We start from the raw sequence: 72,089 nt of genomic DNA, 5'->3' as shown, positions 1-72,089 counted from the left end.
AGATCTTGTGTGATTAACATGTTTCAAAATGAGGATAACTTGGTGGGAGAAAGGAATGCTTTGAAACAACTGATGAGAAGCAAAAACATTAGGATAATGAAACCTGAAAAGGGGGGTGGGGTGGTACTTATGGACTTCCTGAACTATTCTGGTAAGACGTTTGCTACTTTATATGATGGTCATACATATAATTGTGTATCAAAGAATGAAGTTCATGCAACTTGTGCTAGGATTGACAAAAGTCTTCATGATATGGTTGTCAGGGCGATATTTCAAGGAAATTATTTTGAGCTTGTGAACGCAGCCAGTATAGTTATTCCTTCTATTTTTTGCATTATGAAAATTCATATGCATGCTGATAATCCTCCTTTGAGGCCCATAGAAGTGTCAAGCAGATCTAAGACTGAATCCTTGGCAGCGTTCATTGATTTTTACTGTAAGCATCTGATTGAAAGAGAAAGGCACATTGTATGTGACTCCTGGCATTTGTTACAAATGCTCGATGGCACTCCATTCAAAAGTGAGATCTTATTTGTGACAATTGATATCATGCATTTATTTGTTGTTATACCTTATGTTGAGGGTTTAGAACATTTTTCTAACATTTTGATGGGGGATAGGACATTGGAACAAGTTGATTATTTCATTATTCTGCAATCTTTAGACATTGTGTTACATAACAATTTTATTTACTTTGAGGGTGAGTTTTTTCATCAAATAGGAGTTGCTATGGGGGCTAAATATGCCCCTATTTATGGCAATTTTGTTTTGGATGATTGGGAGCACCAGATTGTTTTCATTTCCACGTTTTCTAATGTTTTGATATTTTAGATTTTTATATGATATTCTTATGTTATGGGATGGTGATTTTGCATCCTTTTTAGATTTTCTTAATTACTTGGAACTTATTTTTAAGATTTACATACTCTTTTGATAAGGAGATTATTAATTATTTGGATATTACCATTATCAAAGATGCACAGCATGAGAAATATTTGTTCGTCTTACTGTAAAAAATATATATTCTAATTCCTTCTTACACTATAATAGTTGTCACCCCCTTTTCAAAAGAAAAACATAGTTAAGGGGCACATGGTCCATCTGTTGAAGCTTGTGTCTGATGATGTGACATTTTTCAGTGAGTTAGACATGCTAATGAATATGACTATAGAGAGATAGGTTCATAGGTTCATAGGTAGGTACTAGGCTATCAGCCCGAAGGCATTTATAAGCCGAGCTGGAATGTGTTGGCTTTCGCTGCCCCCTTAGATTAGTTCCCTGTGCCTCTGTTTAGCAGAGCCATTGAAGTGATCCCAGGGGCAAACATTCTGTTTCCCATCCAGTCATCAAGGTTTCTCTTGAAGAGTGTTAGCGAGGAGCTCTGCCTAATGTAGATTGGAATCTTGTTCCAGAGCATGGGAAGTCTCTGGGACAAGAATCTATCCCTCCTGCATGTCCTATTTATTGTTGTGGTGAGGTTTAGATCCCTGGAGCATGTGGCTTGAGGGGATATAGCTTTCTTTAGGTGGAGCATGTCCATCAATTTTGTGTTGGACATGGCCTTGTATGTCAGGCAGAGATCACCTCTGAGTAGGTGGTATGCAACTGAGTACAGCTGGAGTTTCTTCAGTCGAGCTGCATAGGGCATCTGCTTGAGGCCAGTGATCCTCTTGGTGAGGAACTTCTGTGGTCTTTCCAGTTGTTGCAGGTGTCTTGTAAGGTATATCCCAAATGCGGCATTGTACTCTATGATGGGTCTGATGAGTGATGCGTAGAGGGGTCCAAGACCTCTTTCGATCTGGATACAAACCCTTTTGTGATTAGGTGGGCCATATAGAAGGACTTTCTAACCACTTTGGCAATGTGATTATCAAAGGAGAGGTTACTATCTACTTGGGTCTGCAGATCCCTTATTACGTCTTCCGTATTTAGGGGGCTACCACCTATGTGGTAGTTTGTGGGTACTTTGTTTTTACCAAAGGGGATGACTATGCACTTTTTGGCATTTAGCTTGAGGCCATGATTTTGACACCAGGTATCTGTCTCAGTGAGACCCTTTTGGAGGATGTCTGTGTCAGCCGGAAAGTCAATTATAGCCCCAAGTTTGCAGTCGTCTGTGAACTTGGTCAGCCATAGTCCTTCTGTGCTTGCTTGTACCTCTGAGAAGTATATGCCAAACAGGAAGGGTCCTAGGACTGCGCCCTGGGGAACGCCACTTGTAACTGGTTTAGAGTCAGACCTAGCTCCTGCAACTCTTACCATGTGGGTTCTGTCTGAGAGCCAGTTGGCAACCCATCTTGTGATGTAGGGGTTTATGTTCAGGCTGGTGAGCTTGTCTATAATACCTGAATGGGGAACGGTGTCAAAGGCCTTTGCGAGGTCTAGGTAGGCTGTGTGGACCTCCTTTCCCTCGTCTATAGCCTTGGTAACTGTCTCAAAGAAGTCCACCAGGTTTAGGAGGCATGATTTGCCCTTAACAAAGCCAAACTGGGTAGGGTTCAGTGTTTGGAGGTTTCCAATGTCTCTGTTAATGAGATCCATGATGATGCGCTCCATAGCTTTGCAGATCAAGCTAGTCAGACTTATATTACCTTGACTTCCCTTTAATGGTGATCAAGGAGGAAATTATTAGAAGGAGAAATTATAGATTTGCCCCATTCTTGGGGGGGGGGGTTGTGCTGGGTTGAGTGGTTCAAACATACAGATTAGAGACAGAATTGATAATGTTGAGTATGAATGGTAACTCTCTATAATTGGGATGACCGCATAATAGTAAATATATTTTAAAAATGTGGAATGTTATATTTCCGGTTGATCTTAGAACTATCCTAAGGGAGGTCCTTATGATTGTGTTTGGTAGAGTGAGAAACAAAAAATTATTTGAAAAGTTCCTCTGTGGATGTAGACTGTACCAGTCTCCAAAATGAGCAGCCGTGGGTGTTACAAATTTTGTAACTTTATCAGTGATGGGCAATAGGTTGCTGTTGATGGTTGTAACAGGATGCTCAGGTGCCCTGGTAGATGTAACTGTAACTCTACCAGGGTGGTATAAATAGCTCCATGTATTTCATGCATAGTGTTTTACATGGGTAAGACCACAAGAAAACTTAAGGAAAGAATATATGAGCACCCTTATGATATTTAAAAGGTAAACAGAGTAATGTCCTGTTTAGGCATTCAAATGTCCCTTGTTAAGAAAGTTTTTTTTTTTTTTGTACTCGACAGGATCTCCACTAATGAGAAGGGTGGCGACTTTGACAATCTGCTTGAACAAAAACAATTTATGTGGCAAATATGTTTCAATGCATGTACTGAACCAGGAATTAATGATTGTTTGTCCATATTAAGTAATCTTAAGGACAGGGCAAGTATGATTTACCTTTGAATTTTTTAATTTTTAATTTTTAAGATCTTGTGATGTGTTTTTATGAATGTAATTTTTTTTTGTGGACAAGGAATTACATTTTAAATTGTATTAACAAGTTTGATTTTTTAGTGCTGTAAGCATTTGATTGGATGAATTATGCTTGATTTACACTTTTAAAAACAGGAAAAGGATGGTATTTTTAACACTGATGAAGGTCCTTGTTTTTTTGGTGTGGGTTGAAAGTGCTTAGTTTACATTAAACAAGTTAATACTTTACTGCAAGATTTGGTGTGTTTTCTTGTTTTATCTACAAGAGTGCAGTGCTCTCCCATGTCCGTGAAATACACTGGACCAACATACCTTTTTCTCCACTGTAGTGTGATCCCGGAGCTGGTATAAATAGTTAGGGGTGGGGGTGCAGCCCCCCACATTGGGGTGTTGTGGGCATAGCCTCCCCATATAGGTGGGCTTTACTTACCTCAGTGTGTGTTCGTTTATGTTTGGGCAAGTGTTTACTTACCCTGGGAAAATTTCACAATTTGGGTATTTCATCTTTCGCTATTTTCATCTCGCATAAATGAACGTCAGTTACATGGGTGTCGGGATTTTGAAGTAGATCCCTGTGACACATATTCAGAGATACTTGTTATGTCTTTTTAAATATAGACCTGTGAGGTATGTCTCAGGTTATTTACACCCACATGTACTATAACATAATCATATTGTTACCTGGGATGCAGTAATCTGAGTGCATTCAGGATATTGTGGATCCTGGCTACAGATAGGCAACTAGCCATTATCTTCACCTTGTCTAACCTGATGAGTGGGGCATCTGTGTATCACTCAATGGATTCCCCATGTATTGTCTATTTTGCTAAACGTTTACTGCTTGTTCTGTGGGGAAAGTTATGTAAAAAAAGTTTTCTCCCACTTTTTAATTAACAGTCTTTCCTTTGTCCCAGTTTTTCTAGAAACAATTTGTAGTACTTATCTCCAGGTAGGACCTCCCAAAGACACTTTGAACAAAAAAGAAATTCTTTATATTTTTGTTTAAACTGCGCACCCTGCCATGAATTTCTCATTATTTTGGATTATTGATGTCTTCTACCTACAGTTTTCCTCAGACCATGTAGGACTGTTTGGAGAAAACTACAGCAGTATGATCGCTCATATCTTAAATATTGTCTTGACTTGCAGCTTGAGAGCTCAGAGTTTGTTCACACACCAGGTAGTTGGATTAATACTCATACTGCAATTCAGTGTAAGGGGTGCTGTAGTACTGAGTTCATAGGTTAGGCTAACTGCATTTATGGATCATTTCAAGCCTAGCCAATTACCCCACATGAGAATCAAACCCAGCCCCTTGTGTTGGTAAGGTAACACCTTAACCATTATACCATGCTTCCATCCTTTGGATAAGATGGTAAATGGAGGTCTGATATGGTGGTCGCTCAGTTGGATGTAAAAGATTTTGTGCTACTTATTGAAAAGAATAAGGTAAGCTCCCTGGTGCTAAAACCGAATTTCCCATAGGATCATAGGAGGTTACTAGGCTAATGGCCGTAGGGCCTTAACAAGCCTAGCCATGTTTCCTAGTTGACCATGGTTAGATGGTTGTTTTTAGCAGAGGGAATCAGTGATTAGCATCGACTGCCCCTGTCCATGAGGGACATAGGTGCCACCACCAGGATGAATTTACGGTCTCCCATCCAAATATCAAGGTTGCTCTTAAATAGGGCCATTGAGGAGCTTTGCTTCACATGAAGTGGGAGTTTATTCCAGAGGAGTGGTAATCTCTGGGAGATATATCTGTCTGTCCAACATGTTCTGTTTATGTCACAGGCTAGGTAGAAAGTTAGCATGAATACCACTTTGGGTCACCTCAGAAAAGAGGCTATTGGTTTAGTGGGACTAACCCAGTCAACAAGGTGTAAATAAATAAAATAAATAAACATATCATTGTTTCTCTCTGCATGCTGTAGTTTCTTTTCAGCTTCCAAAGATATGCCGGTAAAGTGAATGTTCAGATTTACCCTTGCCATTGTCGAATATCTGGCAAATGTACAGAATTTTGCCAGAAAGTCCAGATTTTTGCTTACATAAAATCTCTGCTTTTTCTGATAAGTCATTGAGGACCGAGGTCACAAAATAATGGCATACATTTAAGTTTCAGAATTTATAGCCTTTGGAAAATGCATACAAATGCAAAATCTGTTATACTGGCAATATCTAAGTTGATAAGACCAATGGCTAAAATTTGTCCCTGACTTTGGGCCTTTAGCCCACTATTATTCTTGTCTTTGTTCAGAATTATTGTGTTAAGAGGTTGAGAGGTATGTGTTTTGGCTTGAATTGTGGCAGAAGAAGTATCTGGAACAGATGATGTCACCTACCCAGTCAGTAAATAATATAAATTTACAGGTACCTTAAAACTGAAAGAGAATATATTTCTCTTTGCACTAATTCATTTGTTGATGTCAGATATCTGAAAGCTTGCTTTCATTCTCCTATCACAGAAGTATGTTTCATTTACCTTACTTCCCTCCTCCCAAAGCAGATATGTAATGTTTTATATAGTCTACATGAGTTTGTTCATTTGAGCTTTGTAACTTTTTAATTGGCTTGTATTAAATGTCTCTAACTGATTGATCCCTGTTTTTATTTAGGAGGCAAGTCTGGCAGTGAGCAAAATATTCCACATGTGGCCTTACCATAACCCCCAGAATCAGTCATGCTTTCTGTAACCTGCTGTGTGTACCTCTTTCAAACAGTAAGTTAGTAAATACATACAAAATATTATCCTGGATCATGGAAGTGCAGAACCATTGATTTTAGCACAAATAAGGAGTCCTTAGATCTCCTGATTAGACTGTTTGTATTCCTAGAGCTTCTTCACAACCCTTTCTTGACTTACTGCCTACACATTCATTTTTTTTCTCAGCTTCAACAAAAACTTGTGTTTTCAATAAAAAAAGAAAAGAAAAAAAAACAGTGTTGCTTGACAACTTGAAATGTATTATAAGAGAAATGAATATAAATAATTACCAAACACAGGATAAAAAAGAAGCTTACTGATTCACTAACTCTTATTGTTATTTATTTTATTATTTGACAATGCTACATTAAATTCAAATGCTCACAGCACTTGCATTCATTCATTGGTACACGATGTTAAAGGTGTCCTAGTGTACTTGTGATATCATAACTATTGTCCATGTGAGATTGTGTTACACTGTCCAATATGCATTACTCTTTTTATCTGAACATAATGATAAACTTGTAGTGAGGGATTATATATACTCACATATTTCCATAGTATAGATGGCATTTTTCAATCTGTATATTATACTTTTAGAACCATTTGAAAAAATGAACAATGTAGTCCAGGAAAACAATGTTTACAAAAAACTATATAGATTCATAGATTCATAGATTCATAGGCTGTTGACCTGGGGACCTTTCTATGTCTAGCCAATTTTTCCCAAAAGACATTCTGTATCCAAATAGGATAATGAGGGCCAGGAATTTATAAGCTATCTTGGAAATAAGGGACATGTGTGCAAGGCCAGGTGTAAATCACCTATTTCCCATCCATTGGTCTAGGTTGCTCTTAAATTGGGTAAGAGACGAACTCAGCTTCACATGGATGAGAAGCCTGTTCCATAGGAAGGCAGTCTTTGGGACACATATTTGTCTCTCCAGAATGTTATGTTTAAGTCATAGACAAAATTCAGGTCCCTAGACCTTGTATTTCTGGTATTGTTTAACTTACAAATATGCAGGAGATTCATAAGTTTGGAGTTTATGGATGCTTTATAAGCCAGGCATAGATCACTCCTCAGCAATCTATAGGAGATTGAGTAGAGGAAAAGGGCTTTAAGGCACTCTGTGCAAGGCAGGCTTGTTACGTCTTGTATTCTTTTTGCAAGGAATCTTTGCAGTCACTGTAGTTGTTGCATATGCCTGGTCAGATACATTCCAAAGAAAGTATTGTACTCTATGACTGGTCTGATAAGGGCTGAGTACAGTTGGATAATAACCTTTTTGGATCTAAATGCTATGCCTTTACTTATAAGTCACACAACATAAAAGAATGTAGACACATGATGGTCGAAGGTAAGGCTACTGCCTGTGTGCATACCCAGATCCCTGACCACTGGGTAGTCTTAGGGGCATATAATCAACATGGAAATTAGTGAAGATGGTTGACTCTCCAAAGTGTACAGTTATGCATTCCTTAGCACTGAGTTTAAGACCATGGCTTTGTCACCATTTGTTAGTCAGAGATAGGCCTTCTTGAAGAATGTTAATTGCTGCAGTGGAGCCAATGATATCCCACAGCTTGCAATCATCTGCAAACTTAGTCAGCCATAAACCTTCAACATTTGCTTCCTTTTCAAAGAAATAGATGCCAAAGAGGAGCAGGCCCAGTACTGAGCTCGGAGGGGTACTCCACTACTGACTGGCCTCTTGGTGGAGGTGGTCTGACCTATTTTGACCTCCTGCATCCTATCAGTGATCTTGTTGGCTATCCGGTGTGTGATAAAAGGGTTTTTACGTAAATTAGTGTGCTTGCATATAATACCTGAGTGGGGTATTGTACCAAAAGCCCTGGCCAGGTTGAGGTAAGCTGTGTGCACAGTCTTGCTTTCATCCATTGCTTTGGTGAGCCTATCAAAGAAGTCCAGTAGATTTAATAGGCATGATCTTCTTTTAACAAAGCCAAACTGCAATAGGTCCAGCTTTTGCAGGTTACCTATGTCTTCATTTATCATGTCCATGATGATTCTTTGGCCTTACATATGAGGCTGGTCAGACTTATGAGCTTATCTGCTAGGAATAGAATATGCCTGCTGGGAAATGAACCCTGGTCTGCAGGGTACGCTGCTTTCGTTAAAAAAGAAAAAAAAAAAAAAAATGAGCAATTCATTTTTAAAATCTGCATCTTGAGAATTTTGCAGATATGTATTTTTTCTTTCGGTGCTTTTTGCCCTGGCATCAGTTGACCATCATACCACTTTGTTCCTGAGTGGTGGGGTCCACCCAAATCTACTAGTGAAAGCCATTAAGAGACACCATTCATGCACTGTGTGTGCTGCTTGTGTCCACAACTGCATCCTGGGTATGAGGGCATTTTTGTTCTATTAGCCATAACCACAGTTAACTTACCTAGTGCCCCACGCAGACCCCCAAACTGGTTTTCCACCCAATATAAATTTGATGAGCAGAAATGAAAAAAATAAGTATTTTTCAAGTTAAAAGGCTGACTCCTGCTGTAACTATAACAATACAAGCTGCTTGCTATTGCTCACACACTAAGCACTTCAGGGTTTCAGCCATGACCACAAGCATAGTACTGGCATTCACTTATGAAGCTATACTATTTTTGCTGCTTCATAAATCAGTGTTGGTATTGCACTCCTAGATCATCATCACTTTCTGATCCTGCCCCCACTGACAGCTTGCGCCCAAAGCCTTTTGTGCATTTCCTCAATGAAAGTTACCACCCATCAGTGGCTTGGTGCACAAACAAGCCTGGCCCCAGTGTGCCTGCCTTCTTCCTCCGAAGGACTACTACAATCCGCAAGCAGCTCTGTACCTCCTCCTCTAAGAGTAGTCATGTCTATCTTGATCCCTGCCAACTCCATCAAGCATCTGCGCTGTTATCTAAACTTGGGCTGCCAGGACTATTGTCAGGGGTTTATTCCTTATGCCACCAGAGCTGGCTTTGCAGACACATCCCTCTTTCTTAGCTATGCATACCTTACCATGGGGGGGGTTGCACAAGCTAAGATTAACTTGAAGACAAAGCACAACTGGGTTTCTTAATTAGATATCATTAAATTTACATACAGGCATACCCTGTTGTACATTGTTCAATACTACTGCATTTTTACCTTAACCTACCACACTTTATACCAATGCATGCTTATTCTGCACAATGGAAGGCAACAACTTTATGAAAAAGTATTTTGACGTCCCAGTCAGTGTATTCAGTTTCATCTGACTGAGGGTGACGTGGATCAGTCCTGTATCTTTAACTAAGCACCCACCTCTGAAAACCATTTTAGTTATTTCTTTTCATATGTACTACTTATAATACTGGCAGGTCATGTTACTGAGTATTCTGTACATAGAATCTGCTTTACAATTGCACACAAATAGACACACACACACACACACATATATAATATAATATATATATATGTATATATTATATATATATATATATATATATATGTATATATTATATATATATATATATATATATATATATATATGTATACACACACACACACACACACACACACACACACACACACACACACACACACACACACACACACACTCACACACACATATGGATCTACTTCACAAGCTTGAAGTTTCAATACTTTGAACTGCAAATGGTTGAGGCCATAAGATAATAAAAAAGTAAAAACAAACACATTTTTATTTACATTTTTACGGGGGGGGGGGGCTGCAATTCCCATAACCCTCTTCTAAATAAATATACCTACTCTGAGATCGCACTACAGTGAAGAAAACAGTAAATTTCCTGTTCCGAGCTGTACGGCAATCTCCATTCAAAATGTATGAATTTTCAAAACTTCGATCTTATGGTCTCGGCCATTTGCAGTTTGAAGTTTTGAAACTTCGAGCTTGTGAAGGGACTCCATATATATATATATATATATATATATATATATATATATATATATATATATATATATATATATATATATATATGGATTCACTTCAGAAGCTCGAAATACTGAAATCTCAAATTTCAGTATCTCGAGCCCAAGAAGCCGAATCCACATAACAACGAGAACTAAAAACCACGACATTCAATACCTCGAATACCAGAGGTTTTGAATTTTGTGGTTTTACTACACACACACACACACACACACACACACACACACACACACACACACATACACACACGCATACACACACACACACACACACACACACACACACACACACACACACACACACACACACACACACACACACACGATCCTCCACATAAACACATACAATCACTCTTGCTCTCTTTCTTGAAAGCTAGACCAGTGAAAACAAATGAAAGTTTAAGGTAACAGGCATTTAGTTATATGTAAATGATCACCTTTGTGTAGGTCTGAACTTTTGATGTCCACATTCTCAAATCTGTTTTTGTATTGTCATTTATAATATGAACTTTTGACACAGAACTGGATCATAAAGACAGTTAAGCACAATGCAGACCAACAACGTTCTTCCTATATTTATCTGTCTGTCTGTAAAAGTCAAACTATAAATGTGCTAAAATGTAACTGTAACACAGTTCTCTAGAATTGTTAAAGCAGTGCTTTGTTGTAAGTGATGTATTCATTGTTAAATTATGGAGTGAATACAGAAATGTGTCATGTATTTGAACCAGCATAAAGACTAATCATGTTTGCAGGTTGGTGGGAGATTGGGTAGAGGGATACAGTGGTTTAAACAAATTAAGGATCCCTTTTACTGTATGCATTATCTAAAGAATAGCATTGTAAAGCTGACACCCACATTTTCTGCATTTGTGTGTCAATAAAACTGGATATGAATTGTGCTGTACTGCCTTGCATAAAGTATGCACCATTTTGGTAAAGTTTATTTAAACTAAAGCGACAAGAAGCTGGCTTCATATTTGTGTCTTTATTGGGTGAATAACATGCTTCAATTTCTTAAATTATAGGTGAAATAATTAAAAAAAATGAGAAAATGGGAAACACTTTCTCCTGGTCAGCATTTGTGTAAAAACAACATTTTGGCAAAACAAAAGCATGATGACACTTGGAAAAGCAAACAGAAGTTACAACAAAACAGCCTACAAGTAAGCAAGCAGACCTATGTATGTCTTCTTGCCTTTTATTTCTGCTGTAGGGTTACTAGAAATAAATAACTTTGTATAGTTTACCATCTAGTGGTGAAATGTAATAATGCTTCCTACAGTGCCATTCTGTAGGTGCAGAATGTAACCAAGGCATTGGTGGATAAAAACAATTTGTAGGTTAATAGGTTCATAGGTTGTTATTAAGCTAATGACCACTAGGGCCCTTACAAGCCAAGCTGTGCACCCCAACTCATTTAGGTCCCAAGTATCACATTGGGAAGGGGGCATGTTAGTCGGTAGGTGACTAAGGATTGGTGAGGTGAAGTGTTATTTAGGATAATACTTTTCGTATTGACAGCCTCTGTACATAAGGGACATGGAGTCCAGACTGTGGGTAAATTTATGATTTCCCATCCAGTTGTCAAGCTTTTGTTTCATTGGGGTGAAAGATGAAGTCAGTTTTACATGGGTGGGGAATCTATTCCATTGCGCAGGGATCTTTTGGGATAAATATCTGTCTCTCCAGCATGCCCTGTTTATGTCACAAGCGAAGTTCATAACTCTGGATCTAGTGTTTCTGGTGCTGTTTGTTTTGTGCACTTGCAACAGGTCAGTCAAGGCTGGGTCTGAGGAAGCCCTGTAAGCCAGGCAAAGATCCCCTGTCTTCAGCCTGTAGGAGAATGAATAAAGAGAGAGAGCCATTAAGCTATCACTGTAGGATTGGGTATTCATGCCCTAAGTTCTCCCGGTAAGAAACCTTTGTGGACATTCCAACTGTTGCAAGTGGCTGGTTAGATAACATGCCAAGGGGGCATTGTATGCAATGATAGGTCTGATAAGGGCCAGGAAGAGTGGTACTATAGCTTCCTTAGACCTGGATGCATAAAATCTGGGCAGCATAAAATGATTTTCTTATTATGTTAACTAAGTGCTGATCAATGGCCAGATTGCTGTCTGCATATATTCCCAGATGTGTTACTACAGTGTTAACTCAGGGACATTTTATTGATGGAGTAATTAACTTGGGTTGACAACTCTCAAAGGTATTATAATGCATTTTTGTCACTGAACTTTAGGTCATAGCTTTGGCACCAGTCATTTGTCTGTATTAAAGCCACTTGCAAGATGTTGTTGCCTTGGGGGAATTTATACAGTCATCCCTGAATTTGGTGAGCCAGAGGCCTTGAACATTAGTTCTAACTTCTAGGAAGTTGGTGCCAAACAGGAGTGGGCCCAGCAAAGAGCCCTGGGGAACTCCAGTGATGACCAGTCTCTTGCTGGAGTTGGTCTCACCAATTCTGACTTCTTGGATCCTGTCTGTGAGCCAGCTGGAAATCCAGTGAGCTAGGCAAGGATTTACACCTAGCTGAGAGAGCTTGTCTGAGTAGGGTGTTGTACTGAATGTTTTAGCCAGGGCAAGATATGCAGTACGCACTGTTTTACCCTCATCCATTGCCTTGGTGACCCTCTCAAAGAAGTCTACCAGGCGAAATAGGCATGACCTTCCCTTAACAAAGCCTAATTGGGATGTGTCCAGTGTCTATAGATCGCCAATATCATTGATTATCATTTCTATGATAACTGGTTCCATGGCTTTGCATATTAGTCTTGATGGACTGATGGGTTTGTAGTTTCTTGGGTTGGTTGATGGTCTGCTTTTGTGGAGGGACATGACTGTTGTGGTCCTCCAGTTCAGTTGGAATGCAGCCTGTTTCAAGGCTGTAGTTAAAGAGTGCCTGAACTGGTCCTGATAGGTCATGTTTTATACTGTTCAGGAGACAACTGGGGATGTTGTTGGGACCCATGGAAGATGTGTTCTTGGCTTTAGTGAGTGTTACCAGCATCTGGTTCATGCTGAAATTTGGAGAAGTATGTTGGAGGAGATTTCAACTGGTGGAGCAGGGGGGCAGTGGTGGTGAAGTTAGAGCTGAATTTATCAGCCAGTAGATTTGCTGTGTCACCCTGATCAGTGAAGGTGGTACCATTCACCAGTTCAGCATACTGTTGTGTGTTGCCTTTAAGGTTCCAGAAATAGCTGAAGAAGTCCTTCCTATTGTCCTTAGATTGCGAGGCTATCCAAAAACTAATAGTTGGCTTTGTTGGACTTAATTAGACCTCTTAGGTTCTTGACTAGTTGAACAACAGAGCATTTATCTTTAAATGAATTGCTCTACCTGATTTTGTCCATGGGTCTTCTTTTATTACATACCACGTTTAGGAGAAGATTCTACCAGTGGAGTTTGTTTTTAGTGTTCGTATTGGCTTTATTTCTGGTAGGTACAGAAGCCGCTATGTAACCATTCACATGTTTGTATAGTGACTCTTTGAATAATTCTGCATAGGTAGCTGTAGTCTCGGGATTGGGTGAAGCCTTGAATTTTGGCAAACTGTCCCTTAATAGTATGTAGTTTGCATTTGAATAGCTGCTAACTGTTACTAGTGTAGATGGATTTTCTGGATTAATTTTTACTTCAAATGAGAAAGCTTTGTCATCTGACCTCATGTGGCATGGTTGGGGGGGGTGTTTGCAACGGTGGACCTGTGCAATGGACCTTGATTTTAATTTAAGTTAGATTTCAATTGCTAATGACTGTTATTCTTTGTTTAAAAAAAAGTATTTTCTTTCATTACTATTTCAAGATTAATTTGGCAAAATTATTAATTCATTTGAAACTATACACCAGACAATTATGTTTAAAGATTTTTTTAGGGATAGTCAGGCAAAGATTTTGAATTTTGATGTAAAAAGAAAAAAAATATTTTTGTACCATCCATAATCCCACTGTTTCTGTATAGCGTATTTGTGAACCTATAGTGGATGGGAAATAGAAAATTCACCCCGGGGATCATCCCAGTGGCTCTACTCGACAGAGGCACTGGGAATTAAGGTCGGGTGGCACGATGCCAGGGTAATCCTATGGTCTAGGCTTGTAAAGTCTTCAGGGCCATTAGCCTAGTACACACCTATGAACCTATGAATAACAAATTAGATCTTGTGTGATTAACATGTTTCAAAATGAGGATAACTTGGTGGGAGAAAGGAATGCTTTGAAACAACTGATGAGAAGCAAATACATTAGGATAATGAAACCTGAAAAGGGGGGTGGGGTGGTACTTATGGACTTCCTGAACTATTCTGGTAAGACGTTTGCTACTTTATATGATGGTCATACATATAATTGTGTATCAAAGAATGAAGTTCATGCAACTTGTACTAGGATTGACAAAAGTCTTCATGATATGATTGTCAGGGCGATATTTCAAGGAAATTATTTTGAACTTGTGAACGCAGCCAGTATAGTTATTCCTTCTATTTTTTGCATTATGAAAATTCATATGCATGCTGATAATCCTCCTTTGAGGCCCATAGAAGTGTCAAGCAGATCTAAGACTGAATCCTTGGCAGCGTTCATTGATTTTTACTGTAAGCATCTGATTGAAAGAGAAAGGCACATTGTATGTGACTCCTGGCATTTGTTACAAATGCTCGATGGCACTCCATTCAAAAGTGAGATCTTATTTGTGACAATTGATATCATGCATTTATTTGTTGTTATACCTTATGTTGAGGGTTTAGAACATTTTTCTAACATTTTGATGGGGGATAGGACATTGGAACAAGTTGATTATTTCATTATTCTGCAATCTTTAGACATTGTGTTACATAACAATTTTATTTACTTTGAGGGTGAGTTTTTCATCAAATAGGAGTTGCTATGGGGCTAAATATGCCCCTATTTATGGCAATTTTGTTTTGGATGATTGGGAGCACCAGATTGTTTTCATTTCCACGTTTTCTAATGTTTTGATATTTTAGATTTTTATATGATATTCTTATGTTATGGGATGGTGATTTTGCATCCTTTTTAGATTTTCTTAATTACTTGGAACTTATTTTTAAGATTTACATACTCTTTTGATAAGGAGATTATTAATTATTTGGATATTACCATTATCAAAGATGCACAGCATGAGAAATATTTGTTCGTCTTACTGTAAAAAATATATATTCCAATTCCTTCTTACACTATAATAGTTGTCACCCCCTTTTCAAAAGAAAAACATAGTTAAGGGGCACATGGTCCATCTGTTGAAGCTTGTGTCTGATGATGTGACATTTTTCAGTGAGTTAGACATGCTAATGAATATGACTATAGAGAGATAGGTTCATAGGTTCATAGGTAGGTACTAGGCTATCAGCCCGAAGGCATTTATAAGCCGAGCTGGAATGTGTTGGCTTTCGCTGCCCCCTTAGATTAGTTCCCTGTGCCTCTGTTTAGCAGAGCCATTGAAGTGATCCCAGGGGCAAACATTCTGTTTCCCATCCACTCATCAAGGTTTCTCTTAAAGAGGGTTAGCGAGGAGCTCTGCCTAATGTAGATTGGAATTTTGTTCCAGAGCATGGGAAGTCTCTGGGACAGGAATCTATCCCTCCTGCATGTCCTATTTATTGTTGTGGTGAGGTTTAGATCCCTGGAGCATGTGGCTTGAGGGGATATAGCTTTCTTTAGGTGGAGCATGTCCATCAATTTTGTGTTGGACATGGCCTTGTATGTCAGGCAGAGATCACCTCTGAGTAGGTGGTATGCAACTGAGTACAGCTGGAGTTTCTTCAGTCGAGCTGCATAGGGCATCTGCTTGAGGCCAGTGATCCTCTTGGTGAGGAACTTCTGTGGTCTTTCCAGTTGTTGCAGGTGTCTTGTAAGGTATATCCAAAATGCGGCATTGTACTCTATGATGGGTCTGATGAGTGATGCGTAGAGGGGTCCAAGACCTCTTTCGATCTGGATACAAACCCTTTTGTGATTAGGTGGGCCATATAGAAGGACTTTCTAACCACTTTGGCAATGTGATTATCAAAGGAGAGGTTACTATCTACTTGGGTCCGCAGATCCCTTATTACGTCTTCCGTATTTAGGGGGCTACCACCTATGTGGTAGTTTGTGGGTACTTTGTTTTTACCAAAGGGGATGACTATGCACTTTTTGGCATTTAGCTTGAGGTCATGATTTTGACACCAGGTATCTGTCTCAGTGAGACCCTTTTGGAGGATGTCTGTGTCAGCTGGAGAGTCAGTTATAGCCCCTAGTTTGCAGACGTCTGCGAACTTGGTCAGCCATAGTCCTTCTGTGCTTGCCTGTACCTCTGAGAAGTATATGGTGAACAGGAGGGGTCGTAGGACTGAGCCCTGGAGAACGCCACTTGTAACTGGTTTAGAGTCAGACCTGGCTCCCGCAACTCTTACCATGTGGGTTCTGTCTGTGAGCCAGTTGGCAACCCATCTCGTGACGTAGGGGTTTATGTTCAGGCTGGTGAGCTTGTCTATAATACCTGAGTGGGGAATGATGTCGAAGGCCTTTGTGAGGTCTAGGTAGGCTGTGTGGACCACCTTTCCCTCGTCTATAGCCTTGGTAACTGTCTCAAAGAAGTCCACCAGGTTTAGGAGGCATGATCTGCCCTTAATAAAGCTGAACTGGGTAGGGTCCAGTGTTTGGACGTTTCCAATGTCTCTGTTAATGAGATCCACGATGATGCGCTCCATAGCTTTGCAGACCAAGCTAGTCAGACTTATATTACCTTGACTTCCATTCTTGTAAGGTGGCTATCCCAAATGCGGCATTGTACTCTATGATGGGTCTGATGAGTGATGCGTGGGGGTCCAAGACCTCTTTAGAGTCTGGATACAAACCCTTTTGTGATTAGGTGGGCCATATAGCCGCCGCGGCAGGACTTTCTAACCACTTTGGCAATGTGATTATCAAAGGAAGGTTACTATCTACTTGGGTCCATAGATCCCTTATTCGTCTTCGTATTTAGGGGGCTACCACCTATGTGGTAGTTTGTGGGTACTGTTTTACCAAAGGGGATGACTATGCACTTTTGCCGTTTAGCTTGACGCCATGATTTTGACACCGGGTATCTGTCTCAGTGAGACCCTTTTGGAGCATGTCTGTCTCAGCTGGAGAGTCAGTTATAGCCCCTAGTTTGCAGGCGTATGCGAACTTGGTCCGCCATAGTAGTCCTGTGCTTGCCTGTACCTCTGAGAAGTATATGGTGAACAGGAGGGGTCGTAGGACTGAGCCCTGGAGAACGCCACTTGTAACTGGTTTAGAGTCCGACCTAGCTACCTGAACTCTTACCATGTGGGTTTTGTTTGTGAGCCAGTTGGCAACCCATCTCGTGACTTAGGGGTTTATGTTCAGGCTAGTGAGCTTGTCTATAATACCTGAGTGGGGAATGATGTCAAAGGCCTTTGTGAGGTCTAGGTAGGCTGTGTGGACCACCTTTCCCTCGTCTATAGCCTTGGTAACTGTCTCAAAGAAGTCCACCAGGTTTAGGAGGCATGATCTGCCCTTAATAAAGCTGAACTGGGTAGGGTCCAGTGTTTGGACATTTCCAATATCTCTGTTAATGAGCTCCATGATGATGTGCTCCATAGCTTTGCAGACCAAGCTAATCAGGCTTATATTGCCTTGACTTCCCTTTAATGGAGATCAAGGATGAAATTATTAGAAGGAGAAATTATAGATTTGCCCCATTCTTGGGGGGGGGGGGTGTTGTGCTGGGTTGAGTGGTTCAAACATACAGATTAGAGACAGAATTGATAATGTTGAGTATGAATGGTAACTCCCTATAACTGGGATGACCGCATGATAGTAAATATATTTTACAAATGTGGAATATTATATTTCCGGTTGATCTTAGAACTATCCTAAGGGAGGCCCTTACAATTGTGTTTGGTAGAGTGAGAAACAAAAAATTATTTATAAAGTTCCTCTGTGGATATAGACTGTACCACAGTCTACAAAATGAGCAGCCGTGGGTGTTACAAATTTTGTAAATTTATCAGTGATGGGCAATAGGTTGCTGTTGATGGTTGTAACAGGATGCTCAGGTGCCCTGGTAGATGTAACTGTAACTCTACCAGGGTGGTATAAATACCTCCATGTATTTCATGCCTAGTGTTTTACCTGGGTAAGACCACAAGAAAACTTAAGGAAAGAATATATGAGCACCCTTATGATATTTAAAAGGTAAACAGAGTAATGTCCTGTTTAGGCATTCAAATGTCTCTTGTTAAGAAAGTTTATTTTTTTTTTTTTGTACTCGACAGGATCTCCACTAATGAGAAGGGTGGCGACTTTGACAATCTGCTTGAACAAAAACAATTAATGTGGCAAATATGTTTCAATGCATGTACTGAACCAGAAATTAATGATTGTTTGTCCATATTAAGTAATCTTAAGGACAGGGCAAGTATAATTTACCTTTGAATTTTTTAATTTTTAATTTTTCAGATCTTGTGATGTGTTTTTATGAATGTAATTTTTTTTTGTGGACAAGGAATTACATTTTAAATTGTATTAACAAGTTTGATTTTTTTAGTGCTGTAAGCATTTGATTGGATGAATTATGCTTGATTTACACATTTAAAAACAGGAAAAGGATGGTGTTTTTAACTCTGATGAAGGTACTTGTTTTTTGGTGTGGGTTGAAAGTGCTTAGTTTACATTAAACAAGTCAATACTTTGCTGCTAGATTTGGTGTGGTTTCTTGTTTTATCTACAAGAGTGCAATGCTCTCCCATGTTCGTGAAATACACTGGACCAACATACCTTTTTCTCCACTGTAGTGTGATCCCGGAGCTGGTATAAATAGTTAGTGGTGGGGTTGCAGCCCCCCACATTGGAGTGTGGTGGGCATAGCCCCCCCATATAGGTGGGTTTTACTTACCTCAGTGTGTGTTCATTTATGTTTGAGCAAGTGTTTACTTACCCTGGGAAAAATTCACCGTTTGGGTATTTCATCTTTCGCTATTTTCATCTCGCATAAATGAACGTCAGTTACATGGGTGTCGGGATTTTGAAGTAGATCCCTGTGACACACATATTCAGAGATACTTGTTATGTCTTTTTTCATATAGACCTGTGAGGTATGTCTCAGGTTATTTACACCCACATGTACTATGACAGAATCATATTGGTACCTGGGATGCAGTAATCTGAGTGTATTCAGGATATTGTGGATCCTGGCTACAGATAGGCAACTAGCCGTTATCTTCACCTTGTCTAACCTGATGAGTGGGGCATCTGTGTATCACTCAATGGATTCCCCATGTATTGTCTATTTTGCTAAACGTTTACTGCTTGTTCTGTGGGGAAGGTTAGGTAAAAAAAGTTTTCTTCCACTTTTTAATTAACAGTCTTTCCTTTGTCCCAGTTTTGCTAGAAACAATTTGTAGTACTTATCTCCAGGTAGGACCTCCCAAAGACACATTGAACAAAACAGAAATTCTTTATATTTTTGTTTAAACTGCGCACTCTGCCATGAATTTCTCATTGTTTTGGATTATTGATGTCTTCTACCTACAGTTTTCCTCAGACCATGTAGGACTGTTTGGAGAAAACTACAGCAGTATGATCGCTCATATCTTAAATATTGTCTTGACTTGCAGCTTGAGAGCTCAGAGTTTGTTCACACACCAGGTAGTTGGATTAATACTCACACTGCAATTCAGTGTAAGGGGTGCTGTAGTACTGAGTTCATAGGTTAGGCTAACTGCATTTATGGATCATTTCAAGCCTAGTCAATTACCCCACATGAGAATCAAACCCAGCCCCTTGTGTTGGTAAGGTAACACTTTAACCATTATACCATGCTTCCATCCTTTGGATAAGATGTTAAATGGAGGTCTGACATGGTGGTCGCTCAGTTGGATGTAAAAGATTTCGTGCTACTTATTGAAAAGAATAAGGTAAGCTCCCTGGTGCTAAAACCGAATTTCCCATAGGTTCATAGGAGGTTACTAGGCTAATGGCCGTAGGGCCTTAACAGACCTAGCCATGTAGTACCCTTGTTTTCTAGTTGACCATGGTTAGATGGTTGTTTTTAGCAGAGGGAATCAGTGATTAGCACCGATTGCCCCTGTCCATGAGGGACATAGGTGCCACCACCAGGATGAATTTACAGTCTCCCATCCAAATGACAAGGTTGCTCTTAAATAGGGCCATTGAGGAGCTTTGCTTCACATGAAGTGGGAGTTTATTCCAGAGGAGTGGTAATCTCTGGGAGATATATCTGTCTGTCCAACATGTTCTGTTTATGTCACAGGCTATGTAGAAAGTTAGCATGAATACCACTTTGGGTCACCTCAGAAAAGAGGCTATTGGTTTAGTGGGACTAACCCAGTCAACAAGGTATAAATAAATAAAATAAATAAACATATTGTTTCTCTTTGAATGCTGTAGTTTCTTTTCAGCTTCCAAAGATATGCCGGTAAAGTGAATGTTCAGATTTACCCTTGCCATTGTCGAATATCTGGCAAATGTACAGAATTTTGCCAGAAAGTCCAGATTTTTGCTTTCATAAAATCTCTGCTTTTTCTGATAAGTCATTGAGGACCGAGGTCACAAAATAATGGCATACATTTAAGTTTCAGAATTTATAGCCTTTGGAAAATGCATACAAATGCAAAATCTGTTATACTGGCAATATCTAAGTTGATAAGACCAATGGCTAAAATTTGTCCCTGACTTTGGGCCTTTAGCCCACTATTATTCTTGTCTTTGTTCAGAATTATTGTGTTAAGAGGTTGAGAGGTATGTGTTTTGGCTTGAATTGTGGCAGAATAAGTATCTGGAACAGATGATTTCACCTACCCAGTCAGTAAATAATCTAAATTTACAGGTACCTTAAAACTGAACGAGAATATATTTCTCTTTGCACTAATTCATTTGTTGATGTCAGATATCTGAAAGCTTGCTTTCATTCTCCTATCACAGAAGTATGTTTCATTTACCCTTACTTACCTCCTCCCATAGCAGATATGTAATGTTTTATATAGTCTACATGAGTTTGTTCATTTGAGCTTTGTAACTTTTTATTTGGTTTGTATTAAATGTCTCTAACTGATTGATCCCTGTTCTTATTTAGGAGGCAAGTCTGGCAGTGAGCAAAATATTCCACATGTGGCCTTACCATAACCCCCAGAATCAGTCATGCTTTCTGTAACCTGCTGTGTGTACCTCTTTCAAACAGTAAGTTAGTAAATACATACAAAATATTATCCTGGATCATGGAAGTGCAGAACCATTGATTTTAGCACAAATAAGGAGTCCTTAGATCTCCTGATTAGACTGTTTCTATTCCTAGCGCTTCTTCACAACCCTTTCTTGACTTACTGCCTACACATTCATTTTTTTTCTCAGCTTCAACAAAAGCTTCTGTTTTCAATAAAAAAAGAAAAGAAAAAAAAACAGTGTTGCTTGACAACTTGAAATGTATTATAAGAGAAATGACTATAAATAATTACCAAACACAGGATAAAAAAGAAGCTTACTGATTCACTAACTCTTATTGTTATTTATTTTATTATTTGACAATGCTACATTAAATTCAAATGCTCACAGCACTTGCATTCATTCATTGGTACACAGATGTTAAAGGTGTCCTAGTGTACTTGTGATATCATAACTATTGTCCATGTGAGATTGTGTTACACTGTCCAATATGCATTACTCTTTTTATCTGAACATAATGATAAACTTGTAGTGAGGGATTATATATACTCATATATTTCCATAGTATAGGTGGCATTTTTCAATCTGTATATTATACTTTTAGAACCATTTGAAAAAATTAACAATGTAGTCCAGGAAAACAATGTTTACAAAAAATTATATAGATTCATAGATTCATTGGTTGTTAATAGGTTGTTGACCTGGGGGCCTTTATATGTCTAGCCAAGTTTCCAAAAAGACATTCTGTATCCAAATAGGATAACGAGGGCCAGGAATTTATAAGCTATCTCGGTCATAAGGGATATGTGTGCAAGGCCTGGTGTAACTCACCTATTTCCCATCCACTGGTCTAGGTTATTCTTAAATTGGGTAAGAGACAAACTCAGCTTCACATGGATGAGAAGCCTGTTCCATAGGAAGGAAGTTTTTGAGACACATATCTGTCTCTCCAACATGTTCTGTTTAAGTCATATACAAAATTCAGGTCCCTACACCTTATATTTCTGGTATTGTTTGACTTACGAATATGCAGGAGATTCATAAGTTTGGAGTTTATGGATGCTTTATAAGCCAGGCATAGATCACTCCTCAACAGTCTACAGGAGACTGAGTAGAGGAAGAAGGCTTTAAGGCACTCTGTGCAATGCAGGCGTGTTACGCCTTGTATTCTTTTTGCAAGGAACCTTTGCGGTCACTGTAGTTGTTGCATATGCCTGGTCAGATACATGGCAAAGGAAGTATTGTACTCTATGAATGGTCTGATAAGGGCTGAGTACAGTTGGATAATAACCTTTTTGGACCTAAATGCCATGCCTTTACTTATAAGTCACACAACATAAAAGAATGTAGACACATGATGGTTGAAGGTAAGGCTACTGCCTATGTGCATACCCAAGATCCCTGACCACTGGGTAGTCTTAGGGGCATATAATCAACATGGAAATTAATGAAGAAATTTTACTCTCCAAAGGGTACAATTATGCATTCCTTAGCACTGAGTTTAAGACCATGGCTTTATCACCATTTGTTATTCAGAGATAGGCCTTCTTGAAGAATATTAGTTGCTGCAGTGGAGTCAATGATTGCCCCCAGCTTGCAATCATCTGCATACTTAGTCAGCCATAAACCTTCAACGTTTGCTTACATTTCAGAGAAATAGATGCCAAAGAGGAGCAGGCCCAGTACTGAGCTCCATTATTGACTGGCCTCTTGGTGGAGGTGGCCTGACCTATTTTGACCTCCTGCAGCCTATCAGTGATCCAGTTGGCTATCTGGTGTGTGATAAAAGGGTTTTTATGTAAATTAGTGTGCTTGTATATAATACCTGAGTGGGGTATTGTACCAAAAGCCCTGGCCAGGTTGAGGTAAGCTGTGTGCACAGTCTTGCTTTCATCCATTGCTTTGGTGAGCCTATCAAAGAAGTCCAGTAGATTTAATAGGCATGATCTTCTTTTAACAAAGCCAAACTGCAATAGGTCCTGCTGTTGCAGGTTACCTATGTCTTCATTTATCATGTCCATGATGATTCTTTGGCCTTACATATGAGGCTGGTCAGACTTATGAGCTTATCTGCTGGGAATAGAATATGCCTGCTGGGAAATTAACCTTGGTCTGCAGGGTGCACTGCTTTTGTTAAAAAGAAAAAAAAAACATGAGCAAGTCATTTTCAAAATCTGCATCTTGAGTTTTTTGCAGATATATATTTTTTCTCTGGGTGCTTTCTGCCTGGCATCAGTTGACGATCATACCATTTGTTCCTTAGTGATGGGGACCACCCAACTCTACTAGTGAAAGTCATTAAGAGACACCATTCATGCACTGTATGTGCTGCTTGTGTCCTCAACTGCATCCTGGGTATAATGGCATTTGTGTTCTATTAGCCATAACCACAGTTAACTCACCTAGTGCCCCATGTAGACCCCCAAACTGGTTTTCCACCCAATATAAATTTGATGAGCAGAAATGAAAAAAATAAGTATTTTTCAAGTTAAAAGGCTGACTCCTGCTGTAACTATAACAATACAAGCTGCTTGCTATTGCCTCACACACTAAGTACTTCAGGGTTTCAGCCATGACTACAAGCATAGTACTGGCATTCACTTATGAAGCTATACTATTTTTGCTGCTTCATAAATCAGTGTTGGTATTGCACTCCTAGATCATCATCACTTTCTGATCCTGCCCCCACTGACAGCTTGCGCCCAGAGCCTTTTGTGCATTTACTCAATGAAAGTTACCACCCATCAGTGGCTTGGTGCATAAACAAGCCTGGCCCCAGTGTGCCTGCCTTCTTCCTCTGAAGGACTACTACAATCCGCAAGCAGCTCTGTACCTCCTCCTCTAAGTTTAGCCATGTCTATCTTGATCCCTGCCAACTCCATCAAGCATCTGCGCTGTCATCTAAACTTGGGCTGCCAGGACTATTGTCAGGGGTTTATTCCTTATGTCACCAAAGCTGGCTTTGCAGACACAACCTTCTTTCTTAGCTATGCATACCTTACCATGGGGGGGGAGGGTTGCACAAGCTAAGATTAACTTGAAGACAAAGCACAAATGGGTTTCTTAATTAGATATCATTAAATTTACATACAGGCTTACCCTGTTGTACATTGTTGAGTACTACTGCATTTTTGCCTTAACCTACAACACTTTATACCACTGCATGCTTATTCTTCACAATGGAAGGCAACAATTTTATGAAAAAGTACTTTGACGTCCCAGTCAGTCTATTCACTTTCATCTGACTGTGGGTGACATGGATCAGTCCTGTATCTTTAAGTAAGCACTCACCTATGAAAACCATTTTTAGTTATTTCTTTTCATATTTACTACTTATAATACTGACAGCTTATGTTAGTGAGCATTCTGTACATAGAATTAAAATTGCACACAAACACACACACACATATATAATATGTATATGTATATGTATATATATATATATATATATATATATATATATATATATATATATATATATATATATATATATATATATATATATATATATATATATATATATATATATATATATATACACACACAAACAAACACACACACACACACACACACACACATGTATGGATCTACTTCACAAGCTTGAAGTTTCAAAACTTTGAACTGCAAATGGTTGAGACTATAAGATAACATTTTTTTAACGTTTTTACAGGGGGGGCTGCAACTCCCATAACCCTCTTCTAAATAAATGTACCTACTCTGAGATCGCACTACAGTGAGCAAAACAGTAAATTTCCTGTTCCGAGCTGTATGGCGATCTCCATTCAAAACGTTCGAAGTTTCAAAACTTCGATCTTATGGTCTCGACCATTTGCGGTTTGAAGTTTTGAAACTTCGAGCTTGTGAAGGGACTCCATATATGTGTATATATATATATATATATATATATATATATATATATATATATATATATATATGGATTCACTTCAGAAGCTCGAAATACTGAAATTTCAGTATCTCGAGCCCAAGAAGCCGAATCCACATAACAATGAAAACTAAAAACCACGACATTCAAAACCGTGAATACCAGAGGTTTTGAATTTCATGGTTTTACTACACACACACACACACACACACACACACACACACACACACACACACACACACACACACCATCCTCCACACAAACACACACAATCACTCTACTACATGAAAGCAGGGGGGCAAGCTCCCCTGCAACCCCCATACCTGCCTACTTAAATATTCTCAGTCCGAGGTCGCACTACATACAAACACACACAAAACACCACCACACAAGCTACATTCTCCTTGCACACACACATCACAGCAACAAAACACACTGACACACACCACAGCCCCTACCCAAACCCCTTAACATGCGCACACACACACACACACACACACACACACACACACACATACACACACACACACACACACACACACACACACACACACAATAGAAAATTATGAAAAGGAATTATACTTAAAAATCATATGTACAATTCTTAAATTTCATCTCATAAAAATGAAACTTCACTTTTTTTGAGAACTGTAAATACGTATCTTTGCTTATTACTTGCTCATTGTCTTAGTACTCTGCCAAAACTGTCAAGATATGTGGATAGATACACAAAAAAGGCTTGCAACTTGGTAAAGACATTTGTTTTAACCTGCAGAGAACCTTTGAATTGCAAACAATGATTCATAATGAGACCTCCAAACAAAACATTCATGAATATGATTAGTCAGCATAATAAGAGATGGTAAGTCACCTGGTATTTTAGTGGGCTGTTGATCCACTAATGTTGTACTGATGTGAGGTTGAGGGGGCATGATGAGCTATGTCACGAACCACCAACCATCAACCACCATGTCCCCTAGCCACTACAGCAGAATTTTGGGAGATGAGATTTTATCAACCATTTTTTTATTCTGTATGACCATAATGCGTATTTGAAAAAAAAAATAACTGCAAATATGGAAGTTTATTTTCTTCATATTTTTTCTCTATATTTTAGGAGACTTGGAGACAAATACGACAGGAGTCAATAGACCCACCAGTTGCGTTATTTTGGGTAGAACCTGAGAGTAGGTTTTTAGATTTCTTTAACTATTTGTCTAGCACCACAGATTTTTTAAAGATTTATGAATGAAATCAATTCTGATGAGATGAGATACTTGGACCTCAGTATCAGTAAGGCTGAAGGGAATTTCAAAACCAGAGTTTATAGAAAAGCAACATTTTCGAACTCTTACCTATATTATACCAGTGCACACCCACATTACCAGAAGAAAGGGGTAGTAAAGGGTCAGTTTGTTCGAATATCCAGAATGACCTCAGATGACAGTGATTTTATTAATTATATTGCTTATCTTATGGATCTGTTCAGGGCTAGGGGGTACCCAGAAAAGCTTCTAACAGAAGGATATAATAAAGTTTTGGAAGCAAGAAAATCTAGGATTGCCCCCATTTTCGGGAGTGAAGATCAGGACCTTGAAAATATTCAAACATCGGAGAGGTCAGGTGATAATGGATACAACAGTGCTTTGGTTATTACTTATGACGGGGATGCTGGGTTGGCCAGGAACATTATAGAAAGAGAATGGAACAGATTTGCTAGTACATCAGACCTGCAGAATATATTTAATAAGCCTTTTAATTGTATTTACAGAATGGATGCTGTATTAAAAACATTTTGGAGAATGGTACCCCTAGGACAGGTGTTTACCTTTCTAATAAAAGGGGCACATACAAGTGTGGTTGTTGTGCCCAATGCCCTTATGTCAAAGTTGGAGAGATGGTTCATCTGAATGGCATTATTTATTTAGCCATGTGTGACAAATGTGAAGCATTCTGTATAGGCAAAACTGAGAGAAAATTAAAGTTAAGAATGTATGAAAACAGGTACAATATAAAAAAGATGAACAGTAACAATTCTCTGTATAAACATACTTTGAACTGTGCAGGAGCTGATTTTTATTTTTATGTAATAGAAATATTGCCCATTGATCCTAGGGGTGGCCCTTGGGAAACATGCCTAGAATACAGGGAACTGTACTGGCAACTAGTTCTTGACACTACTAGGTATCCTGGTTTGATTGAGATGGTATCATTGAAGCCAGTCTTAAAGCTTAGGTCAGCTAAACTTTAAATTATGTGACTGTCCAGCAAATGGTGCTGTTTAACATTTTGTATGACCTACACAACAGTGTTTTAAATTTGGTTTTACAAGGGTTTTATATATTTTAAATATGTATTTTTTGTTTACAAGTTTTTTACAAATTGTAAATAATGTATGTTTTTTTACAAGATTCCTTCTTGACCAACAAATGATTTTCTATGAATTTCTGTACTTATTTTGTTTCATTGTTTGTGTATATAGTTTTCTTGCACTGTGTTTTTAAAAGTATAACAGTTTGTTAATTGATTAATAGGGGATGTTTCTGTATATAAAGGGGTTTCAGAAGTTGGTATGCTCATCTGAAGAATTTTTTTGTGATGAAAATGCGATGATACAGGTAATGCGTTCTGGATGTGCTTTATGTTTTTTTAATATTGTGTGCGATCAATAAAACAGTGGATTTTATTCTGGTGAACCTTCCAGTGCCTTACTTTTGGTTAAAAGAAAAAAAGTATGTGAACTCAAATCTTTCCAGACTGGAATGGGTAGTTACAAGGAATGTTGTATAAGATAAAATGTTACTGGTACTGAAATTTATAAGGTCAAGAAAACAAGACTGGTCACCAGGCCAAATGGCTTACGTTTTTCTATCATGTACAGCATTAAGCAAAAAGCACAAAAGTCTACATACATGTCATTAATAATCTGTTTGCAAGTAAATACTACACCGAGTACAGTCAGTACATGGGCTATGGCATGCAGTTAAAATAAATTATACAGGTCCCTTTACAAAAGAGAGGGTACAAATAGCAAGTAGTAACAGCAAACGTCTTTTCAAAATGAGTAAAAGCAATTCCTACTACAAATTTGACAGTATAGGCAACAGCAAAAACTTTATAAAAATATTTCTGTTTTTAAAAATGGCCAAAAAATAAGCAAATGTGTAAGACCAAAGTGTCACAGTCTAGGTAACAGCCAAAAGGGCAAGTATACATTTAATTCTCACAGCATAAAGCAAATAAACAATACTGTAATAAAATGATGTATACTACAGGGGGAAGGGCATGCTTTCAATTTTACACTGACTGTGTAAACAGTACTGCAAAAGGGACACAAATAAAAGTACAAAGTGGTAACACCAAAAATACATTTTAATGTTTCAAGTAATGTAATTAGCAGGCTTCAGTTTAATGCTAGGTTTGGAAATTAGACTGAGTGTACATTACAGCCATGTATGTACAAATGCAAAAACAATGTGTACAAGAAAGTGTATTCTGTACAGTGTATAGCAAATGATTTATCTATGTTGTGAGATGTTTTTTTTTTCAAAAAACAAGCATTGTCAATAAATTACTGTATAAAGTCATATTCAGATTCATCCAGTTCTAAAAATAATGGTTTTCATCATTGTGTTGACAATATAAAACTGTGTTAACTTGCTGTACCAAAAAAAAAGAAAAAACTAAAGGTTTTGTTTCCCAATGTGTTTCTAGTTAATAACAATACAACTAATATAGACAGTTTTGGGTTTAAAATAAAACAGAGGGAATGTATAGAGTGAGAAATATGTTTAAAAATGTATAAATGCATGTGCACATCTATTTGCTAGTTAAATGCATATACACATCTGTGCTATAATATATGTAGAAATAATATAGTTAGTTAAATACATGCATTTCTGTTTGGTAGCATACATATATTCTGGTACTGCTTGAGACAAGCTGAATGTTCAGTGTCTGGAACATGCTTCAAGGACTATAGATAAAAATGCAGCTGCAAGACAAGGCACGCAGCATTCAACACAGACATCTGCATTTCATTTGCATCATTCTGAACATCAAAACAGAGGGAATTACAATATTTCACGAATAAAACTTAGTTAAAAAATGCTACAGAAAATAGAACACAAGACAATGTCAGTTGTAAAAAGCATACAGCATGTACCTTTGGGAAGATAACATTTAACACAAATATAATAGCATGGTTAGCTAAAGAAGGTCAAGCATACATAAACGTAAAAAAAGACTCAAAGACTGACATAAACATTTCGGTAAACAGCTCTATCTCTATTAGATGCTGTATATTACCTCAAAAATGCAACAGTTGTGACGAGGAAGGACATCATGCAAAAATGTCAGAGTGTGTAGACAATAACACAAAAATAAAAATAAACTCAACAGGGGGAAAAAGGGAATGATTTCTACCAATACTCTGTTTATTTGTATAAACAACACAGTAATACAAGAAAAGGACCATAGGTTAAAATACTTACCATTTTGGGTAACAGGCCAATACTTCATACAAATGGTAAAAATACCATCCACTTGTACTATGCTAGGACAATAATGCCAAATTATATTTCCAAGTTTTAAAAATACCAAATGCAGACTTAAAATAGCTTGGTATGAAAACTAGTAAAACAAGATATCTCGCAAATTGTATATTTACAAGCACAAGAGAATCCTACTATTTAGTAAGTCATTACAAGTATCTTTGATAGACAGATTACAATTTAGTACTAATGTATCTAAATTTGTAAAGTGAACAAAATGTTGTGTAAATTGCCTTCAAATTTCAAAATGTTTGTTAAAGTGGCACCGCAGTTTGTATGTGTGGTTTCAAATAACCCAGTGTTAATAGTAAAAGACAATAACAGAAGCTGACACTGCCCATAATTGATGGGACATATTCACAAAATAGTCATCATCTGGGACCAAATTGCTAAATTGGTTAATACATCATATGTTAGTTTTGAGGGTCATAATAATAATGACAGCTTGAAATTGTTTTATATACTGCAGGTTACAAAGAGTTGCAATAACTCAACAAGTTATGATTGTAAATATAAGCAAAGTGGTAAATGCTGTAAATAGCAATACTGATAAAACAAATGCAGTCTTTTCTTTAACTGAAATTTAGTCTGTTCCAGCAAAATAAAATAAAATAAGGGGGACCTGGAAGAAAATAGTATGCTGTCTCCATTTAAACTGTTGTTAGCATGCTTATTAGCTTAAATAAAAAGCTGCAAGAATGATATGAAATATAAAGGGTTAATTTAAAATAGTATAAAATGCTGAAAAATAAAAAGTAAGTGTGCTGGCATAGCTTAGATTTTTGGCATCCATGTAAAGGAGTATGTTATTGAGAAACAAAGTCTGTAAAATAACTGCACAGATGGCAGCTGGAAGGACATCAACGAAGTAAAGAGATGTAGCATCAAGTTTCAGATAGTGCTGGAACACCACGTTTCAGATAATGCAAGACTTGAGTTTCCATGGATCATCAAACTGCAAAGAACCAAGGACAAGGGAACAAAGGAAAAATGATATACAAAGAAAAAACTGTTATACATCAGATTCTGAGAAAAAATATTAGATCTTTTGGTATAAATGTGACTGTGCATAAACAAGCTCTGGGTATTTGCCATAGAGAGCTGACAGCATCTGTTACATGCTTGTAGATCTGAAAAGAAAAATGTGATAGTAAAGTCTATTAACTGAAACAGTTGTCTTAGTGTATTTATTGTACTCAGTACAATACAGTAATAAGACTAGTTCTTTACAATAAATAGTTAAATGAACTGTGGTATGAATGCATGTAAATGCAAGTAACAGCAAGAAATAAACAGGAAGACATCATACATTTTTTCAATACCCTCAATTTCTGAATATACTAGTTCTGAGGTCTCACATACTCAGAGTTAAGATAAAGTTAATCTATAAATGACACTTACCTTTTCTCTTTACTGAAAGTTTTTTGACCTTCAAGACTTAAATAACACAATTAAAAAGCTTGTGCATCACTTATAAAACCTAGCAAAACAAATACATGACTATACAACAGCACGACAAAAGATGCATTACATCTCATGTCTCAAAAAGGAGACAAAATAAATGGTAGTGCTTTCATTTTAAAGTTATTTAACAAGTTACGCAATTGGTTTAAGAAATGTGGAAAAGTTACTTGTTAAGCATGAAATGTTTCTGTTTTTCTCTTTCAAACTGACTACACCTAGTTGTTGATAGAATATACCTCTATTACATTCTTCCTCTTAGCCTATGCGGCAGATAGGCCAACCAACTCCTTGCTACTCATGTTCTTAAAGTCTAGTCTACGCTGCTCTCTATGAGCAGAGTAAGACATATAAGCAGGACCGCTGCACAGGTTACTGGCTTTATCTTCTCTTTCAGTCTAGGTGGCAGATGGGCAGACCCATTTTCCTGACTTTGATAGATATCGTCCACTGTTACCATTCATTCCATACCATCTTGTTTCTATACTTCTGCTTGCTACAGTACATACTATTACAACTAATGCTCTGTTTTCCATCTCACATCTGTACATGTTGAATGCTGTAAATTTTTCTTTTTCTATCAGCTTAGGTTGCAGGTAGGCAGAACTACTACTTTCCTTCAGCCTAGGTGGCAGATAGACAGACCCTGCCTGCCATTAATCCAGCTAAATCTAACTACCTCAAGAAATTGCAGTGTTTACAAATGTGTAGCTCAAAACAATTTTGGAGCACTATTATATAGTGCAGAGGATAGGAAGTATTTTAATATCAAGAGGCATTCTCAACACATAGTGCTACAAACAAGCATAGACATAAAGAATAATATAAATGGTTTACCTTTACAAAACTGAATCACAGTGGTGCAATTGCTCATATGAGCGAATTGTAACCACGAAAGTCATAACAGTGACAATTTAATATGTTCGAAAATCAGCAAATCGAAAAGCAGATTTGCTGATTTTCGAACATAAATATCGAAAGAAAAATCTAATGAAGGTTAAAGCAGGGGGGCAAGCCCCCATGCACCGCCATGTGAGGGACTGTGCCCCCCACACTCCCCTACTTTAATATTCTAACTCCGAGATCACACTACAGTGGAGAAAGGGACCATTTTCCAAGCCCCACTATAGTGCAATCCTCCCCAAAATGTCAAATGTGCAATGAGCGAATGTCACTGTGCTATGAGTTCCTAGATCTCAGAAAAGCTTTTAAATGTGTCGACCATTGCATTCTGATACAAATCTTAAGAAATGCCATCTGTCGGATGAGGTGTGCAGCAAGTTACTTATCTACTGGCCAGAACATTTATTATGGGTACAGACAATGCTGACACTAACCCTGTGCCTATCTACATGGGATGTGTCCCAGGGGGTTAACCACTACTGTTCTCATTTGTAATTAATGACCACACCTGGGATATACTTGAGCTAGATTTAAACCTAGTTATAAGTGGATGACATTGTCATTACTACAATATCAACATCATAAAATGAAATCACTGACATATTACAAAAAAGCTTTACTCTACTCTGCAACTGGTTGTGCTCTAATTAACTCTAAATACTAGAAGATCCACTTTTTATATTATTTGGGACTAACAGAAGAGTTAACACGACCCCTTCACATAGCTGGCCATTTTCATTCCCTATACTTTTAGTTACGCAGCAAAAATACTTAGGCTACCTGTTACATCAGACTCTTTCTTTTTAATTGCAAGTTGAAACCAAAGTACAAAAGGCACTTACACAGATACGAGCTGCGTATAAAATCTTCCACTTGTTAACAAAATAATCAAGGCATGCAATTGCCATCAGTGTACTAATCTCTTGACTAGAATACTCCCACTACTCATAGTATTACACTCCCATCAAAATATACAGCAACTGTGTTGTCCATTACCTTACTTGGATAGAAGGAAGTTTCTTTGCTCACCAGTGGGAGTGGGGAGCCTTGAGCAGCCTACCTGTCCCTGTAGGAAGTGACCTCAGCACAAGAAGCTGTAGTAATTGGTTGTTTTGGACCATTTCTAGCTCTTTTGTAGTTCACTGTTTAAAATCCGCGTTTGCACGGCTTTGCGCGGTTGTGCGCATAGCGCAGCGCCGGTTAAACAAGGTTAAAGTTTTTCTGGCTCCGCCAAGTCTGCTCTTCAAATTTTCCCTTAAGGAAGCTCTACTCTTAGTATAACCAGACTAGTCACTATATTATAAGCCTAGCACTTGTTCTCAACACTTCTCTACTGATTAAGCACTCTCGTACTAAGTAAAGCACTACATCTACTTACCACCCCTGTGAATATCCACTTCCCTTAAAGGTACAGCACTCCCTTATACTGTTCTAGCATGTTGAGTGGTAGATTACTGGCATCGTCTCCAATTCAGCTGGTCAATCTGGGTATCTTGAGACAATGCTACAATTGTCTCATGTACACAGACAACCCTCTCTTCCTCCCAACAAACACAAATACATGTGAGAGATGCAACTATATAGCCAAACTGGAGGCTGAACTCTCTCAACTCAGGGCTGGCATGACCAGACAGGAGGAGATGGCAACCACACACACAACAATCCCAGTCCCACATAGACCTACCACAACTGCAAACCAATCACATAAAAACACAAATACATACTCGGAGGCTCTAATAAAAAACTTACCAAAACAACAGAGGCTCCCAAAGCAGACATCCAAAAATCCACCACCTCAAAACAAAACACATGCGACACATACTTCAATAAATCAGTGTGTCAACCAATCACAGCCCTTAAGTCCAAACACCTTGCCAGATACACTAGTAATAGGTGACTCTATAGTCAGACACACTGATGTCCCGCTGACCAGGCTGAACAAGGAGAAGGTGGCTGTGAGCTGTCTATTGGGAGCTAGGATCCGTAACATTAAACACGCACTCATGTCACTCCAAAGCAAGTACAAATATGACTCCATCATTGTCCATGCTGGTGTGAATGACCTGAGATGTACCTCCCTGGACTATATGAAAAGAGACATAGAAGAGCTCTCCGATTATGTAGCCCAGGCTGGTATGACCCTGACCCTGAGCAGCATCTCGTACTCACCAAGAATGATACCACAATACAAAGACAAGATGATCAGTTTTAACAATTGGCTCAAGTACTGGTGTCATTCTAAGGGGATCCAATGTCTGTCTGCCTGGGATGACATGTTGGACAAGCCACACTGCTTCGCAAGGGATGGCTTACACCTGTCACCACTGGGCTTTTTGATATTGGCTAAGGCTCTTGCCACCCCCATAGTGCCTTTTTTAGGCAAGGCTCATAGGTTCATAGGTTCATAGGTTTATACTAGGCTATCTGCCCTAAGGCATTTATAAGCCTAGGGCTTACGCCACCCCTTATATGAAAAAATACTGTGCCCATTCGCTTGTTGTGCCTCTGTCCAGCAGTGACACAGATATGATTCGGGGTAAACTACCCACGATCTCCCATCCACAGGTCTAGATTTCTCTTGAACAGAGTCAGCGAGGTGCTCTGCCTCACATGGACCGGGATTTTATTCCACAGCATAGGAGTCTCTGAGTGATACATCTATCCCTCCAGCACGTCCTATTTATATCCAAGGTTTAAGTCGCTTGCTCTAGTGGTTTTGGTGGATTTGGATTTTTGAGGTGGAGCATGTCCATTAATTCCGGGTTGGACATGGCCTTGTATGTCAGGCACATGTCACCTCTGAGCAGACGGTATGCACTGAATAGAGCTGGAGTTTCTTCAATCTGGCAGCATATGACAGATTTTGGAGTCCCTTTATCCTTTAGGTGAGGAACTTTTGGGGTCTCTCCAATTGCTGCAGATGTCGGGTGAGATACATCCCGAATGGGGCATTGTACTCGATCATTGGTCTGATAAGTGAAGAGTACAGGGGAACAATGACCTCACTAGATCTGGATGTGAATCCCTTCATGATCAGGTGGGCAATGTAGAAGGTCTTTCTAACCACTTTAGCAATGTGAGTGTCAAAAGAAAGGCCACTGTCAACCTGGGTCCCCAGGTCCCTGATAACCTCTTCTGTGCTTAGTGGATTGCCACCTATATGGTAGCTTGCGGTTACCTTGTTTTTCCGGAAGGGTATGACTATACATTTTTGGCGCTTAACTTCAGGCCATGGCTCTGGCACCAGCTATCTGTTTCCGTGAGTCCCTTCTGAAGGATATCCGTGTCCGATGCACTTTCCACTATGGAGTTTGCAGTCATCTGCAAACTTTGTCAGCCAAAGTCCTCCCATGTTGGCCTGTACTTCTGAGAAGTAGATGCCAAACAATAGGGGCCAAGGACCGAGCCTGTGGGACACCACTTGTGACCGGCTTGGAGTCTGACACAGCGCCAGCAACTCTAACCCTGTGGGTTCTGTCCTTAAGCCAGTTTGCAACCCATCTTGTGACATATGGGTTTACATTTAAGCTGGTAAGTTTTTCTACAATACCCAAGTGGGGTATTGTGTGAAAGCCTTTGCAAGGTCAAGGTAGGCTGTATGGACTGCCTTTCCCTCATCAATGGCCTTGGTGACTGTTTTGAAGAAGTCGACCAAGTTCAAAAGGCATGATCTTCCCTTGACAAAGCCAAACTGGGTCGGGTCCAATGTCTGCAAGTCCCCTATATCTTTGTTTATGAGCTCCATTATGATCCTCTCCATAGCTTTGCAGACTAGACTTGTTGCTTATGGGCGGTAATTACCAGGGTCCGTGGAGTGGGACCACAGTTGCCGCACGCGCCACTCCTTGGCACGATCCTGTGGTAAGGCTGAGATTAAACAGCTGCCTTATGTGCGGGTTTAATTCCTCATTTAGCTCATGTAGCACACAGCCGGGACACCATCCGGTCCCATTGATGCTGTGTTTTTAGCTTTAGAGAGAGCAGCTTTCACCTGCGCATTTGAGATGTCCGGGAGGCTACACTCGGCTGGGATAGTTATCTCTCCTTTAGGGAAAGGGGTGAAGTTTGCACTGAACCTGTCTGCCAGTATGTTGGCAATGTCTGTGGGTTCAGTGATTTTGTATCATTTTGGACTAATTCTGAGCATGTCTGGGAGTTTCCACCCAGGTTCCTAACATAGCTGAAAAAGGCCTTATGATTGTCCTTTGAATCCATGGCAATTTTTCTCTCAAAATTGGCCTTAGTTGATTTTATGAGTGCTCGTATTTTTTACTAATAATGATCAGGGTGACTTTTTATGGATTTTGTTCTATCATGTAATAGCTTTCTCCTCTTATTGTAAAGTTTGTTAATGGCTGGGGTCCACCAGACTGGACGTTTGCCCTTTGTGGAAAGAGTCTTGGTTTTATTTGGGATTGCCTGATCCATGCAGTCCTGGAGGTGTTCATAGAAGGCATTTGTAGGGCTTCCAGAGCTTGGGTTGTGGTTTCCTCTGGCTCAGGGGCCTTGAAGGATACCACACCAGTCTTGAGTAGTGTGAAGTTTGCTTTAGAGAAGTTCTTCACTGTGGTCTTTTGTTTGGGGCGGATGTGGATTTCCAGTGAGATTAGTTTATGATCAGATCTCACCAATGAGGGATATACCGGTGTGGAGCATTTTGTTCCCATGTTTGTGACAATGAGATCTAGTATATTTTCTCCTCTCATGGGAACAGTGACTAGCTGTTCCATGGCATTTGAATTTATGAACTCCAGGAACCATTGGGCTAGAAAGTTAGGGCTTGAGTAATGTTCCCAGTCTATATTCGGCTAGTTGAAGTCACCCAATATGATGGTGTTTGGAGATACATTTATACCTCCAGTGTCTTCAGGAAGGCTGTGTGGGGTTCCTGAGTTTGAGAGGGTGGCCTGTAGCATGCTACAATTTGTAGAGCAGTTTTGCCTATGGTTAGTTGCACCTGGATGGTTAACCTGGAGGTGTGGGTATCCTTTATGAATATGGATACACCCCTCCTTTTGTGGTCCGGTTGGGGCTGGAAATGATATGAGGTAAAACCTAATAGTGCAGCCTTGAACCAGGTTTCAGTTACAGCACAGACATCGATGTTCTCCATACTGAGAAGGGCCGCATTTTGAGATTTAGACTTCTGGCATTGAGCAGCATTACCCTCAGTTTCTTCCCATTTTTTCTAGGGTGGTAGGTTTAGAATTTGAGCCTTGCCTAAAAAGGCACTATGGGGTGGCAAGAGCCTTAGCCAATATCCGAATCCCAGGGTGACAGGTGCAAGCCATCCTGCGACAGCCGTGGCTTGTCAAGCATGTCATCCCAGGCAGACAGACACTGGATCCCTTTGAATGACACCAGACATTAAGCCAATTGTTAAAGCTGATCATCTTGTCTCTATATTGTGGCATCATTCTTGGTGAAGGAAGGATACTGCTCAGGGTTAGGGTCATACCTGCCTGGGCTACATAATCAGAGAGCTCCTCTATGTCTCTTTTCATGTAGTCCAGGAGGTCAGGTCGCTCACACCAGCATGGACAATGACTGTGTCATATTTGTACTTGCCGTGGAGTGACCAGTGCTTGTGTTATGGGATTCTAGCCCGATAGGCAGCTTACTGTGACCCTCTCCTTGTTCAGCCTGGTGAGTGGGACGTCAGTGTGTCTGACTATGGAGTCACCTATGACAAGTATGTTTGGTGTTGTATTTGGCCTTAAGGGCTGTGACTGCTTTGCACACTGCTTTTGTGGGGTGTCTTGAGGTAGCAGTTGTTTGGGTGTCTGCTTTGGAGGCCTCTGCTGTTTAGGTAAATTTGTATGTCTTTGTGTGTTTATGTGTTTGATTCAGTGGAGTGGTAGCATTATGTGAGGCTGGTTTTGTGGTGTGTGTAGTTGCCTTCTCCTCCTGTCTGGTCTTGCCAGTCCTGAGTTGAGAGAGCTCAGCCTCCAGTTTGGCTAAATAGCTGCATCTCTCGCAAGTATTTGTGTTATGTGGGAGGAGGAGAGGGTTGTCTGTGTACATGAGGCAGTTATAACATTGCCTCAAGATTCCCAGATTCACCAGCTGGACCGGAGAGGAGATTGACAACTGACCTCCTTAGAAAACAAAAATGGAAAAAAACTAAGGGTAATGCTGCTCAATGCCAGAAGTCTAAATCTCAAGATGCAGGCACTTGATGCACTCCTCAGCATGGAGAACATCGACGTCTGTGCAGTAACTGAAACCTGGTTCAAGGCTCCTGAGAGCACCCCAGCGCTACCAGGCTATACCTCGTATCATGCTTTTTGGCCCCAAAACCCGGTCCGAACCACAAAGGGAGGGGGAGTGTCCATATTCATCAAGAACACCCACACCTCCAGGTTAGTAGCAACACATGAAGCATCAGAGACCATACAGGTGCAACTAACCATAGGCAAAACTGCTATACAACTGGTAGCATGTTACAGACCACCCTCCCAATCTCAAGAACCCCACTCAGCCTTCCTGAAGACATTGGAGGATATGAATGTATCACAAAATACCATCATACTGGGAAACTTCAACTACCCAAACATAGATTGGGTACATTATTCTAGCCCTAATAACCTAGCCCAAAGGTTCCTGGAATTCATAAATTCAAATGCACTGGAACAACTAGTCACCTCTCCCACTAGGGGAGATAATATACTAGACCTGATCATCACAAACATGGGGACAAAATGCTCCACACCGGAAGTATACCCCTCACTAGTGAGATCTGACCACAAACTAATCACCCTGGATATACATATCCCACCTCCACCCCCAGCACAAAAGACCACAATGAAAAACTTCTCAAAAGCAGACTTCACTCTTCTTAAGACTGAGATGGTATCCTTTAAGCCCACTGTGCCAATGGATACCACATTCCACAATGCCGAATCCTTCACAAATGCCCTCTATGGACATCTCCAAGAATGCATGGATCATGCAATCCCAAACAAATCCAAGTCCCTCTCCACCAAAGGTAAGCATCCTGTCCAGTGGACCTCAGCCATAAACAAATTGTATAACAAAAGAAGGAAGCTACTGCACGTCAGAGCAAAATCCCATGAAGGGAAGACATCTCTGATCAACATTAGCAGAAAACTACATTCTCTCATAAAAACATCCAAGGCCATCTTTGAGAGAAAAATCGCTAAGGACACTAAAGATAACCACAAAGCCTTCTTCAGCTATGTTAGAAACCTGGGTGGAAACCCTCAGATATGCTCAGAGTTGGTTCACAACAACAAAAAATACACTGAACCCACAGATATTGCCAACATTCTGGCTGACAGGTTCAGTGCAAATTTCTCCCTGCCTTCACCCCCAAAAGAAGAAATACTTATCCCAGCTGAATGCAATCTCCCTGTCATCTCAGATGTCCAAGTGAGAACTGCCCTGAACAAAGCAAAAAACACAGCATCAATGGGACCTGACGGTATCCCGGGTTGTGTGTTACGTGAACTTCAAGAGGAACTAAACCCACACATAAAAATGCTATTTAACCTTAGCCTTACTTCGGGATATGTACCTGAACACTGGCATACAGCAACAGTGGTCCCACTCCACAAAGGGGGTGCCTCTACAGACCCTGGAAACTACCGCCCCATAAGCTTAACCAGCCTGGTCTGCAAAGCTATAGAAAGAATCATTATGGAACTCATAAACAGAGACATAGGGGACCTACAGACACTTGACCCCACCCAGTTCGGCTTTGTAAAGGGCAGATCCTGCCTTTTAAACCTGGTTGACTTTTTCGAAACAGTCACTAGAGCCATTGATGAGTGCAAAGCAGTCCATACAGCATACCTGGACTTGGCTAAGGCCTTCGACACAATACCCCACTCAGGCATCATAGATAAGCTCAACAGCTTAAAAGTAAACCCTTATGTCACTAGATGGATTGCAAACTGGCTAAAGGACAGAACCCATAAAGTTAAAATCACTGGAGCAATGTGAGACTCAAAGCCAGTCACAAGTGGTGTCCCACAGGGATCTGTCCTGGGACCCCTCTTGTTCGGCATTTATTTCTCAGATGTTAAAGCAAACATGGGAGGGCTGTGGCTGACAAAGTTCGCAGATGACTGCAAACTAGGAGCCATAGTCGATACACAAGCAGACACACATACCCTACAAAAAGGCCTCACAGAAACGGACAACTGGTGTCGGAGCCACGGCCTTAAACTAAATGCCAAAAAATGTATAGTCATCCCCTTTGGGAAAAACAAAGTACCCACAAATTATCACATAGGCAGCAACCCACTGAGTATGGAAAAAGTAATCAGAGACCTAGGGACCCAAGTCGACAGCGACCTCTCATTTGACACCCATGTTGCCAAAGTGGTTAGAAAAACATTCTACCTTGCACACCTCATCATGAAGGGATTCACATCCAGATCCAAGGATGTCATTGTACCCCTATATTCCTCCCTCATCAGACTGATGATTGAGTACAATGCCCCATTTGGTATGTACCTCACCCGGCATTTGTAACAGCTGGAGAGACCACAAAAGTACCTCACCAAGAGGATCAAGGGTCTCCAACATATGTCTTAGTCTGCCAGACTAAAGAAACTTCAGCTCTATTCAGTAGCATACTGCCTGCTCAGAGGTGATCTCTGCCTGATGTACAAGGCCATGTCCAATCAGGATCTGATGGACATGCTCCACCTCAAAAAGTCCAAATCCATCAGGACCATGTGAGCTAAAGACTTAAACCTCGGCACAAGTATGAATAGGACATGCTGAAAGGATAGATTTATAACCCAGAGGCTTCCCATGCTTTGGAACAAGATCCCAGTTCGTATTAAGCAGAGCCCCTCACTGACTCTCTTCAAGAGAAATCTTGATGAGTGGATGGGAGATCGTAAGTTTACCCCAGGGGTCACATCTGTGTCACTGCTAGACAGGGGCACAGTAAACTAATTCTATTATATATGGGGACCTTCATTGTGTCACTACTAGACAGAGGCACAGTATTCTAAATTTATTCTGTACATTTTTTGTACCATTTCATGGGGTGGCAAAAGCCACATCACTATGGCTAGGCTTACAAATGCCCCAGGGCAGATAGCCTAGTACTATACTATGAAACTATGAAACTGCAGTGGATAGAAAATACCATATTAATATTTATCCATCTCACTGCCACCCAGGGACGTCACTGTAACACAATGAATAAATGCAACTGGCTTCCAATAGAAGGCAGACATTGAGCTTCCTTTCTGCTGAGCACACACTGGCCTTTAACTGATGAATGAACATTGCTGTCATCCACAAAAGGGACACATCCTATTCCTCAAAAACACTCACTGTAATCTCCTTATTAGGCCACCATTCTCCATAGCCACTACTGAAAAATATTTTTACAAAACAGTATCAGAATACCAGAACAGAATACCTAAAAACATTATATCTTCTAAATCTGTAAAATGTTTTTAAGAAATCAGTGGAAAATCACATCAAAAAATCTTTTCAGTGTCACTGCTTCGACAGCCATGACTAACGTGCTGTTTTTGGCCACAGATGCATTTTTAATATTACCTTTCATAACATATTGAGTAACACTTTTGGATACATCCGTGGCCACTATTTATCCCTTTTCCTTTATCTTACTACTTTCCTGACATCACACTCCAAGTATTTTAGTCTTTCTCGTCTGCATTACGTCCACCACTTAGCCTGTGACAGCTCACATAATGTAAACAAATACACTTTTGTCTTTGTGTATCACATTAGTATGACATTAGTGATGATGACCCAGATGTGTTATGATATATATATATATATATATATATATATATATATATATATATATATATACACACACACTACAGAAGAGAACATAAGGTGCAACCAACCCTGCTGTGCCAAAAACCTCTGCTGCACCCTGCAGCATTCTCTTAAATGTTCTGCTCGTGCTGAAAGACAAAATAGATGACATATCACATAAGGTGTGATTTATACACAGAAAAGTGAGGAGCTACAGATCCCCATAGATGTGCCAGTAAACAGAAGCCTGAAATGCTTCCCACTACCCAATACAGCTCTACAGTATCATGTGCATGGGCAAAGAAACATCAGATCCTGGTATCTGTGTTTAGGAGAGTAATCTACACTGCCACAGTTATTTACAATGGAATGGAGGCAAATGCACAAATGCTACTAGGAGCAAAGAAGTTGAAACAGATACAGTAGCACAGCTGAGTTCAAGGAAAGACAAAATGGATCTGCAAGGGGATAGGGATTGGTATAATGGTTAAGGTATTTACCCCACAGACAAAAGGTACAAAGTCTGATTCTTACCTTTGGGATGGGAAAGTTGGCTAGGCTTAAAATGGCCCACAAAGGCAGCTAGCCTAGTGCTAACCTATGAATCTATGAATGAGGCAGCCCTGTGCTCTGCCCCATAAAACAGTACTTTGCTACAACAAAACAGCTAGCAAATGTGGCATACACAATGTACAACCACCCATGCCACCTACCTGGGATACATGGTATTTATCAGAATAAATAATATTAGGAATATACATGTGCAAAACAAAAAGCAAATGTAATAAAGGCAGTACAGTGCACAGAAGAAATGTTAAGTACATAGTATACTAGCAAAGGCATCCCTACCTCATTGGAGATTTTCAAGGTTAGGGTGACAAAGGTCATTGTACCAGTGCCTGCACTGCTCTCTGGTACATGGGAAGCCAGTTGCTCTGGTCAGCAGGTCTTCCAGATAGTACCAAGCATCTACCTTCCTGAAAGGACCTACATATTGTCCCAGTAGCCACTCCTGGAATGGACTATGGAGGAGATATAGCATTATTTTGCTGTCCTTCATGTACCAGGTAGGTGCTATCTATGGAGAACATTAGCATCAGCATCTATCACCTTTAATGTACAGAAAAAGCAGATGGCAGCCTGGGATTCACATGCTACATTGGACTTAGAATCTCATGCAGCATGCCTTATAGTTGCTTAATACCACAATGTACATGCATGCAGAGACTGCATATATGAGCGGCTGTGTCTGGCCTACTGGTGACAAGCAGCAGAATGCTATTGTGACACACGTGCACTGGCCCAGTAATCAAGGAGCCTCAATCCTCATCACTAACACCAGTGAGGGATGTGCACATTGGGAGGATGACAAGTACACACACACTAAAGTACAATTTCCTTTAAGAGCACATAGAGATCACAGTCAGTCTGGGGCTGGTTTTGCCCTTTCTCTCCAGATCCCCAGTAAGACTCCCCACTGGCACAGATATAGACTGGAGTCCTTAGCCAGGGTTTCAAGCAAAGTCCTCCCAGCACTCTCTCTGTCCAACCAGTGCTTTGTGTCCCTGCCCAAGTAGCTCACACACACACACACACACACACACACACACACACACACACACACACACACACACACACACACACACACGCACACACACTTTGAGATTTGATTTGTACACAAACACACACCTGGGGAAGAGTGGCACAGGTTTACTAGATTACTAGATTCCCCCTTCTGCCCAGACCATAAGGTAGTTAGCACTGCCACAAGAACCCCTACTTATCAGCTACTATAAGGCCCTTCCCAAAGGGTGACCAATTCCACTGTGTAATGTTACTGTTATCCAAATGGTAAGTGTGACCAAACTTTTAAGGCTATTATTGAGTGGCCTGTACAGTATTACCAAATACATACAAGTACTCTAAGAGCTTAAATATCTGTAAGCAAACCAGCCACAATTAAAGGGTTTAAATATATTTAATAATAAATAATAAAAGCACAAGACAATACTCATTAACTCAGCACAGTGACAGTAGAGTTCACAATCACAGGAAATACTTTAAAACAACATTGTAGGACAGTGTCACATAAATACAGAAAACATCTAGACCAATCTGACTATTTTCCTATCTATCTCTAAGAGAGATACTAAGATCTAAGTTTTACTTACAGAGCAAAGCAAGTGCTGGTGAGAGGCTGTTTACAGGTCCAGAACAAGATACAAAATACACTCTGTCTTTGAGATAGTTCTTAAATTGATAATACACATTACTGCTGAATCATCTCAGATTATATCATTCCTGTCACCGCTGCCTAGTTTCCCAGGCTAGCAGGAACTTAAATTTTTAACATGTCTCTGTTAAAAATACTTATCTCTCAGAAGCTGACAATTTTCTCTTAGAGGCTTGCCTGAACTGGAAGTTGTAAAACAATTACCTTGGAAATCTGTAATTACCTCTGTTTCCAGACAATAGAAAGAAGCCCCTAGCCTAGACATCCTGTCTCTTAGCTTGAGATAAACTGACATTATAACACATCAGAAAACTCTTTACTTATCAACTTATTTTCTTAAGAGTTTTTGCAAGTCAACTCTGTATATCCCAATTTCTATTACGAAACATGCATTTACATAGGCATAGAGTTTAGACACATTTTTGCTCTTTTCCAACAGGGTGCACTGTGGTTACAATCTTGAAGCTCACTACAGAACATAGAGTTTTCTTACATTTTTTAAGGCAAGCATACAAATAATATTATAAATAATTCCAAACGGGTTCCATGTGGTTACAATCTTGAAGCCTGTACAGAACATAGAGGTTTCTTACATTTTTTAAGGCAAGCATACAAATAATATTACTATTCATAAATGACATATAATTATTTACAAAATTCTATCTAGCCGAGCTAGCAGTGTCACATTTCTCCTCCAATGAGAACTCAAGCTAGTTTTTCAAGTGTCCCTTGAGAAACGTTGCTTGAGAGGGTTGAGCCTATCTGGGAATACCTTACCCCATTCCCTGTCTTGAGAGCCCATCTGCATTGGCATTGCTAATCTCACTGTGGTGCTGCACTGACATATCATATGCTTGCAACCCTAGGCTCCACCTTAGTAAGTTTGCATTTTGCTGGCTGGCTTGATGTAACCATGTTAGGGGATTGTGATCTGTAACTACAGTGAATTTTCTTCCATACAGATAAGGCTGAAGTTTCTGCAGTGCCCATACTATGGCTAGACATCCCTTTTCTACAGCTGCATAGCATTCATCTCAAGGTTGGAGCCTATGACAGAGATAAACCACTGGGTGCTCTTCTCCCTCTGAAGAAATCTGGCTAAGTACAGCCCCCCACCCCCATGGTTCGAAGCGTCCACCTGCACAACTAAATATTTGCTGTAATCTGGACTGGCTAACACAGGAGGTCCTCCCAAAGCTTCTTTAAGATTCTGGAATGCCTGCTCACATACTGGGGTCCACACTTCCTTATCTGGCCTGATTTTCCTTATCAGGTCTGTGAGGGGAGCAGCTATGGTACTATAACTGGGGATGAACTTTCTGTAGTACCCTGCTTGTCCCTAAGAATGTCCTCACCTGATTTTTGGTAACCGGTGCAGGCCATGCCTGAATGGCTTCCACTTTGGCAGGTTCTGGCCTGATCTTACCACTCCCCACTCTATGTCTCAGGTGGGAGACATCTGCCATACCCATCTGACATTTGCTGGGCTTAATGATCAACCCTGCCCTCTGTAGTCTGCCCAGCACACTCCCTGACATGCTGAAGGTGCTCTTGCCAAGAATGGCTGAAGATGGCAATATCATCTAGGTAAGCAAGGGCAGAATCTCCTGCTCCTGTTAGGATATGATCTACCAGCTTCTGGAAGGTTGCTGGGGAATTTTACATCCCAAAGGGCATCTTTGTGAGCTTATGCAAGCCAAAAGGAGTCACAAAAACTGACCCCTCTCTAGCACTGGGAATCCAGGGCACCTGTTAGTAACCCTTGGTAAGATCAATGGTGGTAAGATACTTAGACCCACCCAGCTGCTCTAGGGCTTTATTTGTCCTAGGCATGGGGTAAGCATCTGACTCTGTGTGACTATTTAATTTCCTGTAGTCCACATAGAACCTGGTGCTGCCATCCTTCTTTTGTACCAGCACCACTGGGGAGGTCAAGGACTGTTGGACTCCTGGATTACCCCTAGTTCCAACATTTCCTGTAACCCCTCCCTCAGAATCTGTTTGATTCTCTCAGGCACCCTATAAGGGACCAAGGCCTACCTAATAAGCCTTTGGGGTCTTGTATCCACATGATGCTGCACCAGGTGGGTGTTCCCTGGTTTCCCAGTGAGCATGTCCCCAAACTCCTGTAACACTGCTCAGATTTCTCGAACCTGGGTAGGGGATAGCTTCTGGCACATTGCTACTCCTTTCCACTCAGGTGTCAGTCCAAGCCTCACTGAGGAGATCAGTCACCAGATCTCCCTCAGACTCCTTCTGCAATCCACTGCAAATACTCAGCATAAGGGCCTCCCTATCATGGTAAGGTTTCATCCTGTTAACATGGTACAATTTGTGCCCCTGGCTCCTGCCTAGCATTTCTAGCATGTAGTTAACATCACTGACCTTCCTTACCACCTTGTAGGGTACCTCCCAAGCTGCCTGCAGCTTGTTATGTCTGACAGGACCAAGAACCATTATCTCCTGCCCTACCTCATACTCTCTAGCTCAAGCATTCCTATCATACCAGATGTGTTTCTGCTTTGGGCTTCTGCCAGGTTGTCCCTGGCCAAGCCCATGAGTTGCCTGAGCCTTGTCCTGAGGTTTAGTACATATGCCACAATGGACTCCTTGTGGGATTCACACTCCCCCTCCCACTCATCTAGAATTAAATCTAGAGGTCCTTTCACCCTATGCCCATACAGCAACTCAAAGAGTGAAAAACCCGTGGATTCCTGGAGAACCTCTCTGTAAGCAAATAACAGATGGGGGAAATATTTGTCTCAATCCCTCTTAAACTGGTCTAGAAATGCCTGTAGCATGGACTTGAGTGTAGAATTTTACCTTTCAACTAGACCATTAGTCTGGGAATGGTAGGGGGTGGTCTTTTGGTGCTTCACCCACAGTACTTCAACAGACAAGCCAGCAGGTCTGACATGAAATTGGCACCTCTGTCAGTCAGTATTTCTTTTGGAAAACCTACCCTGCTGAAAATCTCTAACAAAGCATTTGCCACCTTTTCTGCCTCAATGGAGGATAGAGTCACTGCCTCAGGGTATCTTGTAGCATATGAATAAAACTATAACAGAACAAAGTGACCACAGCTACAGGATAATCCAAAAAGAAAGTTTAATCCAAGTATATCCAAGTATATCCAAGTAAGCGCTTTCACGATCTACAGTAACTGATCACTTCATCAGACTATGCACTCAAAGTAGCATTGCATATTTAAGCAATCATCAATTAGTAAAACAACAATTAATATATTAATCAATTAAAAATAAATAGTACCATTAAATATAAGTTAAAATCTTGTAAGACTTTAAAAGATGTAAATGTATGAATAAAAGTAAAAATAAACTGTTTATCAAAGCATGTTCAATATTAAATATATATATATATATATATATATATATATATATATATATATATATAGATATATATATGTGTGTGTGTGTGTGTGTGTAAAAATCAATGTCTAAGAGGTTTAGCCTTTAAAAAGGGTTTCAGTGCTGCTACACCATTAATGCCTGGTGACTTTTCTGCATGTAGTTGTAGTATCCATTTTTGTTCTATCTCTTCTGTTTTATTTTTAATGTCACTGCCTCTAATATTATCTTCTATTATTTCTAATACTAAAAAATTAAAACATGAAAAAAAATGTGGCTTATTATCAATTATTTGAAACTATTACATAATAAGATGTCAGGAATCAAGAGTGAATATATTTTTGTTACTATGGACATCAACTCGTTGTTTACAGTTATACCTAACACATGGGGGATAGATAGGATACGTGACATACTAATACCAGGGTATACAAGCGTTCTAAAGTGAACCTAATCTGTGATTTACTAGAGATCATATTAGAAAATAATGTCTTTGTGTTTAATGACAATTTTTACCTACAAAAGGTTGGCGTGGCTATGGGGCTGTGCTAATAGTTACGCCAACCTTGCTCTTGCTTCATGGGAAAGGAATTATGTACTACAAGGTAATGAGTTTGTGGAAAATATTATTTGGTATGCAAGATTTGTGGATGATATTTTTCTCCTATGGGGAAATACTTGTGACAGATTAGCACTATTTATTGAATATCTACATGGTACTAATACATTTTTAAGATTTACATATGACTATCACCAGACACTATCAATTTTCTGGATGTAACAGTTAGTAAGACTACAAATACGCAACTAATGACTAAACTTTATAGGAAACCTACTAGAAGGAATAATATCTTACATACAACAAGCATGCATCCGAAATATGTTAGTAAGAATGTAATGAAGGGACAACTGATGAGGATGAGTAGATTACATAACACAGATGAAGGACTTGAACAAGAAGTATTGATGGTCAGAACTGAATTCAGAAATAGGGGTTATAAAAGGTGTGAGATAAACCATGATATTGTGGAGATGCATGAAGCAAGGAATACACAAGGGAGACCATTTTTTTCTAGTGATATGAATGAAGAACCAAACATATATAACACTAGATCTACTAGAGATATAGTAAGGTTTCCTATTACCTATTATAGTGACATAAATGACTTTTCTTTCCTTTTTTCAAAAAAGTTGGAATATTTTAAACTCCATAGAAGAACTAAATGGGATTATTGATAATAAGCCACATTTTTGCTTTAGAAATAATAGATCATTGAAGAGACAATTATGCTATAGACCATTGACTAAAAAGAACTACACTTCGTTCTCTCAGAGATTTGGTACATTTCCATGCAGACATTGCATGGCATGTAAATTTATATATACTAATAGTGTATTTACACACCCTAGCAAACACTTTTCGATAGAATTAGAATTTTATGCAGATTGTAGGACCAAGCATGTTGTGTATCTTAGTTTTTGTAAATTATGTTATTTTTTTTATGTAGGAAAAACCAATAGGATTTTTAAAGAACGAATTTTAGAACACATAAGAGATATAGCAAATCAAAAAAAAAACTAATGCACTTGCAAAACATATTAAAGAACAAGGTCCTTCACATGTTTTTAATTTTTAGTATTAGAAATAATAGAAGATAATATTAAAGGCGGTGACATTAAAAACAAAACAGAAGAGATAGATCAGAAATGGATACTACGACTACATGCAGAAAAGTCACCAGACATTAATGGTGTACCTTCACTGAAATCCTTTTTAAAGGCTAAACCTCTTAGACATTGATTTTTACACACATATATATATATATATATATATATATATATATATATATATATATATTTTTTTTTTAATATTGAACATGCTTTGATAAACAGTTTATTTTTACTTTTATTCATACATTTACATCTTTTCAAGTCTTACAAGATTTTAACTTATATTTAATGATACTATTTATTTTTAATTGATTAATATATTAATTGTTGTTTTACTAATTGATGATTTCTTAAATATGCAGTGCTACTTTGAGTGCATAGTCTGATAAAGTGATCAGCTACTGTAGATCGTGAAAGCTCTTACTTGAATATACTTGGATTAAATTTTCTTTTTGGATTATCCTGCAGCTCTGGTCATTTTGTTCTTTTATATTTTTATTCAGAAGCTTTGAGGTAAAGACCAAGCATTTATCCAGTACAGTAAATGTTTTTCTTTTTATCTTGTAGCATAATCTACTGTCACTAGGATATACGTTTTCCCTTTGGAACTTGGGGTACTCAGAGGCCCCAAAATATTCATAGCTACCCTCTGAATTGGCTCCTCAGTCACAGGAAAATGTATCAAAGGAGCTTTCACCTTGTCTCCTGCCTTGCCTACCTTTGGGCACTGCTCACAGGTCCTGGCAGTACCCTGTTACATATCTGGAAATTCCAGGCCAATAGAAGTTCTGCATAATATGTCTCTTTGTATGTTTTATGCCCATATGACCTGCAAAGGGAATATCATGTGTTATGGATAGAAGTGCCAGATGGTAGGCTTCAAGATCTACTGACTGCTGTATCCTCTCACCTTCTAGCCCTCCCTCAGGGGTTTACTGTCTATACAGTAACCCTTTGTCCCAATATACAGATTCCCCCTTTCCTTGAGAATCAGGTGCCTCACTAGCTACCTGCTTTAGACCTTGTAATGTAGGCTCTGAGAGCTGAGCTTGTCTCAACTCTCTCTTTGTAACCTTTCCCAGCTCCCCTTCCACAGAAAGTATAGTATCCTCTGACAGCGGTGCCTCACTGTCAGCCTGGGTACTACTAATCACCTCTGCCCTTGCAGTCACTATGTCCAAGGGAACATCAGTACCCATAAGGAGCTGTGTCCTCACCTTCAGTCTCACTGCTACAGGATAACTCCATCCCTGAAGTAACCAGCTCTCCAGTCCTGGCTGCAAGTGTGCGGTTTGTCTGGGTCTTCCCCAGGCTACCAGACCCACATACTTCTCTCCAAGTCTGAGTGCATGTAACTGCATGAACACACGGTACTGCATTATCAAAATACTTCCCTATCAGGACATCTGCAGGATGGTAGTTTGGTTCCATTGTTGTCTCAAGACAACCTACTGTCTGCATTTTGTCATTCCCACTTACTGGTTCTCCCACCTTTTGTTCCCCACCTTGCCTCCATGGACATCTATATGCTACATGGCCCCACTTGTTGCATTTAAAACATTTAACCCTAGGTCCTGGACATGTACCTGGGCCAGTGGCTTCCCCTGCTACTGGCAGATTCTGTTTGGGCAGTCTGGGCTGCAGCCATGGGTTCCCTTAGACCTATGAGAAGCACTAGGTGTACCTTTCCTGTTCAGAGGTGCCCTGCTTGCTAGGTATAGGTCTCCCTTCTTCCCCAACTCATCTACAGTAAGGCATTGTCTATCAACTAACCAGATCCTCATGTCCTCAGACAAAGTGCTAAGGGCTTATAGCCTCACCAAAAAGTCTATCAGCCCTGCAAAAGGGGTGACCTGACATCCACTCACCCACCTATGAAAATAAGTGCTTAGTTCAGCAACATATTCACACACACTTTTATCTGCCTTGCATCTATGCTTACAAAACATTTTCCCATAAGCTTCAGGTGTTAGCTTAAAAATTTCTAGCAAACAATTCTTTACAACATTATAATTTAAAAAGTCATTATCAGACAGTTTGGATAGAACATTTACAGCTGTACCATGGAGTAAGGGGGTCAGGAACCATACCCAGAGCCCTTAGTCAACATAATAATGTTTATATACCCTTTCAAACATATGAATGAAACTATCAAAATTATCTCCCTCTGGAAACTGTGGAAGAAATTTACTGACCTTTGTTACTTCTGGGGTCTGGTTACTCCCTTGTCCATTACCTCCATGACTCTGGTGAAGAGTCAGCATCTCCTTTTCATGTTGCCTCTGCCTCTCCTTCTCCTCAGCATCCAGGTGTAGCAGTTTCTCATTCTCCTCAGTCTTTAGACACCTCAGTCTCTCTGCTGCTTCTATTGTCAAACAATTAGTCTCCAACTCAAGTCTCTTTAGCTCTAGATGGATTTTTAAGTCCTCTGTAGAAAGGCTGAGCTGTCCATTCTCTGAGTGTTGTACATCTACACAGCCAGTCTGATCATCCTCCTGGTTGCTATTCTCAGATGCAGCTGTGACTAAAGCTGCAATCATGTCTGCCTTAGTCAGAGTGGCATGCACCAGTCCTTTAGCCTGGCACATCTCAGCCAACTGGCTCCTTGTCAGCTTGCCATACTCCTCTGCTAACATGCTTGCCTGCTGTCCCTGACTAACTAAGCTAACAAAAGAAACAAAACAGTTGTGATATGAACTCTGAGTGTTCACTGTGTGGTTGATTTAGAGTACAAAAACACCTTCAGTGATCACTGTACACAAGCTACAGGAATTCACTACCTACACCACTACAAGCCAATTCATATGGGATGTGGCTATTTCACCACTATTATCCAATTAATATTTGATGTGGATATCCCACCACTGCCAAACAATTAATATGTGATGCCCGTGCACTGGCACAGTAATCAAGGATCCTCAATCCTCATCACTAACATCAGTGAAGGATGTGCACATTGGGAGGATGACAAGCACATACACAGTAAAGTATAATTTCCCATAAGAGCACACAAAGATCACAGTCAGTCTGCGGCTGCTTTCATCCTTTCTCTCCAGATCCCCAGTAAGACTCTCCACTGGCACAGGTATAGAGTGGAGTACTTAGCCTGGGTTCCAAGCCAAGTCCTCCCAGCACTCTCTCTGTCCAACCAGTGCTTCATGTCCCTGCCCATGCAGCTGACACACACACACTTTGATATTTAATTTATACACAAACACACACCTGGGGAAGACTGGCACAGGTTTACTAGCTATGCCCCCTTTTGCCCATATCAGCTACTATAAGACACTTACCAAAGGGTGACCAATTCCACTGTTAATGTTACTGTTATCCAAATGGTAAGTGTGACCAAACTTTTAAGGCTATTCTAGAGTGGCCTGTACAGTGTTACAAAATACAGACAAGTACTCTAATAGCTTAAATATCTGTAAGCAAACCATCCACAATTAAAAGGTTTAAATATATTTAATGATAAATAATAAAAGCACAAGACAATACTCATTAACTCAGCACAGTGACAATAGAGTTCACAATCACAGGAAATACTTTAAAACAACATTGTAGGACAGTCTCACACAAATACAGAAAACATCTATATTGATCTGACTATTTTCCTATCTCTGAGAGATACTAAGATCTAAGTCTTACAGAGCAAAGCAAATGCTGGTGAGAGGATGTTTACAGGTCCAGAACAGGATACAAAATAAACTCTTTCTCTCTGAGATAGTTCTTAAATTGATAACACACATTACTGCTGATCATCCCAGATTACAACATTTTTGTCACCTCTGTCTAGTTTCCCAGGCTAGCAGAAACTTACATTTTTAACATGTCTCTTTTAAAAATACTTATCCCTCAGAAGCTGATAATTCTGTTAGAGTCTTGCCTGAACTGGAAGATGTAAAACAATTACCTTGGAAATCTGTAATTACCTCTGTTTCCAGAAAATAGAAAGAAGCCCCTAGCCTAGACATCCTGTCTCTTAGCTTGAGATAAATTGACTTTATAATACATCATAAAACTCTTTACATATCAACTTATTTTCTTAGAGTTTTGCAAGTTAACTCTGTATATCCCAAGTTGTATTATGAAACATACATTTACATAGGCATAGAGTTTATACACATTTCTGCTCTTTTCCAGCAGGGTGCACTTTGGTTACTATCTTGAGGCTCACTACAGAACATATAGTTTTCTTACATTTTTTTAAGGCAAGCATACAAAGCATATTACTATTCACAAATGACATAGAATAATTTACAAAATTCTATCTAACGGGGCTGGCAGTGTCACAGTTGTCTACACCTAATGTTTGCTGGTGCACTTCTGTGAAACACGGGGATTCATAGACAAATGTAAAATCTAAGCCCATTAGCATAAATATCATAGAAACTACCACAGATTAGTGACTTTTATGGCTGATCTGCCATTCTAGATGCAAAAATGTGCATCAAAGAAAGAGCAACAGACTATTTTACGCAGATGGAGTCATTTTCAGAGAGAACTGAAGGAGCAGTTTCATAGGACGGAGCACTCATGTGGTATACAGTGGTCAACAGTATTGTGATAAAGGATACATTGACAATTTCAGGCATGTGTGCAGATTAACCTATTGAATACCTCTTGTAAAATTAATGTCATTTATGTTAACAGTAATGTATTATGCTTGTCCACAACAGTCACCTGCAGGTGTAGCCTATTACAATTATGCACCTGTCAAACTAATACCATAGTCGGAGGTGGCAGCCCACTGCAACACAGCAGCCACCTCCACACCACACCCAGCCTGCCATATACTGTATTATACTACTATGGTGTCCTTTGTGTAGATGCTAAAATGTATCTAAATCATAGATAGAATGGAAGGGCAGTATCATTATAGCTCCTGGCTCTGCTAGAGTACCAGACACCTGAATACAAATGTGGATTGCACCACCTGTCTGTACCTTTCCTATTGTGCCCAGCATACAGGTACAACTGATGGGGACATCCATAAATATTATCCCAGTCATCATATCCCAGCTTTCCCCATGTGACCCGTGTGTGTGTGTGTGTGTGTGTGTGTGTGTGTGTGTGTGTGTGTGTGTGTGTGTGTGTGTGTGTGTGTGCGTGTGTGTGTGACTTTACCAACTACATACCGTGCTGCATATTGGGCGACTTCTTTGTGCAGCACGTATGTAGTCCTCACTCCTGTCTAACCCAGCACTATTTTAATGATCCATGCTGCTGTCCTTGTGCCTTTACTACCTATGTGTACCTACACATGACCTCCACAGTGGTAAGTTCTCCTCTCACATTAAGCACAAGCATGTTCTCCAAAGACAGTGAATAGCAGATGCTGGATACGTTAAGTCCTCTAGAAGGCATTGTCATCATTTCTCTCACTGTCCCTGATCTTCAGGGATGTCCCTGATATAGACTCCGATTTTAGGTCTGTCCCTGTTAATCCCTCTTAAAACTGGTGACTGCTGAAGAAAAGGTGGTGAATTGCCCTCAATAAATAATGATAGTAATTCAGAGTTATAGACATTTTACGTCAGAAAACCTATATTAATCCACATTTTCTTATTCTGCAAATGTTTCAGGTTAATAGTACAAATATTTAACAAACGTCCCTGATATGTGAGGATTTGTCTCTGATTCTGATGAGATTTGTCTCCGTTCGGTTGAGAGCTATGATTGTCAAGCTACAGGTACTCTGGACACATACACATGGGCAACTCTTATTAGGGAGTGAGGTTACTCACCATCTTCTATGAGACTGTGAGTTTTACACAGTGATGTATGATATCAGTGTTACGAGCAGGACGAACTACAACACAAAGTAAAGTCACAGCCATATGAATAGCATGATAAGATGGACCTCATAGATGCTGTACAGCATAGCAACAGGCAGGACAGTGACCAGGGACAGACACTATATTGGCAAAACTGAGAGACAACTAAATAGACGCATCTATGAACACCAATATAGAATAGGGAAGTGTGACACCAAGAACGCATTATGCAGGCACATTTTAGACAAAGGTGAAGACTATAGTTTTCTTTTTTCTATCATTGAGCAGGTGGACAATACACCATTTGGAGGGGATTGGAAAACTAAGTTGGCATTATGTGAAAGCAAGTGGCAAATTTTGACCGACTCCACAAGACCACCTGGTCTCAATGATTTTATTAGTATAAAACCATTTTTAGCATTGGAATAACATACTTATAATTATACATCATTATTATTATTGTCAATAATGAATTCGGAGAGAAATGTTGTATATTCATGTATGTTTTAATAAGGTAGATTTTAAATGTGAACAGTGGATGCTAAGTTTAATATAAAATAATAAATTTTTTATAATATATTTTTTAAATTATATTGAATTTTTCACTATATGATAATGTTTTTATTATAAGAATGCATAGTAGTGATTTTAAAGTATGTATGATTAGATTATGAAAATATTGGTTTTGACATCATACACCTTTAAAATCTTTTGGCGGTTATTTTACTAATTTATCAATTAGTGAGACAACTATGTGTGTATATAAACCTTGTCTTTGGAGACATTATTTGTTCTGATGAAGGCTGGGGTACAGCTGAAAGCGCTTAACGTGGATATAATAAATCAACATTTGGATATTATCTAAGTTTGCCGTGGATTGTATATTCTACAGTTGAGATATTTGTCCTTTGTCATCAGCAGGGTCTCATCCTCCTCCATCTTACAGTTCTTGTGTTGTTCATTTTAACTTTCGGTGAGTTATTTTTGATGGAAGAGGAACAGCAACCCTCTGCTTCCTTGTCAAAGGACTTACTGCTCGAATTGAGGTCCGATCTTACAGCACTACAAGGGGAAGTGCACAAACTCTTGTCATTATTCAACCAAATGGTATCGGGTACTACAATAAAGGAGAAACCGAATGAAGGAATCGAATTAGGAGACTCCACAGAGATCGTAGTTGCACGCATGGTTCATACCACGTCAGAGGACGAAGCGGACGTTACAAAGGCTAACAAAGTCCAAACCACGCAGATGCGGAAGAACCGACAGGGACCGCTTGAGTACAACAACGTGAGTACACCCGATTGCGGCTTTCCAAAAGTTTTGCTCGACTCGGAGGTGGTTCATGAAAGAGTATCTGTAATGGACTGTAAGGGTGATACGGAAGCAGGCAACCGAGCTGACGAACTCCAAACTTTGGATCTAGCTCACATGGAGGATGAGTACCTCCTCAGTGAAAGGCATGACTTTTCGGCACAGGATTGTACGTTTGACTTCAGCGTTTGCAGGAAAAGGTTGGACAACCAATATGGTGGAGCGCGTCCAAAAGTTTTTACACACACTAGCAGTCGTCCCACGACTGGTTGGGAAAACAAAGGTACTGTACTAAAAAGAGTAAGGCACGACTCTCACAGTCGTCCTAATACAAACTGTCATACTAGTAGTGATTCCACACAATTAGTGGAAGGCAATGTGTTAAATGGAAAAATAAACAATAGAGATGTACTGTTTGAACGTTTTTTATGTGACGACAGGGATTATTTTTATAAAGATAAGAGAGCGAATAACAGTAATAACAAACAAGTTAATAATTGCATATCTTTGAGAGAAAATATCATAGATTTTGGTAAAAAACTGACAGCATATAAAAACACCAAAATTGACCGCAGTTATTTAACGAAATGTATATCACTTAAAACTGTGCCTAAAGGTATTAGATTTTTTAAATTACCATTAGGTATCACACACACTGCAGATGTGGAAAAAGAGTTTAACAAACTATTTGATGGAGTTGGACAGGAATACATGAAACTTCTAATTAAACATTTGGATGATAAATTGGGTATATTAGTTGATCAATTAGAAAGCATTCATAGTAACATCATACAGCATTATGAGTATGAGGACATGAAAGAATTATATGCAAAGCAATTTGTACATGCAGAGGACTCTGTGCAGAATAGTGTGACTAGGAAAGACAAGAAATTACAACGTGATTTAGAGGCATACAGTACAGATAGGGCATACATTTGGCCTAGACATAAGGACACAGACCCACACAATAGGTATGCTTCCAGAAGAATTGATTTGGAAAAATGTGGTAGGGAAGAAAATTTTCAGGGGGGGAGATACCACCCGGCATGGAGGGATGCCAAACCTTGGTACTCACAAACAACGGGTCCTACAACTCGACACAGGTAGAGCCCCTTTCGACGAACCCGATCAGGTCAGGGACTACATTAGAAGGGAGTTCAACTGATGTACATGTTCACGATTCCTTCCCCAGAATTACCACACATGCTGGTTTCAAGGTATTCAACTATACCACCCTTGAGATCAACAACACCAGTGCTCAATTGTTTAGCAAGGGTATGAAATTCATACCCATGAGGGGTTGGAATATAATAGATAGCATAAAAGAAGTCAAGAAATATTGCAGAAAGTTGAATTTGGCTCTTCAGTTTGACAAACAACCTCATTTTGAATACAAGAACATGGGTATAGTAGGGACCACCCTTACGAAAAAAAGCACCTACATTCCTACATCAAATCCCCATGTCACGAATTTTGAACACCTTGTTTGCAACGATATTTATTGGACATACAATAAGAAGAAACATCATAACAGTAATGTTATAGATAATCTCACTAGTTTGGAAAGGAAATGCTTATCCGATCTCATCTTGAACAGGGACATCAGAGTCATGAAACCCGACAAGGGAGGGGGGGTAGTGATTTTCTCCACTAAGGACTTCGACCAAGAGATTGACAATATTCTTCATAATTCAGGAAATTATGAGAACATCTCCTTGAATCAGGTCAACATTGGACACAAGCGCATAGACCTCATCATAGAGGAATATTTAATAGACAATAGGATTAACAATGAGACCTATTCCTTTTTGAAAGTAGACCATCCAGTTTTAGCAAAGATGGTGGGCATTCCCAAGGTACATAAATCCATCAAACAACCTCCTTTTCGTCCCATCGTGTCAGGTTCAAGATCCAAAACCTTTAAAATAGGACAACTGATCGATGGATGGCTCAAAAAGATATACGACAACATCCCTCACATTATCAAGGATTCATGGAGATTTCTAGGGACCATCACGAAAGAATTATGGGACACCAATCTCATCTTTTTGACCATAGATGTCGTGGATCTTTTTTCCAGCATTCCCAGGACTGAAGGTTTGGAATTTTTTGAAAGAAGTCTAACGAAGTTCACTGACTTCTCTTGGGAAAAGATCAGTCTCCTTTGCGACATGATGTCACTAGTGTTGGATTACAATTATATCTTACATCAAGGAGAATATTTCAGGCAGACCAGGGGAGTAGCGATGGGAGCAGCGTGTGCCCCCATCTTTGCGAATCTGGTCATGGCAGAATGGGAATCGGAGTACATTTTCAAAAGTACTCACCATAGCAACATCGCTTTGTATGTCAGATATTTAGATGACATTTTCATCCTGTGGAGGGCATCAGAGGACAAATTGTTGGAATTCATGACATACCTCAATCAAACAGTGGATTTTTTACAATTTACATATGACTACAGTCACGAAGAAATGTCCTATTTGGATATCTCATTAACCAAGAATGACAGTGGATTTATGTCCAGAATTTACAGAAAACCAACATTTTCCAATGACTATGTTCATTACAGCAGCAATCACCCCCCCACATTTTCAGTAACATAGTCAAAGGTCAATGCATTCGGGTGGCAAGGATGACGTCCAATAAATGTATGGTGAAAACTGAAATGGATATTATTAAGGACATGTTCATCATGAGGGCCTATCCCGAGAGGATGGTGGATGAAGTTATTAACTACGTCACCAAGGAATGGGGTAAAAAATACTTTCCCCTGTTAGGTACATTCCAACCAACTACTAAAGAAGACATTCCCAATACATCTGTAGGCAGGGTATGTGTACTTATGTATTCCCCCAACACATATCTGATCCAGGAAATATTGGATAGACATTGGAAAACACTGACGATTATAGACAAAGAGCAAATTTTGGGTAACAAACCCAGATGTGTTTATAAAACAGCTCCCAATCTGAAGAGGTTATTACAAAAAGATGGCCATACCAAAACGAAAGTAGATACAAATAAAGGGACTACAAAATGTGGTAATTGCAAACAATGCAAATACATCAATATAAGCAAAATTATTAAGCTTGATGATGTATGTCACACCACTATCAAATGCAAAAGGGGAAACTGTAAAAGTAAACAGGTGGTCTATGTGGCCATCTGTATAGCATGCAACGCCCACTATATTGGCAAAACTGAGAGACAACTAAATAGACGCATCTATGAACACCAATATAGAATAGGGAAGTGTGACACCAAGAACGCATTATGCAGGCACATTTTAGACAAAGGTGAAGACCATAGTTTTCTTTTTTCTATCATTGAGCAGGTGGACAATACACCATTTGGAGGGGATTGGAAAACTAAGTTGGCATTATGTGAAAGCAAGTGGCAAATTTTGACCGACTCCACAAGACCACCTGGTCTCAATGATTTTATTAGTATAAAACCATTTTTAGCATTGGAATAACATACTTATAATTATACATCATTATTATTATTGTCAATAATGAATTCGGAGAGAAATGTTGTATATTCACGTATGTTTTAATAAGGTAGATTTTAAAAATGAACAGTGGATGCTAAGTTTAATATAAAATAATACATTTTTTATAATACATTTTTTAAATTATATTGAATTTTTCACTATATGATAATGTTTTTATTATAAGAATGCATAGTAGTGATATTAAAGTATGTATGATTAGATTATGAAAATATTGGTTTTGACATCATACACCTTTAAAATCTTTTGGCGGTTATTTTACTAATTTATCAATTAGTGAGACAACTATGTGTGTATATAAACCTTGTCTTTGGAGACATTATTTGTTCTGATGAAGGCTGGGGTACAGCTGAAAGCGCTTAACGTGGATATAATAAATCAACATTTGGATATTATCTAAGTTTGCCGTGGATTGTATATTCTACAGTTGAGATATTTGTCCTTTGTCATCAGCAGGGTCTCATCCTCCTCCATCTTAAAGTCCTCTAGAAGGCATTGTCATCATTTCTCTCACTGTCCCTGATCTTCAGGGATGTCCCTGATATAGACTCTGATTTTAGGTCTGTCCCTGTTAATCCCTCTTAAAACTGGTGACTGCTGAAGAAAAGGTGGTGAATTGCCCTCAATAAATAATGATAGTAATTCAGAGTTATAGACATTTTACGTCAGAAAACCTATATTAATCCACATTTTCTTATTCTGCAAATGTTTCAGGTTAATAGTACAAATATTTAACAAACGTCCCTGATTATGTGAGGATTTGTCTCTGATTCTGATGAGATTTGTCTCCGATCGGTTGAGAGCTATGATTGTCAAGCTACAGGTACTCTGGACACATACACATGGGCAACTCTTATTAGGGAGTGAGGTTACTCACCATCTTCTATGAGACTGTGAGTTTTACACAGTGATGTATGATATCAGTGTTACGAGTAGGATGAACTACAACACAAAGTAAAGTCACAGCCATATGAATAGCATGATAAGATGGGCCTCATAGATGCTGTACAGCATAGCAACAGGCAGGACAGTGACCAGGGACAGCCCTCCCTATAGTACAACAATCATCAATTATGACTCCTTCCTGGAATCCCTTCATGGTGACAATGAGGTGACAGACATCATACTGGGGGAGTGGACATGGGTTCTGTGAGTTTCCACATGCCACATATCTCTCATGGAGAACATATAGGTTAGTATCCTTAATGCATGACAGTAATTCTGCCAAGACTGACATTAGGAAGCTCACATATTGACCACTGTTTGTCTGCTCTTTTGGTACAACTGGAGTCATACTCAGGGGATTGCTAACACATTTTCATATTATTAGCATGAATCCAATTGTGATTAGCACACACAGTATGGGACATGAAGGACCAAAGGGTTCACACTGTCACAGTTATTTACTCTATTATCTATGCACAGAACAAATCACAGTTATGGTGACAACTGTTGAGGTTGGGAAAGAACAACAGGCTGAGATCAGTGATTCCCCAGCATCTGGTAATGAAGCCAAAACACACCTCAACTCGTAATCGCAGGACACATTGGCAATGTTTGTTTCCCTCTTAGTAGGTCTACATCTGATGCCCTGGTGACAGTATAGTTTTCCAAATCTGCCCTAGAGGATGCACAGCATGGCACAGTATCATCTCTTCATGAAGGGGCTCATCTATGACTGACAGCAGCACCACTGCTACTAGTCCTGCAGTAGCAGACCAGTGCACTGCTTCTGACATGTATGCCCACTGTATGGCAGTATAACAGTGCTGCACAGCAGTGGCCTCTGTCACAGACTGCCCTGGCCATGTGGGCAGCTCTTGAACTCAACCAGCAAATACACAAGACTAAAATCCACATAGAGTCTGTAGTTACATATGTCAAAATGGAGATGGTAGGTATTGTGTATAGTCTCTGGGAAGATGTGATATAGCAATACTTGAGACTCTGTGGGACCATAGAGTCCAGAGATAATGCTATGACTGCCCTTATGTGGCCATTGGTGGCAAACATAGCATGCATGGCCACCTTCGTGTGGATATTAGCAAGTGCTGCCATCAGTACCCTATACCCCAGTGTTGGCTGTGGCCATCAGTGAGTGTGTTCTTGTAGTGGCTGCATTGGATGACCATCACAGGGAACACAGTCTACACCTGCCATGGTTAGTGTAGTAGCATACCCATATGAACTCTGGTGCTGATGACACTGCAGTGACTCTTGGGGTGGATGGTTCATGTCCAGCCACTCCTGTTCTACCAGTTCTGGTGCATCCATTTTGTGGGAATCATCTAAGCCAGCCCTATCTACACATCACAGGGGCTCTACAGCATTGGCCCATAGTGGATCCACCCATTCTACTTAGGAATTCATCTTTGACATTAACAGCATCCCTTCCCATGTCCATCATCTCTGCCACCAGTGAATATTGGCTCTCCAACCCCTGGTAGCGAAGACAGACTTGCAAACATGCGTCCCTGTGCACCTGTGTAAATGATGACAGCTAAGACCCTCACCACTCTCCACTCTGTGTGGTATATGTGGAGATGTCTACTACATAGTGTGACTCAACTATGTACTGTCCAGCTTAGCCACTAGATAACACCACAGGCAGCATTTTCTTCTGTGTGACACTGCACTGCACTGTAACTGCGTACATGTCAGGTAACATATAGATGGACTACATGTTGTCACTTCACAGGTGCTACCATATAATGTACACAATGACATTTGGGGGGGGGGTTGTTCTGCTGCTGGTTACTGTCCATTGCTTTTACTGTTGTCAATACTGGATGACAAGCTCATGCTTGCAACGGGCCCTGCGACTGCAGTAGTGGAAGGTCCTGGCAATGGTGGCTGGCCTGCCTGCTTCTGAAGGATCATGTACTGGGGCATCTAGCATGCTACAAATAGCTGGCAGGCCATGGCAGGGGCAGGATAACCAGGATTTAAATAGGACCAACACATGCCCTACTACAGTAATGTTTTGGAATTGGATGGTGTTCATTTGCTATTTAACTATGCTTTGTGAGTTTTGCATGGGTATCATTATCAACCAGCACTCCAGGGGGTATCCTGTGAAAGCTGCAACACTGTAGGGACATGGGAGGATAAGAAGGGTGAGACTTGTCTATGTATTGTTTGTGGTTGTGGATATATGGGTGGACTGATATGCCTGCATTTATTTTCTAGGTGGTCATGTATAGGTTCATAGGTGTTTACTAGGCTAATGACCACAAGGGCCTTTTTAAGCCTAGTCATGCATCCCAAATATCTGGCAAGTTCTGGTGCCCTTGATAAGTGTAAGCAGAGGCTTGGGAGATGAATCATTTGCAGGTTGCTTCTGTCTATTAAGGACATAGATGCCAAGCCTGGGATGAATTTCTTGTTCTCCATCCAATTGTCCAAGTTAAGCTTTAATTGGGTTAGGGAGGAGCCCTGGTTGGTGTACTGGCAATCTGGTCCAGGGAGTTTGTGTTTACAAAATCCAGGAATCTCTGTGCCTGTACATTTGGTGTCATATAGGATTCACAGTTAATACTGGAACAATTAAAGTTGCCCATGAATATGGTATTGGGTTGGATGGTGAGTGTTTCCAATAAGTTTAAATACATGGTATGGTTTCCTGGGTCATAGAGGGGGACCTATAGCTTGCAAAAAAGTGGTATTGGATTTGACCTATGGTAATTTGAACATGGGGTAGCTCAACTTTATTGTCCTGTTTGACCAACCTTGAGGTATATTTATTTTTTTTGTATATCGAGACACCTGCACCTCTAGTCCCTGTCTGTGTCATAACTGGTCTAAATGTGTGAAATGCATTATAACCTTGCTCTATTGGTGTGCTCTCTGCAACTTTAAACCATGCCTCAGTAACTGCACAGATATCAGCATGCTCTAAGTGAGGAGAGCTTCTTGGAAGTGGAGTTTTTTGTTTAGACTCCTAGCATTGAGCATTGATGCCTTTAAATTTTCTTGGTTTCAATTTGATATGTTGGAAGTACTTTCAGTTTGGCTTTGCCTAAAAAAAGGCACTAAGGGGGAAGCCAGTGTTTTAGCTAACATTCAAAAGCCTAGAGAAGAGAGGTGCAGATCATCCCTGGCAAAGTAGCATGGTCTGTTGACCATCTCCTTCCATACTGACAAATATTGTACCCTGTTAGAATTACACCAGAAACTAAGCCAATGATTAAAGTCATTCATCTTGTGTTCATATTGTAGCATCATCCTTGAAGAATGTAAAATGCTGCTCACTGCTAGGGTCATACCAGTCTCAGACACATATTCCAAGAGCGCCATGATGTCTCTCTTTGTAGAGCCTAGGGAGGTATATTTCAGGACATTTACACCCACATGGACTGTAACTGAGTCATACTGATACTTGTGGTCCAATAACCTGATTGCATGCGTAATGTGGCAGATCCTGATCCCTGATAAGCAACTGACTGTGGCTTTCTCCTTAGTCAGCCTGGTGAGAGGGACATCAGTGTGTCTCAGTATGGAGTCTTCAATGACCAGAATGTTGGATTGTGTGGTGCCTTATGGGCTTAGAAGTAGAGGCTCCATGAGATGTGACTGTATGTGTTGATGTGGGTGTTGTTTTGAAAGAGTCCATTCTGGGCTGCTGAAAGTATTTGTTGTGTGTACTTCATCTAGGAGTCTTTGGGGTTTAGGAAGGTTACATCTAAGTGCCTCAGCATATGCTGGTCTATATGTCTGCTTTGAATTTTGTGTGACATACCATATAATTTTGTTTGAGAATTAACTAGTTGTCAATAAACATGAAGCAATTTCTACATTGCCTTAGGATGCCCATATCCATCAAGCTGCTAATAGAGATAGTGGGAAAGTTCATATCCATGGCAACAGACCCTTTTTATTGATTAGATAGTTGAAGTGACAATATATATCAATGTTAGGAGTATCTGGTTTGCAACTCTGGGGACATCACTGAGCAGGAAGTGGTGGTACAAATGACCTGTATGTCAAAAGTGGGAGGGTGCTGTGCAGATGCATGATTTACTAGCCTTTGTACATTACATATCACCTTTGTACATTACATATCACCTTTGTACATTACATATGTACAAAGGTGATCAATTTCAACAACTGGCTAAGCTTCTGGTGTCATTCAAAGGGGATCCAGTGTCTGTCAGCCTGGGACGACATGCTCGACAAGCCTCGTTGCTTCGCAAGTGACGGCTTGCACCTGTCACCGCTAGACTTTCAAATACTGGCCAAGGCTCTTGCTGTCCCCATAGTGCCTTTTTTAGGCAAGGCTCAAAAGTCAAACCCACCTCCGTAAACAGCACAAATAAAAAAATGAGGGTTATGCTACTCAATGCCAGGAGTTTAAATCTCAAAATGCACATGCTCGAAGCACTCCTCAGTATGGAGAATGTTGACATCTGTGCAGTAACTGAAACCTGTTTCAAGGCTCCACAGAGCACCCAAGCACTACCAGGCTACAACTCATACCACACATTTTGGCCACAGAACATGGACCGAAACACAAAAGGAGGGGGTGTAGCCATATTCATCAAGGATACCTACACCTTCAGGTTAGTGGTGTAGCATGATACCTCTGAGATCATCCATGTGCAACTAACATTGGACAAATCTGCAATGCAAATTGTGGCCTGCTACAGATCACCCTCCATGACCCAGGACCACCACTCCACCTTTCTGGAGACACTAGAAAACAGGAAGGTCCTACCAAACACCCTGATATTGGGCGATTTCAATTACCCTACCGTTAAATGGGAAAGCTACTCAAGTACAAACTCCCAGGTCCAGCGCTTCCTGGAATTTATCAACTCAAATGCCCTGGATCAGCTGGTAAACTCCCCTACCAGAGGTGAAAACATATTGGACCTGGTCATCACCAACATGAGCGATGGGTGTTCTGCACTGGAGGTCAACCCGTCACTGGTTAGCACAGACCATAAACTAATCACTCTGGATGTCCACACCACACCACCACCCTCAACCAAGGAAACCACAGTGAAAAACTTTTCTATATCAAACTTCACCTTACTTAAGACAGAGGTGGTAAGTTTCACACCCCCCACGCTAAAGGATGACAGTGTCCAAGATGCAGGAAACTTTACAAATGCACTCTATGAGCACCTACAAGGATGCTTGGATTGTGCCATCCCTAACAAAACCAAGACTCACTCCCCTAAGAGAAAGAAACCAGTCTGGTGGACCCCTGCCATAAACAGGCTATACAATAGAAGGAGGAAACTAGTTCAGAAAAAAAGCAAATTCCAAGAAGGAAAGACATCCCTGATCAGTATCAGTAAGAAACTAAGGTCCCTCATAAAATCATCCAAGGCTAACTTTGAAAGAAAAATAGCCAAGGATTCGAAAGATAACCACAAAGCCTTCTTTAGCTATATCAAGAATCTAAGTGGCAACTCACAGATATGCTCTGAGCTAGTGCAAAACAGCACAAAATATACTGAACCTACTGATATTGCCAACATCCTGGCAGATAGATTCAGTGCAAACTTCACCCCCCTCTCACCCCCAAAAGGACCCACAACAGTACCGGAAAAGTGTAGTATCCTGGAAATCACAGATGCACAGGTGAAAACAGCCCTTTCAAAAGCCAAAAGCACAGTGTCAATGGGGCCAAATGGTGTCCTAGGCTGTGTCTTGCACGAACTACAGAATGAACTAACCCCCGCACCTAAACACACTGTTCAACCTCAGCCTCTCCACAGGCTGTGTGCCCATAGAATGGCGCATAGAAATGGTTATTCCGCTCCACAAAGGAGGGGCCCCAACTGATCCTGGTAACTATCGCTCCATAAGCCTGACTAGCCTGGTCTGCAAGGCTATGGAGCGCATCATCATGGAACTCATTAACAAAGACATTAGGAACCTCCAAACATGTGACCTGACCCAGTTCGGCTTTGTTAAGGGCAGATCATGCCTACTAAACCTGGTTGACTTCTTCGAGACAGTCACCAAGGCCATAGATGAGGGGAAGGTGGTTCACACAGCCTACCTTGACTTTGCCAAGGCTTTTGACACCATTCCCCACTTGGGAATTATAGAAAAACTCTCCTGCCTGAACATAAACCCCTACGTCACGAGATGGGTTGCCAACTGGCTTACAGACCGAACTCACACGGTAAGAATAGCGGGCTCCACGTCCGACTCTAAACCAGTCACAAGTGGTGTCCCACAAGGCTCAGTCCTGGGACCCCTACTGTTCGACATATACTTCTTAGAAGTACAGGCAAACACAGGAGGACTATGGCTAACCAAGTTTACCAATGATTGCAAACTGGGAGCCATAATTGACTCTCTGGCTGACACAGACATTCTCCAAAAGGGCCTTACTGAGACAGACACCTGGTGTCAAAGTCATGGTCTCAAGCTAAATGCCAAAAAATGCATAGTCATCTCGTTTGGGAAAACAAAACACCCATGAATTATCACATAGGTGGCAGCCCCCTTAATACAGAAGAGGTAATAAGAGATCTGGGGACCCAGGTAGATAGTAATCTCTCCTTTGACAATCATATTGCCAAAGTAGTTAGGAAATCCTTCTATGTAGCCCATCTAATTACTAAAGGGTTCGCATCTAGAAATAAAGAGGTTATAGTGCCCCTCTACTCATCACTCATCAGACCCATCATAGAGTACAATGCCCCATTTGGGATGTACCTCACAAGACACTTCCAACAGCTGGAAAGACCACAAAAGTATCTCACCAAGAGGATTACTGGCCTCAAACATATGTCCTATGCAGCCCGACTGGAAAAACTTCGGCCGTACTCAGTGGCATATCGCTTACGCAGAGGTGATCTCTGCCTGACTTACAAAGCCATGTCCAACTCAGAACTGATGGACATACTCCACCTAAAGAAATCCAAGTCACTGCGAGCCACTCACTCTAGTGAGCTAAACCTCGCCACAACAATAAATAGAACATGCTGCAGGGATAGATTCCTGTTACAGAGACTCCCCATGCTTTGGAACAAAATTCCTAACTACATTAGGCAGAGCCCCTCACTAACACTCTTCAAGAGAAACCTTGACGAGTGGATGGGTAACAGAAAATACACCGCTGGGATCACTTCATTGGCTCTTCTTGATAGAGGCTCAGTTAATTAATCAATGGGGTGGCAAAAGCTGACACACTCTGGCTAGGCTTATAAATGCCCTCGGGCAGATAGCCTACTACCTACCTATGAATCTATGAACCTATATTACCTTTGCACATTATATATTACCTGAGAGCTGATGGAGTGACAACACTTCCTATTGATATACCACTGTCTGTGGACAGCAGCTGGGACCTTTAGTATCACATGGGGACATTCGATGGCTCCCAGCACGTTAGAGAGTTAGGCATTATCATAGAAACCTGCATGGTGATGACTCTCTCTACTTCCTGTTGTGCTGGAGGACATACCTCTTAACTGTCCAGATTTTTGTCTCATAATTTTAGTCTGTTCTTCATAAAAGTTGTGGATTTTCTGGCAAATCACTTAGTTTTTAAGTCACTAAATAATGGAATACATTTGAGTTTCAGACTTCATATTTTTCAGAAAATGCATGCTAACACAAATCCTGTTATTCTAGTAACTTTAAAAATTTATAAGAACAATATCTGGACTTGAAGTGGGAGACCAGTGTAGGGTTCATCATAAGAAAGGTACAACAGTGAATGTACTTTCTGCAACAGCTGAGGAGGTTCAACCTCCCACAGGAACTATTGATATATTTCTATACAGCAGTCATTGAGTCTATTCTCAGCTAATCCATAACAGTGTGGTTTGGATCTCTGTCTAATCATGACAAAAATAGATTACATCGAATAGTCAGGTCTGCCGAAAATATCATTAGTGCTAGTTTGCCCTCTTTACAGGACCTGTACTATTCCAGAGTTATGAAAAGGGCAGGGAAGATCATCACCAGCCCTTCACATCCAGGCCACAATCTTTTTGAAGTATTACCATCAGCCAGGCATTATAGATTAATATGCACCAAAACAAGCAGATATAAGAACAGTTTGTTTTCACGGGCCATCAAGTTCATAAACGGTTAACTCAGCTTATTAGGTTAGGGTATTCTTTTTTCCAAGCCTCCGAGGATTCTGCAGTATTGTTTACATATTGTTAATACTTGTTTCTTTCAGAGTACATTTCAGTATTTCTTGCACTGAGTTGCCCTTTGCACCTTGTATGTATATATATATATATATATATATATATATATATATATATATATACATATATATATATATATATATATATATATATATATATATTTTTTTTTTACTTTTTTGTCTTGTTCTTAATAGTTGCATGTATGTTGTTTGTCTTGTTCTTAATAGTTGTATGTATGCCATTTATGTAATTCATTATGTAATTCATACTTGGAGAGCCACTGAAACCAGAGTCATATTCCTTGAATGCATACTTAGCCAATAAATGTGATTCTGATTTTGATTCTGATTTAAAACCTTTGTGGCCTTTTCTCCCATTATTTCTGGATTGCAGATTGACAGGTAAGCTGGAGAAGCAGATGTCCTCATCCATATGTGGCAGTGATTTATTGTGGAATGTCTTGAGTATTCTACAGTCTATTGACTGAGATATACCAGGTTTGCCCCTGGTTTGTCTCTAGAGGGCCCCTGTAGCTAGATATCTTGGTATCCACAGATATGGGATGCCCTTGCTTTCCAGCATGTGTGTCGCACAGATCAACCTACACCTGCATCACCATCCACACAAAACAGGTCTAATAGCTCCTGATCTGTTACATGGTGGGATATGAACATTTATTGGTACTGCTTTCATTGGTATATACAGCAGTGTGAACCCAGGTGACTACTGGACAAACTCGATGGATGCTGCTGCATTGTTGTTGCAGCTGTTCCAAATATTACAGCTGCTGTGATGCTATCACTTTTGGTATATTTTTTGCCTTTACACTCAGACACAACTGCCTGCTTGGCATCATGGCTGATGATTAAAAATGAATTGTCTGTTTTTTCCTGTTCTCATTTGCCTATTATTATACACTCATTAGATGTGTTTCTTCACTTCCATGTCATCATATAGTCATTTTCTTAGCCCATTTTCTGTAACATTTAGGTGGTTGCCCTATACTACTACACAGTTCTACTCATTTGCCATCTGACTGTGCCTTTTGGATATTAGAGCAAGAACACACTGTATACTTCATAGTTTCACTGTGAATGCCCCCATAGGATCACATTTCAAAGAGAATTTCAGCTTTCACTTATATTTTGATAGAATAAAGAAAATTCATAAATGTATACCATTTTTATTTATGATTGCATAAAAAGAAACTACGCATGGTAATTCAGAAAAATGGAAAACAATATTTCCACATAATATGACTTATTCATAGCCCAAACATAAAATAATCCTGAGGATATTCTGCAGACTAAAATAAAGCACACAACAGGTTTTCTCTAAAGGATATGTTCACTGCTGGACTTGCTCCAAACTTCATGTAATTTGCTAGCTAACAAGTCTGGTATACCAGCTAGAACAGATTTTGAATGGAATGCAGTCCTTTTGCTCTCGCTGACATATGAACATGTGCAAAAGATGTACATATGTACGGCAAAACTACTGGGAGTAATTAGAGCAGTAACATGGCAGCAGTAGTAACTAGAGACTGATAAGTCATGTGGTACGTGCTGCACAGAGCTTCCTATTGGGAATGCCAGTGTAAAAGTGAACAAAGGCAAGAGAAAGAACAGGCAGTCAGACCGTACCTCTCTACCCTCCAGATTTTTGCCTCATATTTTGCTTTGTTTCTCATAAAATTTGTGGTTTTCTGGATTTTTGTAGCAAATCAGTGAGATTTAAATTCACTAAATAATAGCAGGCATTTGAGTTTTAGACTTCATACCCTTCAGAAAATGCATAGTAACACAATAACTTTTATTCTAGCAACTTTCTAAGTTTATAAGAGGAATATTTAAAACATGTCCATGTTTTTAGGGCTTTTCCCACTGATTATTTTTGTCTTTGCCCAGATGTTTTGTGCTAAGAGGTTGACAGTCAAGAGTCAGACAGATAAGAATTTAGAAATCAATATCTGAGCTGGACATCAGACAGAGGAAGTGGGGGAGGAGGAGGAGGCATACACTTTTGTTTATTTGTTTACTTTCTTGCTGTCAAAAAAAACTGAATGTATAAGATGAGTTCATGACAGAGGCCAAGATTCCTAAAATGGAATCCCGCAACAAGTGCTGATAACAAAGTTCCCAATAATAATTGTAAAATATTTTTTAGGGGGTTCTTGTTGCTGGTATGGATTTGGAAGTTTGAATTTCAGAATGATATGGTGCTGTACTGCATTGTCTCAGCTACTTGTGGAATAGAAAAACTGCCACCATCAACACACTATACAACTGTCTATAATCAAGGTAAAAAGAAGTCTCTTACTTTATGTAGTCTCAGTTCGAGGTATGCAACAGGGGGGATACTTCTTACCTCAAGGCTTGGGTGGGGATCTGTTGTTGCCAGTGATGGAAAACTGTGGTCTAATAATGCTGTGTATTTTGGTACTAGTGTCTTTAGCTGAGAAAGTCTCACCCATTCCATTCTTTGAGTGGTTAACCAATACCTTATTCAGAGACTGCAGCAGTTCACCACTTCTTTAAAAAATTAAGTTACAGCCTTCAGCTTGATGAAGTTTTCTCTCCATTGAGTAATACTCTGTCTTGTAGGAAGCATGGTTGCCCTTTGTAGTCTATGGAAATTTACAGAGCCTTGCTGTCTACAGGCTGTACACCAAGACTGTGGAGAAGGCCTTTACCTTCACTGCACCCATCCAATGAACCATTATCACTAGCCTACCGTTATAAGCCTCATTACATTCAAGTATGGACTTCAAACTCGTGTTTATGCTAAGATGGGGGGCAGCTTCTTAAAGCTTCACTCCACACATCACCTAATGTATGGTTGTTGTTGTGTCTTTCGGCTTTTCCCGGTTAGGGGTCGCCACATCGGAACTCCGGTCCGCTAATGATTGGCAGTAGATTTTTACATGCAGAGTTGCCAGCCCTGACGCACAACCTTCAACAAAGGTACGGCCAGTTTTCTTTTAATTGCAGGGAATATGTTATATACTGTTATTGCTGTCCGGTTCGATTCTCAGCTAGAGCATCTTCTGTGTGGAGATATGCGTGAATGGGCGTACCTTCGTTGAAGGTTGTGCATTAGGGCTGGTAACTCAGCACGTAAAAATGAACTACCAATCATTAGCGGACCAGAGTTCCGCTGTGATGACCCCTAACTGGGAAAAGCCGAAAGACACAAACAAACAAAATGCTCTTTCTTATAACCCTCTGCCTTTTCCACACACACATACAAAAGCTAAC

The sequence above is a fragment of the Protopterus annectens genome, chromosome 1.part2, assembly GCF_019279795.1.
Source record: "Protopterus annectens isolate FY-2018-M chromosome 1.part2, PAN1.0, whole genome shotgun sequence".
Taxonomy (NCBI): Eukaryota; Metazoa; Chordata; order Ceratodontiformes; family Protopteridae; genus Protopterus; species Protopterus annectens.
This window is presented reverse-complemented; position numbering follows the sequence as displayed.